The 71,684-nt window shown below is 35.6% G+C and overlaps 4 protein-coding genes, 4 long non-coding RNA genes and 2 pseudogenes across 14 annotated transcripts in view; 7 read left to right on the top strand and 3 right to left on the bottom strand.

Annotated features, from left to right (window-relative positions):
* Window positions 1–2,940, top strand: part of LOC147566874 (porphobilinogen deaminase, chloroplastic-like) — a 3,974-nt gene extending 1,034 nt beyond the window's left edge. The window contains exons 2-5 of the mRNA XM_086653425.1: window positions 121–526; window positions 1,077–1,280; window positions 1,985–2,162; window positions 2,554–2,940. Of these exons, the coding sequence (XP_086509551.1) occupies window positions 121–526; window positions 1,077–1,280; window positions 1,985–2,162; window positions 2,554–2,681 (916 nt within the window). The 3' untranslated portion in view covers window positions 2,682–2,940. The remainder of the gene's footprint in view (window positions 1–120; window positions 527–1,076; window positions 1,281–1,984; window positions 2,163–2,553) is intronic.
* A 601-nt stretch (window positions 2,941–3,541) lies between these two features.
* On the bottom strand, window positions 3,542–8,801 carry LOC147566873 (uncharacterized). 4 transcript variants are annotated; one of them, XM_086653427.1, is made up of 13 exons: window positions 8,741–8,766; window positions 8,476–8,646; window positions 7,531–7,615; window positions 6,949–7,000; window positions 6,809–6,829; window positions 6,669–6,722; window positions 6,366–6,416; window positions 5,857–5,919; window positions 5,214–5,279; window positions 5,021–5,059; window positions 4,498–4,620; window positions 4,255–4,347; window positions 3,542–3,941 (listed from the first exon to the last, which is right to left on the bottom strand). In XM_086653427.1, the coding sequence occupies exons 2-13, from the start codon at window positions 8,555–8,557 to the stop codon at window positions 3,684–3,686; spliced, it is 987 nt and encodes a 328-aa protein (XP_086509553.1). In that variant the 5' UTR covers window positions 8,558–8,646; window positions 8,741–8,766; the 3' UTR covers window positions 3,542–3,683. The 4 variants fall into 4 exon arrangements, with proteins under 4 accessions (XP_086509553.1, XP_086509554.1, XP_086509552.1 ...); XM_086653428.1 differs by lacking the exon at window positions 6,809–6,829 and having other exon boundaries at window positions 6,669–6,744; window positions 8,741–8,801; XM_086653426.1 differs by lacking the exon at window positions 8,741–8,766 and having other exon boundaries at window positions 8,476–8,706.
* Window positions 8,802–11,174: 2,373 nt separating this feature from the next.
* LOC147566872 (uncharacterized) lies at window positions 11,175–12,492 on the bottom strand (annotated as a pseudogene).
* A 16,665-nt stretch (window positions 12,493–29,157) lies between these two features.
* LOC147566871 (uncharacterized) lies at window positions 29,158–31,694 on the top strand. The gene is made up of 3 exons (XR_015237501.1): window positions 29,158–29,278; window positions 30,340–30,753; window positions 30,839–31,694. It is a non-coding gene; the product is annotated as an uncharacterized LOC147566871 (long non-coding RNA).
* An 87-nt stretch (window positions 31,695–31,781) lies between these two features.
* On the top strand, window positions 31,782–33,507 carry LOC147566870 (uncharacterized). The gene is made up of 3 exons (XM_086655937.1): window positions 31,782–31,991; window positions 32,749–33,034; window positions 33,122–33,507. The coding sequence occupies exons 1-3, from the start codon at window positions 31,782–31,784 to the stop codon at window positions 33,505–33,507; spliced, it is 882 nt and encodes a 293-aa protein (XP_086512063.1).
* A 3,974-nt stretch (window positions 33,508–37,481) lies between these two features.
* On the top strand, window positions 37,482–38,065 carry LOC147566869 (uncharacterized; annotated as a pseudogene).
* Window positions 38,066–50,727: 12,662 nt separating this feature from the next.
* LOC147566868 (uncharacterized) lies at window positions 50,728–51,213 on the top strand. The gene is made up of 3 exons (XR_015237499.1): window positions 50,728–50,799; window positions 50,886–50,980; window positions 51,067–51,213. It is a non-coding gene; the product is annotated as an uncharacterized LOC147566868 (long non-coding RNA).
* Window positions 51,214–52,532: 1,319 nt separating this feature from the next.
* On the top strand, window positions 52,533–53,018 carry LOC147566867 (uncharacterized). Its single transcript, XR_015237498.1, has 3 exons — window positions 52,533–52,604; window positions 52,691–52,785; window positions 52,872–53,018. It is a non-coding gene; the product is annotated as an uncharacterized LOC147566867 (long non-coding RNA).
* A 7,521-nt stretch (window positions 53,019–60,539) lies between these two features.
* LOC147566866 (uncharacterized) lies at window positions 60,540–61,025 on the top strand. Its single transcript, XR_015237497.1, has 3 exons — window positions 60,540–60,611; window positions 60,698–60,792; window positions 60,879–61,025. It is a non-coding gene; the product is annotated as an uncharacterized LOC147566866 (long non-coding RNA).
* A 2,332-nt stretch (window positions 61,026–63,357) lies between these two features.
* LOC147566865 (uncharacterized) lies at window positions 63,358–69,915 on the bottom strand. 4 transcript variants are annotated; one of them, XM_086653424.1, is made up of 8 exons: window positions 69,659–69,802; window positions 69,460–69,517; window positions 68,886–69,354; window positions 67,734–67,786; window positions 67,302–67,366; window positions 67,114–67,192; window positions 65,288–65,593; window positions 63,358–63,862 (listed from the first exon to the last, which is right to left on the bottom strand). In XM_086653424.1, the coding sequence occupies exons 3-8, from the start codon at window positions 69,302–69,304 to the stop codon at window positions 63,708–63,710; spliced, it is 1,077 nt and encodes a 358-aa protein (XP_086509550.1). In that variant the 5' UTR covers window positions 69,305–69,354; window positions 69,460–69,517; window positions 69,659–69,802; the 3' UTR covers window positions 63,358–63,707. The 4 variants fall into 4 exon arrangements, with proteins under 4 accessions (XP_086509550.1, XP_086509549.1, XP_086509547.1 ...); XM_086653423.1 differs by having other exon boundaries at window positions 68,886–69,349; window positions 69,659–69,797; XM_086653421.1 differs by lacking the exon at window positions 69,460–69,517 and having other exon boundaries at window positions 69,659–69,915.
* Window positions 69,916–71,684: the final 1,769 nt, after the last annotated feature.

Raw genomic sequence — 71,684 nt, 5'->3', positions numbered from 1 at the left:
TTGTTAGTGTGGTGTGGATATGTGTATATATATATATATATATATATATATATATATATATATATATATATGTTTGTTTGTTTAGTGTGTAATTACCCCCGTGTTGTTCATGTAGGACAGCCCACTGGCACTTGCTCAGGCTTACGAGACACGAGATAAACTGAAAGCTTCACATTCAGAGTTAGCTGAAGAAGGGGCTATCGAAATTATAGTTATAAAAACAACAGGAGATAAGATACTAGATAAACCTCTAGCCGATATAGGTGGGAAAGGGTTGTTCACAAAAGAGATTGATGAGGCATTATTGAATGGTGATATTGATATTGCCGTCCACTCTATGAAAGATGTACCTACATATTTGCCAGAGGGAACAATTTTACCGTGCAACCTACCTAGGGAGGATGTTCGAGATGCGTTTATTTCGTTGAGTGCAGCTTCACTAGCTGATCTTCCTGCTGGCAGTGTTGTTGGTAGTGCTTCTCTTAGAAGACAGTCACAAATATTGTATAGATATCCGTCACTGAAAGTAAGTAATAATTAGACCTTTCTGTTCTTGATATTTTCCACCAAGAAACTTAACACTAAATTAGGACCATCTATTCTACTGATCATTTTTCTCGTCTGCAAATAAGGTTTTTAGTAGACTAAATTTTGTAGTTAACGGGTCCTTATATGTTCTCTTGTTTTATCCTTGGCAAGTTGAGACAACCTCATGGAAGTACGCCCATCTAAGAAAAGTAGACATTGTATCTGGTTCGACGATTGTTTTGACTACCATATTCTGAAACTACTTGATATTGGGGTGACATGGAACTACACACAGTTGTCTTGCTCAAGCTTTCATTATTCAACCCAAATGTAACTCCTATTTAAAGTTTCAATATGAATTAACGAAGTAATCATATCATTCTGAATATTACCAATGGGGATTATGTTTTCGTCCCCCAAAATATTAGTACTATTTATGGTTTCTCATATCATTTCTTCACATTATCTAATCCATTTTATCTGTAGTTTTATGCACTTTTCACTAATTGTTTCTTATATTCATTATTTGTTGTTTTCCCCCTTTGTAGGTGGAGAACTTCAGAGGTAATGTTCAAACGAGATTAAGGAAACTTAGTGAAGGGAAAGTGCAGGCAACCTTATTAGCATTAGCTGGGCTCAAGCGTCTAGATATGACGACTACTGTCACTGCTATTCTCTCTATAGACGAAATGCTTCCAGCTATTGCTCAAGGAGCCATTGGAATTGCCTGCCGGACCAATGACGATAAAATGGTATTTGTTTTCTGATAGCTTTAGTATTAATTATGACACTTGTTACCCTTACTTGTAGAGGTGATTCGTGTTTGAGTAACCTTGGCATAATCTCCGGTGAAGGATGATGATTAAGGGCCTTTTTCTTGTGAGTATGTTCGTTTGGAAAAATAGTTTGAGTATTGGAAAACACATCAATTAAAGACTTCCAACTCCTTTAAATTATCTTCCAAAAGTTTTAGACGCCCGAAATACCAATCAACTTTTGACGAGATTAGAAGTTTCAAATATACATTTCCCATTATGCTCTATGTGATGAGAACATCCTCGCTAAAATTTAGCCCATAAATGACCATCTTTCACTGTCCCGGTCGTCCTAGGATCATAAATCCAAGAATGTTTTGGTAATTGATTGTGATTAATAACTGGTAGAAATACTAATTTATGACATAATCCCTTAGAGCCAGAGCAAGTATATACCAATGAATTAAAATCTCGGACTTTGCCTTAAGTACTGTGAGAAATGGCCATTAACCCCATCAGTATACTGAGGACTTTAAGCAAGAAACACCAGAAAAAGTAACAGAAGTGAGTGCTTTTATTTCAAAGTGAGTTTTACTCGTGAGAGGTTTCTATTGCTCAAAATTTGCATGTGCCATAATGCTTTAAAGTCTTAAGAAAAATATAGACAAGACTTCAACAGTTGTTTTCCTTGTGTCTTGCAGGCTAATTACATTGCTTCGCTGAATCACGAAGAAACGCGATTAGCAGTTTCATGTGAAAGAGCCTTCCTTGCAACACTAGATGGTTCTTGTCGAACTCCTATTGCAGGCTATGCACACCGAGACACAGATGGATATTGTGTGTTCAGAGGACTGGTGGCTTCTCCTGATGGAACTCAAGGTATTTCTTTAGGGACTTGATGACTCGAGATATAGTTTGGTCAAGTGAAATCATCGGATGCTTATAATCACAGAATTTGCAACAATTGTTCTGATTTTCCTATCGATTACCTTCCTAGAGACCTGGCCCTTAGACATTGGCCAAATACCATTGACCCACATAGAAACATGGCTCAAGAGGCAAAGCTGAGGGGCTGAGGGCATTATCTAGATTAGAGATAAAAGCGCACACACATATAAACAAGAATTGGGAATGTTTCTATAAGTTTACAATGTGACACTGATGAGCAAAATGTAGATGCTAATTATGGTTGGGCAAGTAAATTTTGGATAGATTGCTTTGATTCTAATCGGGGGGTCTTGTTTGATGTATTTATTCCTTCTCATTCCAGTACTTGAGACATCAAGGAAATGTTCGTATTCTATTGATGACATGATTCAAATGGGGGAGGATGCTGGGGAGGAACTACGTTCACGTGCTGGTCCTGGTTTCTTTGATTTCTTAGCAACTCACAAGTAAGCTTAATGGAGCATAATGAAAATCTCATGCATTCGAGGAACGGAGGAATACATCAATCATGCCTTTTCCTCACTCTGGTTTGTACTTGGTGTAATTTTAACCGGCATTAGTTGTTTGAATAGCTAGATTTGAAGGAAACCATGTTTTAGAGAACTAGATTAGACTCCTTTCTTTTTTTTTCCTTTTTCTTTCAAGAATGTTCATTTTTTGTTACTTCTACTTTACATGGTTGGTATATAATTTTCTGTTTGTCATTGAATAATCTGGCTTTTGCTATTTCAATTCTTCAACCAACATATAAACCAGAATTAAAATTTAATTGAAGATGGAAAAACCTAGAACCATCTCTTCTATGCTTATCTAAGCTTGTGCATGTTGGGGGTAATTGTGTATGCTGATAGTTCTTTGGTATAGGTTGGGAACTGAAAAAGTGCAGGATTAAATCGTGATGCACCTATTGAAGAAGTGTTCGATCGAACTGACATTAGACTAGGAGTTGGGTCTCTAAACCTCTTATTTAGGTTTTAGTATTCATTGCAATTTAGTTTTTCGAGGTTTAGGTACCCTGAATCCCATTCATAAATCTCAAACTCAAGTTTGAGAGAATAAGTATAATCCATTTTTTGCCACAATGCAGAGAAAATAGAAATGAGCAGCTTTGGAAAGTAACGACCCATCGAGAAATGGTGGAACAAACAAAACTTGTAGATGTCAGTTTTAGACGGAGATGTTTTTTTGTGAGAATGATCTACAAACCTTGGAAAGAAAATCAATGCCAAATGAATTTTCTCCTAAAGTCATATAGGTTTAGCTTACCAAGAAGAGAAATAGTTTATAGTCTATCTGCTGGAATCATTCACTGTTTGCCCAAAAGATTCATTCAAACTACTAATAAATATCACTTATTCCAATCAATATGATAAAATAATTCTACTTGCATGTTTTTTTTTTAAGATGTGGTATAGAGTATAGACTAATTATTCTAAATGAATGGAATATGTATCATTTGTGAAGCAGTGGTTGATCAGAGTCAAGGCCAATCAATTCTCTAGTCATTGTCGAGATTGACGAGAGGAACCTATAATATGATTCTCCAAATTTGGTATTTGTTGCTTGTTGGTCTTTCAAGTAAGGCACTACATACTTCTTCATATCACCTTGAGATATGCCAAGATGTGATCCTGGCACCCTTATGTATTTTACCTTCCCAGCTTCATCCAAGCTTCTCAAACCAATCCAGTCTTCTATGTATAATTTCGTCTGCACGTGTAGCACAACTTATCAAACCACAAAAAATGGAAATTGAGTACTTGCAGGTTCTACATTCTCTTGTACGTTTGAGCCTTTTATCGACAAATGTGCCATAAACTACACGTAATCTATATGATGGGAGTGAAATGTCGAAAATACTTTTCATGAACTTATATAACATTTCGACTGAGATAAAGTATAAAATCTTGAAGTATTGTAACACAATTCTTGATTCCATGAAATTAAATAAGTTCTGACTAAACAAGGAAGAAGTAACGACTTAAGTTCGCAGTAGTATTATGTTCTCAAACTTAAAGCTTACCTCCTGAGGAGGCAAAATAGGATCAAAGGCTCCATCAGGATAATAGCCAAACCAAGAAGTCTCCTTCGGTACCAGAACTGCATCATGCTCAAACTGATTGAAACAACAACCACAGTTTTGACATAATCAGTGCGATTCAATAGGATCTTTAGAGCAGTATGATTGATGGTTGAAATGCATGTTCCATGTCAGTTGCTAGGGTTTGAAGAAAACAAGAGAACGGAGAAATCTTTTACAACTCACCATAATAAGCACCAAATTCTGTAAGCTTGTAAACCGTTCCTTGTAAGTTGAGTTCCTCTCATTCGGCAGTTCATTGTTAAGCTTTGGAAGAAACTTACATCCTTTCAAGTAGGCAGGAATATCCTACATTTTGAAAGGTCGGTCGTCCCAATTAGTTCCTAGAAGAGTTTGGGTTAGTTGATATCTACAAAAACATTTTATGAAATACAATACCCAAGTGAACAAATGCAAATATAAGCAAACCATGGAAGAACACGAAGAACCAGGTTGGTTTTGCGCGAGCATATTATCTAATGTCTATGAACTATCATTGAAAGAAACACAACTTTTCGTATTTGAATGGCATTCTAGTTGTGATAGTTATCAATTTTACAGTTGCTTGGAAGGAAAGTAGTAGCTATGAATGAACAATCAACAAAATATGGGGAAAAGCGGAAACTTTACCTTATGTGAAAAGCAGAAAGCTTGTATGACCCTATTCTATAACTGAATATCTTATTATACCAAACCAATATCAACTTACTGTTGGAATTTTAAGATATCCACTGGGAGCCAAGTTAGCCTGATACACCGTCAGACAAAAGTTAGGGTTGTTTGCTGAAAATCTCATAGAGACATCATAAAGATATGAAGTATGACAATTATTGACATGAAGAAAATATCTTGTTTACAGAATAACTGAGGGTAAATTATCTTGCACGCTTAAATGCTATTACCTGAATGTAGTTGCTGTAGATCTCAAACTTAATTAGGTTGTCCGCAATAATGCACATGATTCCAGACTGCAAAACTTGAAAAGTTTTTATTGAGTAATGGGGAAGTTTTAAATCAACTGAGAAGTCACCTACATTAAATGAACAACGGCTGAATATTGAGCAAACGGTTTAATAATTGCACTGAACGTCAACATATTTTCACCGGAACGACAAATTATTTCCATACTAACATTCTTGTTAGAGCGAGTTTATACCAAAACCAAAATTCAATACTTATGGTGTGAGTTTTAGGAAGATAAATGAATCTAACCATAAGTACTATTCTATACAAGAAGTATATCAAAATGATGGTGGTTTCAATCTCGCGCGAATAGCTGGCTAAAAACATTAGTCATTGCTAAAATCGCTATAAAAAAAACCAACAAAGTCTTGCTCTAAGAAACTTGCTTCAACCACCTAGCTTGTGCCGAAAAAATGGAATGGAACAAGAATTAGCTTCAACAAGAGTTACAAGAAAAGCTATACGCTATGCACTTCTCTCTCTCCAAGTTTCTTTTTGATAAATAAGAAAATTTGCTACCCATATGAACTCTAAGAAGGATTGACTATCTAAATGGTGAAAGGTGCGTGAAAGACCACTTACTCCACACAGTGGCACAGAAGCAACACCAGCATGAGGACCTGCTAATGATATGAAGTTCCTAACCTGCACAAGTACGAAAAAGCAAAATTCAGTGTGAGGCCGCTAGACCCCTACTAAGCAACTCTATTATCATGGCACATCAGCATGTGTTTATAGTAAAGATAAAAGTTTCATAGTAAGGAAGCATTGACAACCAAGTAACCAACACTATAAAAAACAGTACTCTCTAATCTAAGGACCAAGTACTTTTGTGGATCTTTTCTTCCCATATTTCCCAATCGAGATCATAACATTTATGAACCAGTCATTTCTAAGCCTCCTCGATCATCAAAGTTTACATAAAAACCGCTTGCAAGTATGATAGAAGGAGTTATAAGTTCTTGAACTAGGCGAACTTTTAAAATGGTGATCTTCATGGGAGGAGATAAATTTTAACAAACCAACATCCCCAATCATGTATAGGGATAAATACCAAATAGGCATTCTCTTGGTAAGTTGAGAAATCTTACAGGGGGTCCTCCATCACAAAGTTCAATAACAGCTCTTCCTATCAAGTTCCCCTGAAACGAAAGAGAAAATTTTGGGATACAAATGTCAATATCTTCATGTTTCAGAGGGCAAAAGATAAAATAAATCTGAAGTAGGAAAGAAAATTATTGCTTGATTGGTGATAATTATTCATTGACGAATGCTAGAACATAACATATGGAATAAACTCTAAACAAGGAGGTTAGAAGCTAGGAACATCGAACTACGAAAACATTATTCCCAAACTGAAGTGGTGCAGTGTTGTAATCTATTACACCAATTACCTGTGATAGACCAACTATGTCATATCCATCACTGAGCTCTTTCATTTTCTTCACCTGTATTTTAAGCAAGTAAGTTCTCATGAAAAAAAATGAGTTCACAATCGAACACTAGACCGGAAAGACGCCAACATCTTTACCACCTTATCACAAGCAATTGCTGTCTGCAAAAATACAACATAATGTTGAACTAGGTGAGAACAACTTCAAAAGAAAAAACTAGGTGAGAAATGGAAATATATTCATTCATAATCTTTGAGATTTTTGGTAACTTGGTTTTCACCTGTTTCTCAAAGGGCATAAACCAGGAATCCCATGCTCCATTTCCGATTTCTCTACGAAAAGAAGCATGACAAACAGAGGGTTCGATTATTCAGTATAGAAAGAAAACTAGGACTTTTAATTTTTCTTATTATCACTTATATTTGCTCAGAGGTAGAAAACTTGAGTACAACTGATCTAATGCACTTATTCGGTTTATCAAATCTTTTTGACAGATTTGATAAACCTCTTTCACAACGTATGTGAATTCATCTTGAATGACCCATTTACCTAAACCAAATGCGTACTAACCCCATATGCATCATCTAAAGTACGCTTGTCCTTTCTCGACGAGAAAGTTAGCAGCCCCCTAGAAAATTCTTCCTATCAACACTCTCTTATTGCCCAATCTCATTCACGAAACCTTAGAAATGGATCATGAGAAATTATTCAGCTCCGAACTATTGCATAAGTTCCTTTAATGTGATAACATGTTCATATAGTGGGTTAAACATTATCACCTAATAAGATTTATGATGTTTCATTTTTGATATCACATTAACTACAAATAAGAATCATAAGATGAAATATTTTTTTATCGTACACGCAAACTCCTTTAGAGCCAGACCAGCGGTTCAGAAGCTCTGTGAAATGTGAAACACCTCTGCTGGTGCATTTGTCGCTGATGCCTGTCAGAAGGTTACTAGAAATATCAATCTCTGATCAAGAACCAACTTTTCCTATAAACAACGACAAGATTTTTAGGTAGAACTTAATCACAACAACAATATGTTAGATGTACACATTTTTTAATACAAATCTGAACACAAGACCATCTAAGAGTTCATTCTGAACACTTAATAAAGATCAACATCTCCAAATCTCGAGTCAGTGGAGACAATGATGAGATTTACGGGTTCATTTTTGTGTCAACCTAGCATTATTAATAAAACAAAACATAGGATAGTTTTTATAGGAACTATCTTGACTTCTGTAAGAGACATTGATTCACTCTAAACCGATTTAACTGCCTGATACTTGAGGTGTAACGGAAGTGTAAGACATTTGTGGTGTAAGCATAATAAGGGGGGTGATCTACTATAGTAATTCCATGGGAGAAGCAGCAATTGAATAGCATAGAATTTCAGTTCAACATGTTAAGTTGAGAAAACCCCCGAGTCACAAAAAGGGGGAACTAATTATTCTTTTTCTTTTTTCAGAAACAGTAAGATTCGAACTCTAGTCTCTCCTGTACTTGTCACATAAATAGTAAGACACAGAAACATACATGTTATCACTCAACCAAAGGAAGCTCCACGCGAAACTGAAATTAATATAGTTTGAAATTGACATCTTAGCTCAAACAATTAATCATTCAAATAACAAATATGAATTCCAAAATTTAGACTCCCTAAAGTTTTAAAAGTCAACAAATTGAATATCTTACTATTAAGAATAAATGAAGTGTATAATAAGAAAAGCTATAGTTCCAACTGAATCAAGTAATCATCAAAATTACAAGAGAGATAGAGATAGAGATAGTTGGTACCATGAAATACAATGAAAGGAATAGAAGATGAAAAAGGGATGGAGATGGAGAGTAGTAAGACCAAAAATTGCAGAGAAGACATTGATCACAATTTAGGCCACTGTTTTCATTTGCTCCTATAACTTTTGGTCTCTCACTATCTCTGTGTCCAGATTTATTGAAGATTTTCTTCTGTAACAAGTAAACCGTTGTTATAGATAGAGAGAGAGAGAGAGAGAGAGAGAGAGAGAGAGAGACAGAAAGAGTAAACGCAAGAAAAACCTACCAGTCAGTTGCTGTGGGATGTGGGCAGTCATGACTCATGACTCTTTAATGGTTGTTTGGTTAATAGTTGGTTTCTTTTCAAGGAGTCCTTGGTTCTTATGGTTAATTGGGTAATAGCCCATGACAATTCTCATTTTTATTTTTAGTCCCCAAGAACATTGACATTTACCACGTCATGTAACTCCCCGTGCCCCTAAAATGGCAAAGAGTACGTCGTGACGATATACAGACGAGACAAAAAAAATATCTGACAGAATCTTATGTGTAAATTGGACTGGTTAATCCTGTATAAACTTGTCATATAATAAAGACATTCATTCAACTTTCAAACGTAACACAATAAGTAAAATTTAAGATATTCTTTGAAGTCCCTCATATCATGAAGTCACTATGACTTGAACCAAGATATGAATGTTATGGTCTTTCTGTTAAACATATAAGTTTGAAGTTGAATGACACAAAGTCACTGTGACTTGAACCAAGATGACACATTGCCACCGTCTCTACAACTGAAGATTCTATGCTAATCCAATAACTTCAATTAAATTATTTATAGGTACTTATATCACGCTAACAACGGTGTGATTGGGGACTTTGTGTCATCCACAAACCTTCATCCAACATATTATCTCGGTCAAGCTTTGGTCAAGCTCATCAAAACCTTAGTGGATTGAAACCCATGGCCACCACTAATTTTCATCCCTAAACTCTCCCTTCCGCGTCCTTCTTTTATCTCTCTTTGAAAAAATCTTGGGATTTAAGTTTTTTTTCTTCAATTGAACCTCAGCAAGTACCAACAGGACCTTTTTAGTATCCAATTATTAAAAAGTTCTTTAACTTGACGAAATTACATGACAGTCACTCGGATAACTTAAATTCTTGAAAACCTTTTAGCTGAACTTGGAATATTACAATCTTCAATGTTAAAGGAAAATCATCCCCAAATAACCTCATATATTTCTCGGAAATGATAACATGTAGAGCTATTTCGTATTAATCCCAAGTTATCGTTTGCAATGACTTATAATGATTCTAATAGTTCCACTTTCCAAATATTCACTCTCGCATCATTTTACTTGCAGTCCTTCTTCCAATCCCAAGACTCGGTAACATATACTCTTAACTTATTATCTTTTAAACAACTTTTTTAATTGACTCATTTTCCTCTTTTGAGTGGGTTCTCAACCAAATAGAGTGTAGTACATATATATATCTACGACGTCTTAAAGACGTGGTAGATCATTTTTGGCTAACACCTTCGTGTAATACATGTGAAGATTGGTGTAAACCTGAAAATAAGAAAATCAGAACTTAAAAAAATCAAATGACGGAGAAGAAGAAAATGAACTACTTAATTGCATAGAGAAATTCAAGGGAGTTTGGAGAAATATACAAGAAAGATAATCGTGTGAAAATTGGGTAGTTAATAGTTATACCCAAATTTCTCCAACTAATTAAGTAATGGGAGAGATTGGTGGGAGAGAGAAATACGTGAAAAAGAAGAAAGTTTAATGTGTAGTTTGTATATAAGAACGTGAGATGTATCTAAACTGCTAGATAAGAAAAAGTCAGATTACAATCTAACGGAGGCGAATATTCAAAACATAAATCTATGGTCCACCTAAAAAAGTAAAAAACACCATTGCGTTTTATATAATACTAGGTATCTCCCGTGCCCTGTGGGCGCGGTCAATTCCGTTGTACGCCAGTCGTCAAGCACAACGAGTTTAAATATTCACCGAGTGCATGCAACAATTTAGGTAGGCATTGTGTTACATGCACTCCACTGAATGTTTAAATTCATTGTGCTTGACGACTAGCGTAAGCCTGACGGGATTGACCACGCCCGCAGGACGCAAGAGATACCTAGTTAATAGTAAAACGACTAAGCCAAAAAGATCACCTTCCTTTACAAAAGAAACTATAGGTTTAAGATACAATAATTTAGGTGTCGGGTCTATATAAAAGAAAACAACAAAAAAAGTGAACAAAAGTTGTAAATCATAAAATATTCTCAACATTCACTTGTGCTCAACATAAAATATTATGGTTATCATTTGAAAACTGTAATGTTTAGAACAAGGTTGCCTGGAACGCGGTACGTTCCGGTACGTGGTACGGGTACGGGTACGCGGTACGTTGGGTTGAGAGTATTCGGTACGTTAGGGTATACTTTTTCGGTACGCTTTTTCGGTACACAATTCGCTAGGGTACGTTATTTCGGTACGCTCAATAATTCAAATATATATATATATATATATATATATATGAAAGCAAACTTTACCAATTTGATTAATTTATAAATATTTTAAAATAAACTATGTAGAGAAATTTGTACCTAGTAATTTAATTAATGTTCGAAAATAAAATATAAAATTGAATGAAACATAAAAACCTAGCATAAAAAACTCAAACAATTAGTCTTAAGTCGTCTTTTAATTGCCTTTTGAACTACTTCCCCTTGCAAAATTTGATATGAAATTGGATCCGCTCGTAGCGTTGGATGGTATCTCTTCATCTTCATTATCATCTTCAACAACCACATCCTCAAGAGACTTCCAACGCATATCTTCTAGCCTCACAATTGAATCATCTATATGTTTGTGTTCAAGATTTATGTCCCACTTCTTATACGGACCATCCTTGTAACTTTCAGAGAATCGAGATTGGAGACGAATGTTAGAGTGAATGTATACCAATTTATCAGCTCTATCGGAATTCAACCTATTTCTCTTCACACTATGAATGAATGAATATGTGCTCCAATTTCTTTCAGCCGATGAGCTAGTAATAGGTTGGGCCAATACCTATAAAATAAACGAACAAATAAATTAACAATGAAAAATAATTACATTAAAAATAATAATACCAATTTACCTTCTTTGCCACTTCTACAAGCTCTGGAGTTTCTGAGCCATATGTTGACCACCAATCAATAACATCCATGGTCACAACATCAGTTTGGGCAGCTACCATAGCGTACATCCCCTTTCTTGAATGGAATACTGCATATTGTTCACGGAACGGTCTTGACTCTTTTTCATCTTCTGCTATTTTTTCAAATGCTTCCATAACACCCATCATAACTTCTTTGTCTTGATTTGGACTCTTCCTAGTAGTACCCCCTGGTGCAGGTGTAGCAAGATACCGAGGATCATAATATCGTGGTGTTAAAGCAAATCCAAGGCAATGCATTGGAATATTCATTTTTTCCCATCTTTCAAGCACCATTTTTTCAATCTGAGGGTACTTGTCTGCATGATTTCCCTCTCTCATAATATCTTTTATTTCACCAAGCATATTATCCATCCTTTCGTAATTTCACCCATTTTTTGACCTTCTCCGTCACAAAATTTGATTTGAAAATATATCGGCTTGGTGATCCGTATTATGTTTTCCACATCATCCCAAAATTCTTCACTATTAATAGTTTCTGTAACTAATGGACCTAACTTTCTTGTGTGATCATCTCCACTTTTTACTAGATCTTTCCATGTTTTAACAACAACAGTGGTTGCAAGAGCCTCTCTACAATCAACAAGTCGCTTTAACAATATATAATGCGACGCAAATCTAGTCTTTGCTACTTTTAGAAGCTCTAGTTTCGAATGATTCCTAAATATAGCTAAAGCATGTGTGTGATTTATAAAGTATTTAACAATATTATTTCCTCTTCTATAAGTAGCTGTAAACCAGTCAAACGCTTTTGCCATATCTTTGAAAATAAGGTTTAAAGTATGAACTACACAAGGAGACCAAAAAATATGTTTGTGTACCTTTTCAACTTCCTTACGGCAAGTTTGCAGTTAGCTGCATTATCCATCACTACTTGTAGCACGTTTGATGATCCTACCTCTTCAATCGCTTTAAGTAAAAATTTTGAAATTGCTAAACCTGTTTTTTCTATCCCTTCGAAATCTTGAGCATACAAAAACATGGCACCTCGACTATTTACTGCAATTATATTGATCAAAGGTTGATGTTTCATATTAGTCCAACCATCTGAAACAATAGAAACTCCATGAGAATACCATGTATCTTTGACATGTGTCATATCTTTCTCAATATTTCTTTTGCATTCATCTAATAAAGTAGTTCTTGCTTTTTCATAAGATGGAGCTTTGTAACCTTTAGGAGCTCTATTAATTGCTGTTACCATCTCATGAAATTGAGGATTTCTCAAAACATTAAAAGGAATTCCGTTTACACACAACCCCTTCATCACTTTCATGTCAACTATTAATTGCTGTTACCTGATAATGATTGCTTTGGTTTTGTGAGTGTAGAGTTTTTTAGTGAAGAAGAAATTCCTTTTTTTTCAGCTTCATAAACTCTGTTACGGACTTTCTCATACAAATCTCTATTCTTCATTAATGCATCACAACGCTTAATTCCAGCTTTTTTTCCAACTTCAACACCAAAAAGTGGGAATGAATACGTGTATATGAACTAGTGAAATTACCACAACAATGTTTGCAAGTCCAACTCTTTGACCCTCCAGGATTTTTTTATGGATTAGTACCATCAACAATTATTTCGTTAAGTAAAGGTTTGGATATCAAATCTTCTTTTGTGACGCGTGATTGTTTACTGATATTAGTTTTCGAGCCTTCTTGATTAACACTATTATCAACATGAACTTCGTCTTCATCAGATTCATCGTCTAAATTATGAATATTGCCTTCTTGATTAACACTATTCACCTGTGATGATGAAATTTCAATATCATCCCTTGTTCTTTTTTCCCCGAATGCCATCTTTATGAAACACTAGTGAAGATTTAATTTTACTAGTATTGAAGTTATGAATAAAATTGGTTGTATAAGACCAATATTTATACTATAGTGCCTATTTCTAAAGATTAATTAAAAAAAAAATTAGATTTAGTTAGAATTCCTAATCACATAAAAAGTTATTTCTTAAAGAGTAAAGTAGTTTACTATTTCTGTATACATTAATTTGCATAGTAAATCAGGGAACAATTAATTGTCTTAATTAATGTGGTTTAGTAAATACTAAGTAATAAAATTGGATTATGAGTAACATAATAAAAAATTCGTTTTATTATGTCTGGTGTAAAATTCGTTTTATGTATATGTTGTTGTCTAAAATTCGTTTTGGGGTACAATTTAATAAAAAATCAATATTATCTATAGATTACAAGTCAGTTTTGAGAATAAAAAATTATTAGTTGGGAAGTTTCCTAACACAATGAAGTTGCCTTTTTGTTTTGAGGAGTTGGGCAAAACGCCCAAAATTGGCCCAAGTATAAGAACCCAGCCCACGTCAGAGAAACAATAAGCTGCAGGTCCATGGCGCCAGGCTTTCAAATCGAAAATAAAAAACAACCTTGATTTTTCCAGTAATCACGGAAATGCCATTGAAATATACCAAGACCCCTTAAAGCAACCGTCCCATCTCCATTAATTACTACCCACACTGCTCAGTTTTGGAAAACCATTTTCCTTCTTCCCACATCTCTTCACCAGTTGATTTTTTCTCTCTCCAAAAACCTTTCTTCTTCCCACATCTTTTTTGACTTTCATTACTGCAACAGTGGAAGCTTCAAAAAAACTTCAAAGAAGTTAATCTCCTTCAATGCTACCTGGATTTGTGGAAGAAACACTCAAAACTGTAAGTATCCACTTAGATCTTAAACATCTTCTTTTTGTTTTTCTTCATAATCGAAAAAGAAAATTTTTTGCTGATTTGGGGAAGAAACTTCTAGATGGGGTTTTGAGTCTGTTAAAAATGGATTTCTCCTTCTCTCTCATCAACATAACCAAAACCATATTAACTTTCTCGTTTGATTTGAGAATCTTTCCTGGTTGATTTTTATTTCAAAACCCTAAATCGAAGAAACTTTGTGTTTGATTTTTATTTAAGAACCCTAAAACTTAGAAAATTTCCAGTTTAGTTCGTTTAAGAACCCTAAATCTGAAAAAGATTTCTTCTTTCATTTTATTTAAGAACCCTAAATCTGACAAAAAATTTATGTTTTATTTTTACCAGGGAAACCTAAATCCAACAAAACTTTTCGGTATGATCTTTTCGGTACATAGTTTCCTGAACTGTAAACTGTTTACTTCCCGGTAAATAGTTTCCTGTATACATACCCACTTACTAAGATTATATTTCGGTTACAGTATATAATATTATGTACCTCTAATAAATAAAGTTACAGTATAAAAATGGAGTCAACTACCTCTATTGTGACTAAGCCAAATAATAAGAAACAGTATGACTAACATGATATGAATGAGTCTCAAGAGGGATAGAGAAAGAGAATTGAAGATGAACTGTCTCAAATATTCTGAGTATGCTATCGTGTTCTAGGCAATTTATGCTTAACTATTATATTCTAGGCAGTTTCCAGTACATATTTTTGTTCCCTGTACATAGTTTGTTCTTTGAACATGGTTGTACAAGGTTTAGTTCCCTGTACACATGTTTGTTCCTGACCATCAATTTAGTTCCCTATACACATGTTTGTTCCTGACCACTAATTTGTTCCTTCTACACATATTTGTTCCCGGGTATAATTATGAGTATGCTATTGTGTTCTAGGTAAGTTCTTCTAACTATTGTATTGTAGGCAGTTTGTTCCTCGTACATAGTTTGTCCACTGACAAAGATTTTACAAGGTTTTGTTCTCTGTACACATGTTTGTTCTTGGAAAGTATTTCTGTGTATGCTATATTTGAAATGTAAATGAATGTGTGTTAGTCTTTGTTGTATTCCCTGTACATATTTTATTAGATGGTGCTATTAGAGATGTATTTACCACTGAATGTTCCTCTTTTACAGTAAGCACATGAGGAGTCCACTACCGCTATCGTGACTAAGCCAAAGAACACAACAACAGTATGACTTACATGATATGAATGAGTCTCAAGAGGGATGGAGAAAGAGAATTCAAGATGAAGTGTCTTAAATGGTGGTGTTGTATTAAGTTTATATATTCGCTTAGTACCACTTTTTATTTAATGTATTTTTGCTCATGTACTAACACACCTATAATGTACTATAAACGAATGCATGTTTTGGAACAATATGCTTTGGTGAAACTTAAATAGTAGGTTATTGTGCGAAATTTGAAATATGATACATATCCTGACTTAGTTTATAAAGCGTTAACAGTGTACATTTGTAAATGTACAGTAAATTCCCAAATGTGTTGTACATTCGCAAATGTGCAGAACATTCGCAAATGTGTGTACAGTACATTCGCAAATGTGCAGAACATTCGCAAATGTGTGTACAGTACATTCGCAAATGTGGAGTACATTAGTAAATTTGTGTGTAGTACATTCGCAAATGTACATTATGTTCGAAAATGTACAATACATTTTCATATGTACTCCACATAGAAGTTTGCAACTCACATTTTGAAAAGTGCATTTTCTAATGTACTCCACATTTTAAAATGTACAACACATTGGAAAATCTACAGTACATTTTCAAATGTACTCCATATAGAAGTTTGCACCCCACATTAGGTGGTTGTTCGTAGAAAGAAAAATTTGGGGGGGACCAAACTAGAAGAAAAATGACTTACAATTATGCACTGTAAATTTTATAATGTACATGACATACAATTATGTACTGTAAATTTTATAATGTACATGAAATAACAATATGTATTATAGACTTTCATGATAAATTTGTTAAGGTACAGAGTCGTACAACTTCAACTAATGATAACATTAATCGATTTGAAGACTTTGTGAAGGGAAAACTATCTGTGAAACCTTTCATGGTCTAGCTTACATCTTAAAATGTACAGGACATACAATTATGTACTGTAAATTTTATAATGTACAGAAAATAACAATATGTATTATAGACTTCCATGATACCTTTGTTAAAATACAGAGTTGTATAACTTCGACTAAAAATAACATTAATCGATTTGAAGACTATGTGAAGGGAAAACTGTTTGTGAAACCTTTCATGGTCTAGCTTACGTTTTAAAATGTACAGGATAAACATTTATTTACTGTAAATTTTATAATGTATAGGAAATAACAATATGTACAATATTCTTCCATGATAACTTTGTTAAGGTATAGAGTTGTACAACTTCGACTAAAGATAACATTGGTCGAGGTTTGCGTATACCGGTGATGAAGTCTTCACACGTGTGAACTGGATTATAGGGTTTCCATGATAACTTTGTTAAGGAATAGAGTTGTACATCTTTAAGAGAAATATTCATCATCTTTAAATTGTAGTGTGTTCAGTGCACAGACACAGGTAACAGGAACTTGATAGTATAACGGAAACTGAAGAGTGTACTATACGTTTTGTAATGTACTATACACATAATACTTTACTAACCATCTAACAACTTATTGTAAATTTTGTCATGCACTGTACTATACACATAATACTTTACTGGCCGTAAATTTTAAAAGGTACAATAAATACAAATATGTAGTATTGGGATGAATGATAACTTTGTTTTGGTATAAAGTATTACAACTTCGACTAAAGATAACATTGTCGATTTGAGGACTATGTGAGGCGGAGAACTTTCTGTAAGACCTTTCATGGCCTAATGTACATTTTAAAATGTACGACCAATACAAATAGTACTGTAAATTTTAAAATGTACAGTAAATACAAATATGTTGTATTGGATTGAATGATAACTTTGTTTTGGTACAAAGTATTACAACTTCGACTAAAGATAACATTGGTCGATTTGAAGACTATGTAAAGGGGGGAACTTTCTGTAAAAGCTTTCATGGTCTAATGTACATTTTAAAATGTACAGAAAATACAAATATGTATTGTACACAATCCTTCTTAATAAGAGCACGACGAAAGATATGTAATGAAAAATGATATCTAAAACTTATCAATGTATAGTAAATATTTTTGTACACATTACATTTCAATATTCCCCGAGAAAGAATCTAGTGTGTCCAATGCACAAACACAGGTAGCAGGAACTTGGTAGTATAGCGGGAACTGAGAAATGTACTCTACATTTTGTAATGTACTGTACACATAATATTTTACTGACCGTCTAACAACGTATTAGAAATTTTGCCATGTATTGTACACAAACTAACACACAGTACAGATAACAACTAAACATTCATACGCCATAAATTTTTAATCTTTTAGAGAGAGAAATAAAAGAAGAAGAAGATCAGAAATTTTTAATCTTTTAAAGAGATGAAGAGCATGAAATATGTCCCAGAAGTTCTTAATCTTTTAGAGAGAGAAATAAATGAAGAAGGAGATTAGAAATTCCTAATCTTTTAGAGAGAGAAAGAGATGAAGAATAAGATTAGAAATTTTTAAATTTTTAGAGAGAGAAAGAAATGAGGAAGATCAGGAAACATGGTGCAAAAAGAGAAAGAAATCGATTTTGAGAGATTTTGTTATAATCTCACATCTTTCGACATGCTCTTATTAGGAAAGATTATGTACAATCTCAGATCTTTTAGATTCTATTATAATCTCAAATTAATTTTAAAGATGGAAAGAGACAAAGAAGATCAGAGAGAAATTTCTTGAGAGAGAAAGAAGAAGCAAAATATGTTGAGAAATTTTCTTCCTACAGATTTACTTTTCATGGTTAGACACGAAATCAGTCAGAAAAAGATGGAGGTGTAGGCACTATGTACGGTTAAAGGGTAATATAGGAAGGAACTGGAAAGAGAAAAGAAAAAAATCAGAATTTTCTGACATTTGGACTGATCCCTCATTTTTTATTTTGGCTGGGGATGAAGCTTATTTCCCCTCAACTTTTTGGATCTCTGACTCATTTTGGCTTTTTGTTTTTCATTAATTTGGGAAACTTCCCAATGCATGCACAACTCTCAATAGAATTCAAGTTTCTAAATATATTAATATAATATATTGCCTAAAGACTCTTTTCATCTGTTCATATTATCATCAAGTAAAAGGAAAGTTAATATAGATCCAATGGTTGCAAAAAAACCTAAAAAATTCGAATTTATTTATGATCTGACGGTCAAAAACTGATCTAGACTCTTATAATCTGACGGTGAGAATAAACAACTCTATCTATAAAACTAAACTAAACCCTAATTATTTTTTTAAAAACCTAAAAGACTAAAATGAAACCCTACACAGAGTCAGAGACCGCCATCTTCTTCTCTCTTCTCCCCTCACTAAACAAACTTTTGTTAAAAACCCTAAAAGGCTAAATGAAACCCTACTATCAGAGAGGCTATGGAGTCCGAAAATCGTCGTCTAATAGAGAAAATATATGTGATGAATCATGGCGAGATCCTAAAAGCTAAAAGATGAAGATCTAAAACAAAAATACAGGTTTTTCAATTTTTTTCTTCAAAAACTAGTATTTTTTTTCCATCTTCTTCAATGAATCTGGTTCGCTCTTAACAACGATCTGGTTCGCTCTTACCGACGATCTGGTACGTGAACGCACCCTAAAAGGGTACGCGCGAACCAGATCGCAGTTCGTCACTACTCCTAGCAAATCTGGCAACCTTGGTTTAGAAATTGTCAAAAGAAAAATAAAAAACTATACATATTTTTCAGGAAAGAAAATATAAGAATAAGAATTATAAAGTTTACTCAACAACAATATATTAAATATAAGATAGTAAAGAAAATCAAATTTAATGCATTAATTAACAAAAGACTAAGGACGAAAATAATGGGAAGAATTATATTTGAGTAAATTGAAGTAGTATGACATTATAAAACTAGTTATACATTAATGTATGCAGTAGAATCTAATGTTAAGTTACATTTAACACAAATTTTAATTGATGCAAAATTAAAATGGGGTATATAAAACGTTAACAAAGTTATAAATAATGTCAAACAAATATTATAGGTTTTTTAAGCAATAAACAATTTATTCGTTACAAATTACATAAAGAAAGTCTTGTAAATTAAAGTCTCGGTTGTTCATCAACCATGTATTACACAAAATCAAAAAACTGTTAGTAATCCATCAACATAATTATAACTAATATGAAAAGAATAAAACAATTCAAATTTATCTAGTTGGCTAAATAAAGGGGATGAAAACAGGATGTAATGAGTTTCTAGAGCAACAGTTATCACATTCTTAATCCATTAAGAACTTTAAACTGCCAAAGGATGAAAGATAGTATAGATATATAACCAACCAACCAACCAACCAACCACAATTAGTCTTCCAGCAAAAAAAAAAGATCAAGCATAGTTAGAGAGAGAAGGGTTCATGACTGACGAAAACAAAATAAAATTAAAGCAATACCACATCAGAATGACCAATATCAAAGAAATTTCCCATGATTCATAAAACTTCAACCATGTAGCTTGTACAAAACCATTCATACATTGTTAGTTCTCAACTTTAAACCACAACAAATTAATGAACTTGAAAAAAATCTAACAACATAAACATTAATTTGAGAGTCACCAAAAAAATCTAACAACATAAACATTAATTCGATAGCAAATTGAAGTAATCGTATAATTTGATATGAGAGAGGAAAAGTATAGATAAAGTAACCGTAAAAAGGGGAAATGTTCAGTTTATATTGTGAGAGAATCAAGGATTGGGAGGAAATAATGGAAATTTTGTAACTACGGTGCTGTTTGTTTTTTCATTTTTTTCATATCTGAAATCTGAATTTGAATCATTTCAGATTTCAGATGTTTGTTTTCCTTATTTATTGAAATCTGAAATATTTGCTGAATTGTGTTCATGTCTGAATGGGCTGAAAAATAACCCTCAATTTTCAGACTTCAAAAGAAGTCTGAAATAAAGGCATGTCTGCTGAATTATGTTAAATGACACAAATGCCCTCTTATATTTTTACCACCAACACGACAGGGCCACCACCCACACCTGATTACCACCACCACCCACACCGGATTACCACCACCACCCACACTGGAAACCAACGACCACCACCAGGCGCCTACCGGAAACCGACAACCACCACCACCTACATCAAAGACCGACGACCACCACCATCTCCACCAAAGACCGACGACCACCACCACCTCCACCAAAGACGGACGACCACCACCACCACCACCAAAAACCGACGACCACCAACCAAGAACCACCACTAAAACCACAACCCGATAACCACCACCACCAAAAAGCGAGAAACACAACCACCAAAAAGCGAGAAACACAACCACCGCCAAAAAGCGATAACCACCACCAAAACCACAAACCGACCGCCACCACAAACAGGCTTATCCCTATTTGTTAGGGAGAGAAGAACTGAAAAAAAGGGGAACAAAGAGAGATCTGAGAGAAAGGGAAGAGAGAGAGAGAGGGGAACCGAGAGAGAGAGAGATAAACAACCGCCGGGGAATCCGAGATTTAGCCGAGATAGATAGGTTTCGCCGGAAACATTCTGGTCGGAAGAGAGGGAGGAGGCTGAGAGATGGAGAAAGAGAAATGGAGCAGTTAGGGTTTTGCTTATCTATTTATTAGAGAGAAAATATAGGGTTTTGCTTTTCTATTAATTAGAGAGAGAAAATATTAGGGTTTTGCAAAAGTAGGTTTGTTTGAGATAAATATTACATAGGGGTATAAATGTAAATCAGTTAATTCAGACTTCAAAATTCAGATTAAAAAAGCAAAACCTAAATTTCAAAATAGTTCAGCCAATTCAGATTCAGCCAATTCAGTTCAGCCAATTCAGATTCAGCCAATTCAGATTTCAGACGTCAAAAAAAAAAAACAAACAGCACCTACATCTCTAATCACCTAAGACATAGATGGGAGGTTTAAAAAACCGAAATTTCAATTAACTTAAATCATTGGATCAAAACCTCAAGAAATTAAGTAACGAAGATTTATAAATGACAAGTTACGACGAGGCACCCAAAACCTAGCTAATTTGTTATATGTATATAATATGTATCACTCTGTACTATCCTGTTGCATACCCATGTATACTAAAAGATCCAAGTTTAACTCCTTGTTTTCATAGCAACAAAGGTCGATATGATAGTCACTTTCTTAAATTATTATGGCTTAAACATGGAAGATGGTTGTTGCTGACCTTTGTCTTTGTTGTTACTCGGTTTTAGTGGTCTACTTGTTTCTAACTTCATATGTCCTTTAATTGTATCATTCTTTAAGGTTGATGGCTACACTATAGAGACCATTCAACTTTTGAAGTGGTTTAAAATGTAACCTTCTTTGTTACTGAAGTGCATTTTCTATATTGCCGGCCGGTTTGCCTAGGTAGGCTAATTATGTTATTTCCTCCATATGAGAATTGTTAGAAGTGACTCGAATATGGATTGGTATCGAACCCGGTACAACCTACCGAAGCTTGGACCCATTAGCGGAGCTGATTACTAAGACAGAGCTGGTATGCGAAGCAGTGCTCTGAGGCAAAGCTGGTCTCCGAGACAGAGCTGGAATGCGAAGATAGGCTTATGTCGGTTATTAGTATTAGCGTATCCGTGTATAAAGTCGGTTGTAAAGAGAGAGTCGGTGAGGCGGTGGGATTAGGGTTTAGTGACTATATAAACTAAACCCTAAGGAGATATCAGTAACCCAATCTCACGAATCTCTTGTGTAAACTTGTTTGCTTATCATAGTGGAAATCATCGCGCCGTTGTCGCCGTGGAGTAGGTCTCACCAACCGAACCACGTAAATCTCTGTGTTATGTTCTTGATTGTTCTTTACTATTCCTATTGCTTGTCTTGGATTACTCGTATGGTTCACATTAACCCCGATTGGACATAACAAACTGGTATCAAAACTGAGGTTTAAGAAATATGTATTTCTTGGGTGTGAGCCTGGAGTTAAGGGTTATCGGTTGAAATCTGGATGGAAAATCGAAGAAGTTTCTCACAAGTAGAGATGTTACTTTTGATGAGTTAGCCATGGTAACTCAGAAGGTAACGCCTGTATATGCTCGGGAGGGTGTTGGTAAACAGGTAAAGCAGGAAGATCATAGGGAGCATATGGAGATTGAGATAGACACTCCAGAAGAGGTTTTGTCTCAGGTAGATGAGCAAGTTGAGGAAGATGAACCAGAGCTGGTTCATTACAGCGAGGAACTAGGGAAGGAGGGACATCCGGGCACCAGAAAGGTATGGGATGGCAGATATGGTTGCATTTGCACTTAGTGTGGGAGAAAGCATAGATGGAGGTGAGCCATGCACCTACGAAGAAGCTATGAGGAGTGATGAATCACGGCAGTGGTCTCTTGCCATGAATGAGGAGATTGAGTCTCTTCGGAAGAACCAGGCGTCAGAATTAACCGAGCAGCCTAAGGGTCAGAAGATTGTTGGTAGCAAATGAGTTTTCAAGAAGAAATAAGGAATCCCATGAAGGGGATTGTACTAGGGTATCTCATACACCTAATTCTCTAGTGTTGGTAGCGGAATCTCAAACATCTATATGTTTAACACTAGTTTCCAGTATCTATACATGAACATACCAATGAACTAGATTGGAAAGATGATTACCTCTTAATTGCTTTCCCACGAACTAAATCCCGACCAGTATTCGGAAGATAAGAGCTCCAAGTGTAGCTCCTCTACTTGAGACACCGAGTAATGACTTGAACTCCCTCTTTTCAGTCAGCTAGGACCTTCTTGAAGGTTGAGATGAAGAACTCCTTCTTCTTGACTAGATACTTGAGAAAACTCCTTTTCTCTCTCTCTCTCTGAGATGTATATTCTGAAACTTTTTCAGACACTCTGAGAAGCTGACAAAACTTGACTTAGAATTACCTCCTTCTTTAGGTTGTATAATTAGGTATATATAGAAATCCCTAGAAGAGGTATTAGACTCAAACTAGAATTCCATAAACCTAATTATTAGGCAACACCCAAAATACCCTCCTTTGGGTCACTTAAGGTGGCCGGCTAACATAGCCCTTTATGGGCTTCCTTGGCCGGCCCACTTAGGGCCTAGCCGGCCATCACATGGCCGGCCCTATTGCCTAGGCCGGCGATCACATGGCCGGCCTTCCTAAAGCCTTTCCGGGCCTCCTTTTTGGGCCCGGACATGTTTGTCTCTATTCGGACTTCTCCGAACCTTTCAGGACTTATCAATAATGGATCCAATCCACTTATTTGCCATTATCCATCTAGTCAATTCTCTCCATTCAAATCACTACTCTGATGTGTAACCCTTGTAGGATCCGGTCTATGTTAGCCGCGACTCAACTCTTGATTCGACGATCGTAGTTGGCTTCTAGCTAAGCATTACGACCCCTAATTGGACCGGACTAATGATCTCCCGAGTAAGGTCATTAAGATCCTATTCGCCAAATTATACGCATTGCATCCTTGGTCGAAGGACACTCCTTCAGAAGGATACCATTCCTTCAGACTTTAGGCACTATATCCTTCATCCCAGGGGTGGAAGATGCACGTTACAAAGCACGGTTAGTAGCTAAGGGGTTTACACAGCGAAAAGGGATAGCCTTCAATGCGGTATTTTCTCCTGTTGTCAAACATAGTTTTATTATAGTGATACTTGCTATGGTTGCTTTGTATCATATGGAATTAGAGCATCTTGATGTTAAGATTGTGTTCTTACATGGAGAGATGGAGGAACAAATCTATATGCGTCAGCCAGTGGGGTTTGAGATTCTCGGGAAAGAAGACCAGGTCTGTTTGCTGAAGAAGTCTTTGTATGGACTGAAACAGTCTCCTAGGTAGTGGTATAAGCGTTTTGACACGTTTATGGTTTAAAACGGCTATGACAGAAGCAGGTATGATAGTTGTGTGTATCACAGGGAACTATTGGTTCTTATGTGTATCTACTCCTGTATGCGGATGACATGCTGATAGCTTGCAAGGATATGTCGGAAATCCACATGTTAAAGGATCAGTTAAAGGGTGAGTTTGAGATGAAAGACTTGGGTGCCTCAAGGAAGATATTGGGTATGGAGATACGGAGAGGCAGATCTGTTGAGAAACTGTTCTGTCTCAGAAAACGTACATCGAAAAGGTGTTGAAACGTTTTGGTATGACAGAGGCAAAACTTGTCGGTACTCCATTGGCAGCACATTTCAAGATTTCGGGAGAACTGTCACCAACAACTGATGACGAGACGGAGTACATGTCTCGGGTGCCTTAAGCAAATGCAGTAGGTAGCATTATGTATGCTATGGTGTGCAGAATGCCTGATATTTCACATGCTGTTAGCGTAGTAAGCAGATACATGGGTAGACCTGGGAAAGGTCATTGGCAAGCTGTGAAATAGATACTGCGGTATCTGGGAGGAACTGCGGAGCTTGGTTTGGTTTACGACACAAGGGCTGACACTTCTGGTTCGGTAGTTGGAGTTGTAAATTCGGATTTTTCGGGGGATCTTGAGAGGAAGAGGTCGCTGACGGGCTATACGTTCACACTCTGCGGGAGTGCCATTAGTTGGAGAGCAGTGTTGCAGTCGGTGGTAGCGCTGTCTACAACGAAAGCAGAGTACATGGAAGCAACAGAGGCGGTGAAGGAGGCAATATGGCTGAGTGGTTTAGTTTAGGATTTGGGCCTGAAGCAGGAGGTGACAGAGGTCTACTGCGACCATCAGAGTGCTATTCATTTGACCAAAAATCAAATGTATCACGGGAGAACTAAACACATTGACGTCAGGTGTCACTTTATCAATGACGTGATTGAACAAGGGAAGATCACGTTAAAGCAGGTTTTTACGGCAGAGAATCCAATGGATATGCTGATCAAGGCAGTTACAACTTTCAATTTTAAGCATTGCTTAGACTTGATTATGTTAGCCCTACCAGGACTGGAGCGACGATGGCTCAGAGGCGCTGAGCTATGATGGTGGCAAATCTAAGTCAGGAGGGGCATATTCAAGTCAAGGTGGAGAATTGTTATAAGTGACTCGAATATGGATTTATAAGTGACTCGAATATGGATTGGTATCGAACCCGGTACAACCTACCGAAGCTTGGACCCATTAGCGGAGCTGATTAATGAGACAGAGCTGGTATGCGAAGCAGTGCGCGCTCTGAGGCAAAGTTGGACTTCGAGACAGAGCTGGAATGCGAAGCTAGGCTTATGTCGGTTATTAGTATTAGCGTATTCGTGTATAATGTTGGTTGTAAAGAGAGAGTCGGTGAGACGGTGGGATTAGGGTTTAGTGGCTATATAAACTAAACCGTAAGGAGATGTTAGTAGCACAATCTCACGAATCTCTTGTGTAAACTTATTTGCTTATCATAGTGGAAATCATCGCGCCGTTGTCGTCGTGGAGTAGGTCTCACCAACCGAACCACATAAATCTCTGTGTTCCGTTCTTGATTGTTCTTTACTATTCCTATTGCTTGTCTTGGATTACTCCTATTGTTCACATTAACCCCGATTAGGCATAACAAGAATCACCTAGTCGAGTGACTTAGACTTACATAATCCTACCACAACATGATCACCTGACCAAACTAATTTTCTTTTGCATCTGCCTCATTGATTGTGATGATTTAGGCCGTTCTCATTGTATCCATGGTTGGTGATACCTTTTGGTGACTTGGTTGCATTAATTAATTTTTGAGATAATTCGCTTAGTCTTGCTTGTCTTGATTTGGACTATTTCTAATTTTACTAAGTTTGTTACAAATAAAAGTGGAATGTGCTTATGACTTGATGGATATAGTTTATTTTTCTCGCTCGTTTTGCCGTCGAAAGATAGCTTCTCTTAAAGAATGATAGTTCTTATACTTTTGAAATGTATCTTCTTAGTATACGATAGATTGATGTATCAATATTTCACTAGAATTCTCTTGTTCATGATCATGCCATACCAATAGTGTCGTTGATGTGTCGATTGCCTTTCATGTGTTTTATTATCGTTATCATCTTAACCAACATGGTTATTGGTGTGACACCTTTGTAGTAACTTATGCCATGTGATCCCACTATATTCACACCTTTTGATTGCCCTTATCGAGCTGTCATGACTGCCATCAGATCAAACACTTCTCGATCGTTAGTTAAGATCTAAAAAAACCTAAATAATCTGACTTTAAAACAAATTGTAAAAGCCTATATCTAAAGAGTTTAACAATGATATATGTAGAAGGACAAATAGCGCCAAAGATCTGTTTTGTTAAATTCTGAAGATCCGTCTAGTGTCAGAAATTCAACATATATTATCTTCTAACGACCCTAGAAACATGGCTACCATCAGAGTTAATGTCTTACCATCGTATCAGCTCAGTCGTGCATCGCCACAACTTTTCAAACCTATGTAAGCGTATCAAGTTTGCCTTAAATGAGATCAGCTGCACTCTCACTTATTGAATTATTTTCTTGAACTGCAAAACATCCCTTGGGTTCCGCATAACTGATTTCCTTCAATACAACATCCATAAAGTCTTACAAGATTAGGGTGTTGCAATCCAGATATCATCCCCACCTCATTCACAAATTCACGATTTCCTTGCTTAGACTTGGAAGAAAGTTGTTTAACTGCAATTACGGTGCCGTCTGAAAGAAGGCCCTGCATTTGAGTAAATGTACAATAATTTGGATGTTTTATGTTCAATCACCTAGCACGCTGTATTCGATTATAAGGTGGCTGATGAACATTATTGAGGCTAATGTGAAATAAATTGTAAACAATCGGATAATCTTCTCCCTTTTTACATGTTCTTCTCCTACTTGAGATCAACAAGAGTAGGAAGACCATTTGATAGTGAGATCGGAAGAGCTATTCGCCAGAAAGAAATCTGGAGTACCACTTGTGACTTTATCAGAAACCCTTCGTCTTCACAAAAAGGGATTCCAGATCTGAGGTCTGATGGGACTTCTTATAAAGAGAAAGGAGGGAGAGGAAGGGCACGAGAATGAGATAAAGAAAAAGATAAGGAAAGGAAGGGTACAAGAATGAGAGGAAGAGAAAGAAAGGGATAAGAAGAGAGAAAAAGAAGAAAGAGAGATACGAAAGTGAAAAAAAATTGGTTGTGCTGGTGGTGGTGTTCGGGGTCGAAAGTGATGGTCCAAACTGTGGTTGTGGTTGTGGAGGTGAGCATGAAGATGAGGGGGGTGAAATCAAACGAAGTTCATTCTTGGACTAAAAAAATGTCCCCTAAGTGAATCTTGATTGACTAAGTTTTTATTCCTTGGAGACTATTTCAGATTGCCAAGAGTCATGGATGATATATCATCTAACACAGATTCACACCATCCAAAGTGAAGTGAGAATGAAATGCTAGAATTACTTAAAATCTTACTCAGACTCTTGATTAAATAATTGACATCAAAGCTTATTCAATCGATTTTAAATTATTCATGTACTGAAAAAAATGTCCCCTAAGTGAATCTTGATTGACTAAGTTTTTATTCCCTGAAGACTATTTCAGATGGCCAAGAGTCATGGGTGATATATCATCTAACATAGATTCACCCCATCCAAGGTGAAGTGAGAATGAAATGCTAGAATTACTTAAAATCTTACTCAAACTCTTGATTAAATAATTGACATAAAACTTATTCCATCGATTTTAAATTATTCTTGGACTACAAAAAAAGATTTCCCCTAAGTGAATCTTGATTGACTAAGTTTTTGTTCCTTTGAGCCTATTTCAGATGGCCAAGAGTCATGGCTGATATATCATCTAACACAGATGCACACCATCCAAAGTGAAGTGAGAATGAAATGCTAGAATTACTTAAGATCTTACTCAGACTCTTGATTAAATAATTGACATCAAAACTTATTTCATCAATTTTAAATTATTCATGAGATTTAAAAAAAGTAAAAATTTGGCTAGGATAGAGAAACACTCTCCAAGTATCAAGCCTGCATGAGGATAAGGGTGGGAATTTAGCCCCGCAACCCAACATCCGGTCCAAAACGCCCGGGTTCGATCCCCTAACGTTGAGCTCAAAGCCTGAGACAGGTGCTGCCTGCCCAGCCTACTAATTTTTTGTAAGCGGGCTTGGAATCCACTTAAAAAACCTTCACCCGAGCCATAAACCCGATTGTAAAGCCCGACTCATATAATCAAACTCATAAGAGTCATCAGGCGATGAGATCTGACTTATCCGTTGGATTAAGGAGCTAGTTTTAGGATTTATTAAAACCTAATAGTGTTTCATTTCATCCTTTCAAGTTTCTTTGTCGACATAGTGAGAGAAACAGAGAGAGAGAGAGAAAAAAGTCGGAGGAATAAAGAGTGTGGTAGAGAAAAGAGAGGACGAATGAAGAACTAAGGGGGGGGGGGTAGTGGAGTAAGACTTTCATAGACATTTGACAGTCCACGAGAGTCTGAGGCACTCAAATCGAGACAATTGAGAGTCCGCGAAAGTCTGAGGCATTCAAATCCCGACATTTGAGAGTCTATGAAAGTACAAGGCATTCAAATGTGGACATTTTCAAATCCCCGAAAGTCAGTGGCATTCAATTATATATAAAATGTCCGCGGACATTGGGGGACTTTAATATTTGGTTGATTTTATAAAGGATCTGGATCCCAATTTGTCTTTAGAAAACACAAGAGACATTTTGGGAGTTCATCTTCTAAGTTTTACAAGGAAGGAGGAGAGGATCATCTCATCACGTCCAAACCGAGAGGGTGTCGCCGTAAGGTTAGTCGTTCGAATTTTAGGTTGTATTTTTCTTGTTCTACCACGAACTATCTCATGTATGAGATGATGGTAGATTTCCTTTGTTCAATAATACTTTGCTGGAGATGATGATGGTTCTCCAATAATACTTTGCTGGAAATACTATTGAATTTAAGTTTGAATCCAGGAACTATCTCATGTATGAGATGATGGTAGATTCCCTTTGTTCAATAATACTTTGCTGGAGATGATGATGGTAGATTTCTCCAATAATACTTTGCTGGAAATACTATTGAATTTATGTTTGAATCCATGAACTATCTCATGTATGAGATGATGGTAGATTCCCTTTGTTCAATAATACTTTGTTGGAGTTTCTCTAATACTTTGTCTAAGTCTGAAATGATAGAAATTACCATATGTTCATTTGTCGATAGAAATTACCATATGTTCATTTGTCTTTGTTCAACCTAATCATTTTGAAGCTTAAGCTTAAACTTTAGGTTGGGTTGAAATCACCATATGTAGATAGAAATTAACATATGTAGATAGAAATTACAACCTAAAATTATGAGTTTAGGCTGAAATTTTAGGTTGGTTTGAAATAACCATATGTAGATAGAAATTACAACCTAAAATTTTAGTTTGATAGGTTGTTTTTAAATCACCATATGTAGATAGAAATTTTAGGTTGGTTTGAACTTTAGCTTTAACTTTAACTTTAGGTTGAAATTTAGGTTGGTTTGAAATCACCATATCAACTCTAACTTTCAAATCACCATATATAGATAGAAATTACAACCTAAAATTTTAGTTTGATAGGTTGGTTTGAAATCACCATATGTAGATAGAAATTTTAGGTTGGTTTGAACTTTAGCTTTCACTTTAACTTTAGGTTGAAATTTTAGGTTGGTTTGAAATCACCATATCAACTCAAACTTTCAAATCACCATATGTAGATAGAAATCTTTGTGTCTATTCATGTATTATCATTCACATTTTATTGTTTTTCATTATCTTTTGTGTTTATTCTTGTATATTTTGGTTGTGTGAATATCATTACAATTTAGTGAGTTGGTGAGACCGTGACTATGACAATATTGGATACATCGAATGATGAGGATGCAAAGAAAAAAAAAACAACATTGGATTCTTCGAATGAAGAGGATGCAAAGATAGGAAAAACAACATATAGAGTTTGGACTGCAGAAGAATCCAACTTTTTATTGAAACTCTTGGTAGATGCAGTAGGATACAATTGGAGGGATAGTAGTGGATCGTTTGGTAAAAAATTGGTGGAGACTAGAATCTTACCGGCATTGAACAAGGAACATAATTTCAAAATATCATATTCCGAATATTTGAGCCGTTAGAAATTCTTCCAGAGGAGATATTGCAAATATGAGAAACTAATGAAGTTTAGCTCCGGATTTGGATTTGACTCAACAACTAAAAGATTTGTGGCTAGTGACGAAGTATGGGATAACTACTTCAAGGTGTGAATATGTTTTTCTATTTTAAATAATTATGTTTATGTTTAGTATGAATACTAACAAGTATCATTATTGGTGGTTTTGTTAGTCTCATCCAAAACAAAGATGCATGAAATATGAGTCGTGTGATGATTATGAAGATTTGCTCATCGTGGTGGGAAACAAGAGCGCTATTGGAAAAAGTTCGATTGGTTTGAACTTTGAAGAAAATGATGCAAGAGTTTATGAAGATAAGGATAGTCAAGACGCTCGTGCGAGTTCAATGCCATATGACTTCAACTTTGATGATGAAGGAAATTTTACATTGTATGACAAAGATGATTCTCCAACCCAACTAGATCATGAAGGTCGACATGCTTCTTGTGAGCGTACAAGTCCGAATATTCCTATTGCACCCACAAGAAAAAGACCTAGGTTAGGTATTGATGAAAGTGTTCCTAAAGACAAAGATATTTTGGAAAATATGTCAAGTGGAGTTGTTTAAGTTGCAACTAATTCGGAAGCAATTCGTGGTCTCATGGAAGAGAGGGAAAGAGAGAAAAAAAAAACACTTGTTTTGTTGCTATCATGGAAATGCCGGAATTAACTATAGATGGAAAATTTATGGTGGTGGGGTTGCTTGACACCAAAGATAAAAAAGAAATGTTCAAACTCCTAAGTCCCGAAGAGAGAAAGAGTTGGGTTTTTTCAAAGTTGTCCCTTTGAAAAATGGTTCTTACATATTTTGCTTTTTGTTGAAGTGTCATATTTTGTGAATTTTCTGATATGAAGCTTTTGTGTAGGTGATACAAGATATATTTGTATTGAAGCTTTTGTGTAGGTCATTTTGTAACTACAATAGGTGGAAAGTATAGACATCTCATATGACTATTTTGTAACTAAATAGGAATACTTGTTGAAACTTCTTGAACTTTTGTTAATGATATAACTTTGTTATTGCTTTAGATATTTTTGTTAATTCATTATTAAAATTGCACATATTTTCATATATGCTTATGTTTAGTTGTTCAGGTTCACTTGGCCACCTTGAAATGGACACAAGTAGTGAAGATTTTGTCAGGAACGGAGATGAAAATGAGTATGATGATGAAAATGAAATTTCTAATGATGGTATTGATGATAATGATGGTGATGACAACGACAACAGTGACATAGAAGAAGAAGAATTTAATACAAGCATTGAAATCATACTCGCAGGAGCTTATTCAGTAATATTTGTCGTGAAAAAGATAATGGATATCGTAAGTTCGGAGCGGATTAGATATCCGTTATCTCGTCGCCCAATTACCAGATTAGGGTATGATTTTATACACAAAATACTAAATGATGATCCAGAAAGATAGATGTATAGGAAGTATTCAGATGCATTTCGAAATTAGAAATTGCAGTAGGTCTATGTCGGAAAATGAAAATTAGGTGTATTAAAATTGCAACAGGTTTATGTCGAAATTCGAAATTGCAGTAGCCAGCAGGTTTATGTCGAAAAATGAAAATTAGGTGTATTAAAATTGCAGGAGGTTTATGTCAGAAAATGAAAATTAGGGATATTAAAATTACAAAACCGAACCAAACCGCTCATATAGGGTTCAGTTGGATAACCGAACCGAACCACAACCGGATTGACTCGGTCAGCATTTTTCAGTAACCGCTACTTTCGGTTTGGTCTTTGGATGGCTTGAAAATTTCGGTTATCCAACTCATGAACATCCCTCCTTTTAAGTCCAAATTTTTTTTGTGCTTTTCTATTTTTTTTGAGTAATCTGCTTTTCCATTTGTAAAGAAAAACATAGATGTGTACGTGCAAACAACAACCTAATTGAAGTCAACTTGTTTTCCCAAAACAAAAAACAAAAAGTCAACTAAAAACAACACTTCCACCACGACTAACTACCTGCAGGCCACACTCTCTGTTAGAAGTTATAAATATCATTTATCACAAACGACTGTAACAACCATTTCTCTAGCTCTCACAATCTTTAACCAACCATGGCACAACAGTATCGCCCAACAAGCAACACTAGTAGTAGCACAGTCACCCCTACAACTTCCTTATCACCCCTTCGAGAACAAATCTCCCTCCAAAACCCTAATTCATCTCACAACAACAAAAAACTCTCCAAACACATTAAATTCTTTCAACGTTTTCGTTCCGTCTTCCGTTCATTCCCTCTCTTAACACCATTAGATTGTAGAATTCCAGTCAATATTCTTAACGTCGGTGGTGGTGGTGGTACAGACAACAACCATATCCATACTGGAACTCGAATGACCGGAACTTTGTTCGGTTATAGACGTGCTAGAATTAACCTAGCTATCCAACTAAACCCTAAATGTTTTCCCGTGTTAGTTCTTGAGTTAGCAATACCAACAGCTAAACTATTACAAGAAATGGGATCTGGGTTAGTAAGAATAGCATTAGAGTGTGAGAAAAAACATCCATCTGAGAAGATTAAGTTGATTGATGAACCTATTTGGACGATGTATTCAAATGGGAAGAAACTAGGGTATGGAGTAAAAAGAGAACCAACTGAGGAAGACTTAAATATAATGAAGCTTCTTCATGCAGTTTCAATGGGAGCTGGTGTTCTTCCAACTGAAAGATCTGAAAGTAATGATCAAATGGTTGAAGGTGAGATGAGTTATATGCGTGCGAATTTTGAACGTGTGATTAGTTCTAAAGATTCTGAGACTTTTTATATGATGAATCCTGATGGCAATAGTGGACCTGAATTAAGCATTTTCTTTGTTAGGGTTTGATATCCTCTGTTCAGCACCATCTATCTTGTCTGTTCTGTGGATCTGACAGCATAAAGGGTTTTGGTTTGGTTATTTTTGCATGGTTATTAATTATGTGTCCTGTGATATTGTCTCATATGTAGTTCTATTGTTGGGGGCAATAGTTCTAATTGTCTAATCATCTTTGTAATGTGATCCTCAACCCTAATTAGAGTTGATGAGAGTTTCCATTTGAGAAAATGTTGTGTAGTATAATATTACAAAAAACAAATTTTTGTTTTCAAAATTAAATAAAAGTATCTCTTATTTAACAATTTCACAGTGATATTAATAATGTCAATGTTCTAATATTTTCAAAAAGATGATCCATTGTTCCAAACAGACGTTCTCTTTACACATGTTCTCTTCCTAAGTTAAATTTTGAAACATCTTCTCACATTTTTCTCCTCTCCCCATTCACAAATGAAGTTTGGGGTTCAATTTATCTTAATGAAACCATTCCCATAATGCCCAAAATATTTCTCTAACATGTAAAACTTAACTTATTCTTGGATCTTGAAGAATGTCCTAATCAAGTTCAAAGCCTTATGTTATGTAATCTTCTCTTATATTGTTGTTACAGGGACTGGTTAGCTTCTTTAATTAGCTATCACCTCTAGAATTCTAATATATAGGTCATTTGTAATGGATTTTTAAGGTTTAATACAATCTGCACACAGTTTTCTCCAACATCTCAATCCCCCTGCTTCAAACTCACAATAAAATTAAAGACAACCATTTAATTGCTAGTAACTACACATAACAAACATGTACAAGTGGATAAATTTGAGAAAACTAAACTCCTCATTGTAACTTTTCTAAGGCATCAAGGTGTATCATGGTTAAGGGTAAGATCATTCGTGTAAAATATCCTCTTATATATTTTTTATAACTCTCTATGGAATCATCTAGGTTTACCCTTTACCAAAATATTCTGTAACGTTCTTACTTGCCTAACACTTGGAAAGTTTATTAGGTTACCCATGGGTTTCACATGTGTCACTCCCATTTACATTGTATTCTCAATAACAGAAGTTCCAATGAAACTCTATAATGTAATAGAACAAGTTCCATGACCATTATATCCCATTCTACAATTCACTAGAATCCATGACGGTTTTACAATTGCAACCACTAGGCTCCATATACAATATAACATCTTACACCATATAAATGCTTACTAATAGTCAGAGAAGACTGGAGGTGCCTGTAAGATTTGTAATAGAAAGCTTGAAGGTGCTTTAAGATTTAATAAACTATTAGTTTGTTTGAAAATGTTGCCCGAATTGCCCGACCGACTCGGAGCCGAGGTCTGATGTGGCCCACCAACTCAGACCAAATCCCATTTCCCATAGAGAGAACATTTTTTATCCTTATTCAACTTGGGTCCCTCTTTTTGTATAATATTTCCCATCCTACCCTTCTTTCTCTCGTTCTTATTAGAGAGAGAAAACTAGGGATTTCAGAAGCTCGCATGCCAAGAGAGTAAAAATCGCAACGAGATCCAAAACAAAGAGAAGATACCATCTACTATTCATGTTATCTAATCGTTCCCCTTGAGTACGGAGAAAAATCAGCTGCCCTCATTCAAGAAAATCAAAAGGAAAAAATCGATGCCATGTCAGACCTCGGATCCAAGAGGCGGCCAACTCGGACCAAACAACATTTCTCTAGTTTGTTAGTTGGTTGCTAAAAGTTTGTTAAAAAGTTTGTTTTCACGTAAAGCGGTTGGTTATAAATAGTACACAAGGCTGTAATCATTGATCATCTTTGATTAATACGGTTTCTATTTCTGTTTTCTAATACAGTATCCGAGTGAGGTTAGGAAATTTTGATCTGACTTGATTTTCTTCCTTTTGTGAGAGGATGGGTAACTAGCAACCAAGAATATAATGTATAGGTCATCTCCACTCATTGCCAAATGATTTTGAGTTGGATGACCACAAACTTAACATGGGATCAAGCTAGGGGACGTGATAGGCTTAAAAATCACACGTGCTCTACGTCACCCGAAACAAAAATAAAAACACGTGTTAGGCTAACCACGCCACACTTGAGGAGGCGTGTGAGAATAGTCACACATGGGAGAAGGGGTAACTAGCAACCAAAATATAATGTATAGGTTCTTTCCACTCATTACCAACTGGTTTTGTGTTGGATGACCATAAACTTAACACCTTTCTTCGGCTTTCTCTATCTACTAAAATTTTCTTTGAAAATGAAGTTCATCTCTAACGGATTTTTTATCAACTTCATCTTCCTCTCTTATTCTTTCAAGCTCAACTAACTCAATTTCTAATCTGTCAAAATACGTTTCTGAAAAGCTCCATTGAACGAATGATTTGATGTGGAAAGATCAGTTTGAACCAATTTTGATTGAAATTGATCTGTATAAGTATGTTGATGGAACAATTGTATCTCCATCGAAGACTATACTAGATGGAGGAAGAAAAATGTTGTCACAAATCGACCTTCAACAGATCGATATCATAAGATGTACTTGGTCTGAACACTGCTCAAGAAATCTGGAGTTTCTTATCAATGATTTTTGTTGAAGAAGAGTTTTTAGTTACAACCCGGACATCAAATTCAACATATTAAGAAAGGCAATTCTTCGGTTCAAAATTATTTTCGAAGAATCAAATAACTTTTAGATGCTTTAATAGCAATTAGTGAGAAGATCTCAGATAAAGGGTATAATCAGTTCATTATCGCAATTCATAATAGAGATTTTAAGCAAACCTCTGTGAAGTCACAAAATCGACTTCACAAATAAGATCGAATCAACCATGAGAGAAGGTTAGTAATTTCGATTTTTCAACTACACCTTGTGGAATCTGTCGAAAGTGGGGGCATTTAGCTTCTAAGTGTAGATTTAGGTATGCACCATCAAAAGATCAGCATAAATATGATAATAACAGGAATAACAACCAAAACAACGACGTCACAGTAAATAACTTAAAGAAGAACAACCATCAATATAGTCAGAACAAACATAATTTTGCTAATTTACATCTTTATAAAGGAGAAAGCCCTGGTCATATCAAATCTGACTTAACTCCTATAAATGCTACTCAAGGACAAACTTATGAATGTATCATAAGAATTTGATTTCGAGGCGGCTAATATGGCAATTTTAGTGCAGAAAGATGAGGATCTGCATAATTCTCCTACTGCTACTGCTACTCCATGTTAAAATATCTTTCTGTATATGTTAAGATATCCCATATAATAATATTAGGAAATATCAAATATTAGAAACTAGTAAGATATTAGAAACTAGTAAAATATTAAGAACTAGTAAAATTAGAAACTAGTAGTATTGTAACTCTATAAATAGAGTCTTATATTTCTTTTGTAAACCATCAAGGAATAAAACAAGTTTTTTGATCAATTTCAACTTGGTACCAGAGCCAACGATCTTAAATTTGTTTTTTGTTAAAAAAAAAAATTTCAGATTGAAGGAGAAAGAGCCTTCATCTTCATTTTTTTTCATATCTTAATTCAAAAGAAGGGAAAAAAAATCCTTCATTAGTTTTGGTATTAAAAAGAAGGCAAAAAGACAAAACAATAAGTTTAATTGTTATTGTGTGATCTATATTGTCTTACAATTTACAAAATTTTGAGTTAGTAGAAAATATCTTCTCAAAGATTTAGTTTCTAAATTTTTCTGATATAAATTTTTCCTCATAATTAATATAGTAGAAAATATGGATCAGACAATTGGTACAATTTTTCAGTCAGGAGGATCCTTTAATTCAGTGATTAAGTTGAATGAAAAAAATTATGATATGTGGTCTCAGATCATGGAGATGCATATTGGTGAAAAAGAAAAACTTTCGTTTATTCGAGGTAATTCATGACCACCTGCTGAAGATGACGTTAAATATGAAAAGTGGTATGCAGAAAATAAAAAAGTCTCGAGATGGTTGTTGATGTCTATGACTCTAGAAATTATGAAGAGATACATTCGTTTACCTACAGCTCGTGATATTTGGGCTGCTTTATCCAAAGTTTTTTATGATGGATCTAATGAATTGCAAGTTTTCTCTTTGAATCAGAGGGCATTTTCTGCCAAACAGAATGGGAGGATACTCTCGGTTTATTACGGTGAACTGGTTGAGATCTTTAGTGAATTAGATCACCATGATAAAGTGATCATGGAAATTGAAAATGATATTGTATCTTATCGTAAATCAATTCAACGACAACGTGTGCATATTTTTCTTGCAGGGTTAGATGGTGAATTTGAACAAATTCGTGGTGAAATTTTGAGAAAGGATTCCATTCCCGATTTAGAAGAATGTTATGCTTTGGTTCTTCGTGAGCTTGTTCGACGCACAACGATGAACAGTGAATCTGAAATAAGTGATGCTTCCGCAATGATGATTCGAAATAAGACAAAAAATAATATTGTTAAAGCTATTTGTCAATCCGACAATCTTCTTATAAGTGTACCCACTGCAACAAAACTGGTCATACTAAAAATCATTGTTATGAATTAGTAGGTTATGCATAATGGTGGGATCATAATCGATAGAAAAACTCTAACAAACCCCTTGTAGCTGCACTTCTTGAGACAGAGGAAGAAAATCCAACTGTTAGGCAAGCTTTAGCAACGGTAGCCAGTACAGGTAAAGTAGAAACGAAGAGGGAGACCTTTAGAGATAAACTATGCTACGTGGAGCAGTTAGAGAATCACAGAAATCAACTAAACGAGTGTCTGCACCAAAAGTGCGAAGTGGAGAAGAAACTATCAAGTCTTAGCTCTCTATCTCAAGAAGGTACATCTGTAGATACAAGTATTTTGGTGAAGCAGTTGCAAGAAAAATTAAGGAACTATGAGTCTGAAGTCGAAGAAGCAAAGAAGTTGAAATCATCTCATCAAAATAATGAGTTATTAAAAGAAAATTTATTGGAAGAAAAAGACCGAAGAGAGCGTGCGGAATTCGAGTTACTTAAACAAGAAGAGACTCAATTTGATGTGAGAAAGTTGGAGAATGAACTAATGGCATGGAAGTCATTAACCAATGATATTCCTGGTGTTTCATGTCCAAGTGACATACGTATTAAGTTCACAAGCTTGTAGAAAGAGGTGATTGAAAATATGACGACAGTTGGTCAAGTAATCGCATCTATGAAGCAAATGGAGGTAACTTTGAAAGCAGCTGAACTTGGTAGACAACATGTAGAATTTGTGACCTCATTAGCCAACCAGAAGGCAGAAGATTCGGAATCTAAAGTTAAACGGTGTGAATTGATGATCAATTGTCATACTGAAGAAACAGCAAGATTAAAAACGGAGGCTACTGAATTGAAGATGCACAAGAATGTGAAAATAGAGAGAACAACAAAACAAGGAACTCTTATTTAGGAATTGGAGGCATCACTTGCTAGAAAGGAATCCTCCTTCAAAGAACTGGAAAGTAAATTATCAGAACAAAAAAAGGTCATGGCTCAGCAGCATATATAACGAGATAATCCTGCTCAATGAACGGCTAAACAACGAAGCACAGAGGCTAAAATCATTGGAGGAGGAGAATGACAAGCTCAGTGAAGAAATTTATGTTTTGAAGTCTAAGTCGGACCACGATGACAGTTTCAAGTCGAATATTTTCGCAATTGGTAGACAAGTTGGGCATGCGCGATATCTATGCACCAACTTGAGGGGGGTGTTGAAATATCTTTTTATATGTTAAGATATCCCATATAATAATATTAGGTTATATCAAATATTAGAAACTAGTAAGATATTAGGAACTAGTAAATATATTAACATAAAATTATTAGAAACTAGTAAAATATTAGGAACTAGTAAAATATGAAACTAGTAGTATTGTAACTCTATAATTAGAGTCTTATATTTCTTTTGTAAACCATCAAGGAACAAAACAAGTTTTTTGATCAATTTCAACTCTCGAAACACATTTGTACCAACAATTTGGTTAACAATTTCTGTTTCTGTTTTGTAATAGTTAACTTTCACATCATTGCTTGGTAGGAATCTAACAAGCCAATAAGTAGAAAGTTTCTCCAACATATTGTTTGTATGGGTATTTAGACAAAAAATACACAGAAGATTCAACTATAAGCACATGTCAAGTGATTGAGCAAAGGTTAGAAATTAAATGGAAAGACAATTCCGGAGCGGACTTTCCTTAAGACGATTTACCTGTAGTGCCCCTAACCCAAGTATAGGGTGTATATAGCAATAGGTCATGTAGGACCCCTCTTTTAACCCTCACCTTCTAAACCCTACTGCCCCCATCTGACCTTCTGTTTTTCTTTCCTTTTTCCAGCCGTGGGTTAGTGATAGAATTGGTGATCTAAAGATAGAGAGGGTGGGTTCTAGAGAGAAAGGGGCATTGGATCTTGAAGTGAGTGGAAGCTAAGGGAAGAAGAAGGAGGATAGGTGCTTGGTGATTTTCTTTCTTGTTCTTGGTGTGGAGCTTGGTTTGCTTTGGATCTAAGGTAGATTTCTATCTCTCTAGGACTTGAATAGCCATTTTTATAGAAAACCTAGACAAATTAGATAACACTACTAACCCTAGATTTTAGTATTACTTGAACATAGATTAGGGTTCTTGACACAAATATATATACACTATAAGTAGTAGATTTATATTCCTACAAACTTATTTCTAGGTCACTTTGAATCTCATCTATGTGTTTGATTTTGAGGATATTTGCTATAATGACCTACTTGATGAACTACACAATCTTCATTTACATTTTCATGCTAGATTCATGTATTACAATGATATTTAGGGTTAAACCTCTTTATTTGCCATGATTTAGTATATAACTCTTATAATTAGATGCCTCTCACTATTGGACAATACTCTTTATATAGATACATGAACGTATGCTAGAAGTCAACATGATATGCGAATTTTAGGCTATTATCATCATTGATTTATTACTTGCAAACATTATAAATATGAAACTCGTATGTCGTAATATGCTAACGAATATGATTTTCATTTATGTATGTTGTGGTGTGATGCTATTATATGTGTGTGATGTGATGGAGTTGGTGGGGAGTTGTGAGAATTTTGTGGTTGGTTCGACCCTCTCTACCGGATGTGATATTGGTATGGAGCGTTTGGGGTCGGCGCTAACACAATGGATGACCTTGTGGACCACATTCTCATACAACGTGGATACCAACTTGTCATATTGCTTTTGGTTGTTTATTACAAATGGTGTGATATTATGTATGTCTGACGTGATGGAGTTGGTGAAGGGTTGTAAGAGTTTTGTGGTTGGTTCGACCCTCTCTACTGGATGTGATATAGGTATAGAGCGTATGGGGTCGGCGCTCACACAATGGATGACCTTGTGGCCCACACTCTTACATAAGGTGGACACCAACTCGTCATGTCGCTTTTTGTTGTTTGTTACATATGTGGTACAATTTATTTCTAATGGTCACAACTCGGATACTATACTTGGACATCTTCTCATGATAAGTGGTTGTCTATTTGTTTTGGTAGCTCTTGAAACTGTCTATTGAGGCTTTAGAGGTTTCGAAATCTACTTGTTGGGGTCTGACCCAACCTTTTATTTTTCAGGACAAGGAAATCGGGAAGTGCCACCTGCTTGAGTCATAGTTAGCCTTGGAGGAGTTTCTTTCGTGGTTTTCTTTCTTTCTTTAGGTAGTTATTTGGAGTTGTATCTCCTAAACACTTGGTGTTATTTATGTTTTATCTTGTCCGACATTTGTGTCTATGATTTAGAGACATCCTGTGAGTTTTGAGAAACTTGGTAAAGTTTCAGTAGTTGATTTATTGTTACTTTTTGAGCTTCATGTTTGATACTATTTGTCTCCTTGATGAGTATATCGTATATGTTTACTGTTCTGTGAAAAAATGCTTTAATTTTAGGTTTTCATGGCGACCGACGTGAAAATCTGGATTTGGGGTGTTACAAAGTGGTATCAGAGCTCTAGGTTCATGAATCCTAGGGATTGTGTCTAGGGCTATTAGACAGTTAGAAGCAGTAGTGGCACTTTAATATTTTCTTGGTTGTTGTGTGTGACATTAATTTAGTTTATCTCCTTATTCTTCTCTTCATTAGATTCATGGACGGAGATGGAGTTATTGGTAGGGGACGTCGTAGTGCTCGCATCCGAGGCCGAGGTACAGGCCGAGGTGTAGGCAGGGGGACAGGCGGAGGTGCAGGCAAGGCGATAGGTCGAGGAGTCCTTGCCGAGGAAAGAGGATCAACAAGAACTGTGGGTACAACGGCGCAGGCTGAGAGCAGTGCAACTCCAGTTCAAAATCCAAATGGAGGGGCAACGGTGACCATTGACGCAACTGCATTGCAAGATTTGATTAACATTGCAGCGGAGGCTAAAATGCGGGAGCGAGATCGGGTTCAGGTTCCAACATGGGAAACAGGAGGTTTTGTGGTACCGGTGGTGAATCAGAGACCACCGACTGAGATGACTTGGGTGCAACATTATCACCATTTCACGAAGATAGGGCCACCTGTATTTGATGGAACCGCGGGACCTTTAGGAGCACATGCATGGTGCCAGAAGATGGATAAGATTTTGCAGAATCTCGAGTGCTTAGATGTGTATAAGCAGAGAATGGCAGTGTTTCAGTTGGAAGGAAATGCCGCTTCTTGGTGGGATACAGATGCTCGGTTAGTAGATCCTATGGCTATGATATGGACACAGTTTAAAGATGTATTCAGGGCAAATTACTTTCCATATTCAACACAACAGAAAGTATCAAGAGAATTTCAAAATTTGAAGCAGGGAGAGAATCAGACAGTCTTAGAGTATGAGCAGGAGTTTCATCGACTGTCATTGTTTGCAACTCACTTGATCCCTACTGAATAGTATAAAATTGAGAGGTTTGTGAATGGGTTGCTCCCTAACATTGCGAGACAAATCATTGGGCAACCTAGTTTTGACACTTATCAGAAAGTGGTGACATGTGCTAAGGCACAAGATGACTACATTCAAGAGATGAGGAAGCAGAGGAGTGTCAAGGGAGAGATGGAACATAACCAGAAATGGAGTGGTAATAACAACAAGAGCGGTGGTAAGAATCGAAGTGACCGCTATCATGGACAGCGTGATGGCAAGAGGCCTCGTACAGATCGGGATGATAGAGCAGTGGTAGCAACTGGTGGACAACCAGAACCACTGAATGGCAACTGCGGAAGACAGAGAGCTTTCCAAGGAACTTGCTACACTTGTCATGGGCAGGGTCATAAAGCAGTTGATTGTCCTAAGAAGAATGAGACTCGAGCTGGTAATCAAGGGCGACAACATGATCATAATCAACAAGGGAGGTTGCAGGGACGGGGTCACTAGCTGCAGCTGAATGTCGTAGTTCCTAGAGATGTTGGAGCACCTGCTGAGGTGGTTGAAGGTACATTTCTTATTCATAGTAATCTGGGAAGAGTATTATTTGATCCTGGTGTCATGGGTACATTTATTTCTACTTCTTTTGTACGCACTTTGCCTATTGTGGTAGATCGATGTGTGAGCCCTTTTATTGTGTCGTCACCAAAACTAAGGAAGATCACGAGGATCACTTACGACAGGTACTAAAGAGACTGATGGAACATCAATTGTATGCTAAGTTCGGGAAGTGTGAATTTTGGCAAGAAGAAGTGAAGTTCTTGGGTCATGTTATATCTAACATTGGAGTATCAGTCGACCCTTTTAAGGTCGAGGCAGTGCTTAATTAGAAGCAACCCACATCTGCGATGGAGGTTCGTAGTTTTCTGGGTTTGGCTGGATATATTATAGACGGTTTATCAAGGGGTTCTCGAGTATTGCAGGTCCTTTGACGAACCTAACTAAGAAGCAAGTTCCGTTTCGATGGTCTACAGAGTGTGACTTGGCCTTTCAAGAACTAAAGACGAGATTGGCTACTGAACCAGTTTTGACCATTCCTGAGGGTGGTGTTCGGTTAATGATTTACACTAATGCTTCAATTCAAGGTTTGGGTTGTGTTCTTATGCAGAGTGATAAGGTGGTTGCCTATGCTTCGAGGCAGTTGAGACCGCATGAGCGAAATTATCCAACTCATGACTTAGAGTTGGCAGCTATAGTGTTTGCTTTGAAGATTTGGAGACATTATTTGTACGGTGAAAAATTTGATCTCTTTACCGACCATAAGAGCCTCAAGTATCTATTTTCTCAGAAGGAATTGAATATGCGCCAACGTCGGTGGTTAGAGCTAATGAAAGATTATGACTTCACGTTGCAATACCACCCGGGTAAGGCTAATGTAGTAGCTGATGCATTAAGTCGACAACCGAGGGGTATCATAGCCGCATTGATGATGAATCAGTGGAAGATGTTGGAGGATGTGGCAACATATGACATTGATATGATTGGGTCAGGAGTTGACTCGTTATTTCTGGGTAGTATGGTTGTTAGACCATCCTTACTGAACCGTACTGTGGATGCACAAGTTAACGATGAGTAGTGCCAGAAACAGGTTTCGTTAATGCAAGAAAATGAAACTGAGTTCAGTACAGGACAGGACAGGACGGAGGATTGAGATTCCGAGGGAGGTTAATTGTACCGGCAGATCCGATCTTGAGATGGGATATATTAGACGAGGAACATCAGAGTAAGTACACTATTCATCCTGGTGGTAACAAGATGTACAAAGACTTGAAGAGACAATATTGGTGGTCCGGAATGAAGAAAGATGTTGCTGAACATGTAAGGAAGTGTGAGGTGTGTCAGATGGTGAAAGCAGAAAATCGACATCTGTTGGGACTTCTAGAACCGTTGTCTATTCCAGAGTGGAAATGGGAGAACATATCGATGGACTTCATCACAGGTTTACCGCGTTTGAGTCGAGGCTTTGATGCCATTTGGGTGATAGTTGATAGGCTGACTAAGTCGGCTCACTTCTTACCAGTGAAGACGACGGATAGTGGAGATAGACTGACACAATTTTACATTAAGAAGATTGTCAGGTTGCACGGAGTTCCAGTGTCTATTGTGTCAGATAGAGATTCATCCTTTACTTCTCGGGTTTGGAAGAGTTTTCAGGCATCTATGGGAACATCGTTACATTTTAGTACAACTTTTCACCCTCAGACCGACGGGCAAACAGAGAGAGTCAATAAAGTACTCGAAGATATGTTACGGTGCTCGATACTAGATCTTGGTGGTAGTTGGCAAGATCACTTGCCTTTGGTAGAGTTCGCATATAATAATAGTTACCAATCTAGCATTGGCATGGCTCCTTTTGAGGCATTATATGGGAGGCCTTGTCGATCACCATTATGTTGGACAGAGACAGGAGATGCTAAACTAGAAGAAACAGAGGTGGTTCAAGACACTTCTGAAAAGATTGCATTAATTCGGAGTAGACTCCAAGCAGCTCAAAGTCGTCAGAAGAGTTATGCTGACAAACGACGTAGGGATTTGGAGTTTATCGTTGGAGAGGAGGTGTTATTGAAGGTGTCACCTATGAAGGGTGTTTTACGGTTTGGTAAGAAAGGAAAATTGGCTCCGAGGTACATTGGACCTTTCAGAATAGTTGAGAAGGTAGGCAAAGTAGTTATCGTCTTGACTTGCCTGCAAGCTTGGCAGGAGTGCACAACGTATTCCATATATCGATGCTTCGGAAGCATGTGAGAGATGAAGAACAACATTCAGTTATTGGCTACGAAGACTTAGAACTCCAACCAGATGCAGCATATGAGGAGGAACCTGCTCGCATCGTTGATCGTAGAGAGCATGTGCTTCGCCGGAAGACTATTCCCATGGTCAAGGTTCAGTGGAATCATCACAACGATAGAGAAGTTACTTGGGAGCGCGAGGATGATATGCGACTTCGTTATACTCATCTTTTCCTCTCATCAGGTACGTTCAATTTCGAGGACGAAATTTTCTTTTAGGAGGAGAGATTGTAGTGCCCCTAACCCAAGTATAGGGTGTATATAGCAATAGGTCATGTAGGACCCCTCTTTTCACCCTCACCTTCTAAACCCTACTGCCCCCATCTTACCTTCTTTTTTTCTTTCCTTTTTCCAGCCGTGGGTTAGTGATAGAAAGAGGGGGTATTGGTGATAAAGAGATAGAGAGGATGGGTTCTAGAGAGAGAAAGGGGCATTGGATTTTGAAGTGAGTGGAAGCTAAGGGAAGAAGAAAGAGGAATCAAGGTGTTTGGTGATTTTCTTTGTTGTTCTTGGTGTGGAGCTTGGTTTGCTTTGGATCTAAGGTAGATTTCTATCTCTCTAGGGCATGAATAGCCATTTTTATAGAAAACCTAGACAAACTAGATAACACTACTAACCCTAGATTTTAGTATTACTTGAACATAGATTAGGGTTCTTGACACAAATATATATACACTATAAGTAGTAGATTTATATTCCTACAAACTTATTTCTAGGTCACTTTGAATCTCATCTATGTGTTAGATTTTGAGGATATTTGCTATAATGACCTACTTGATGAACCACACAATCTTCATTTACATTTTCATGCTAGATTCATGTATTACAATGTTATTTAGGGTTAAACTTCTTTATTTGCCATGATTTTAGTATATAACTCTTATAATTAGATGCCTCTCACTATTGGACAATACTCTTTATATAGATACATGAACATATGCTAGAAGTCAACATGATATGCGAAGTTTAGGCTATTATCATCATTGATTCATTACTTGCAAACATTATAAATATGAAACTCGTATGTCGTAATATGCTAACGAATATGATTTTGATTTATGTATGTTGTGGTGTAAGGATGCTATTATATGTGTGTGATGTGATGGAGTTGGTGGAGAGTTGTGAGAGTTTTGTGGTTGGTTCGACCTTCTCTACCGGATGTGATATTGGTATGGAGCGTATGGGGTCGGCGCTAACACAATGGATGACCTTGTGTACCACACTCTCATACAACGTGGATACCAACTTGTCATATTGCTTTTGATTGTTTATTACAAATGGTGTGATATTATGTATGTCTGACGTGATGGAGTTGGTAAAGGGTTGTAAGAGTTTTGTGGTTGATTCGACCCTCTCTACCGGATGTGATATAGGTATGGAGCGTATGGGGTCGGCGCTAACACAATGGATGACCTTGTGGACCACACTCTTACATAAGGTGGACACCAACTCGTCGTGTCGCTTTTTGTTATTTGTTACATATGTGGTACACTTTATTTCTAATGGTCACAACTCGGATACTATACTTGGACATCTTCTCATGATAAGTGGTTGTCTATTTGTTTTGGTAGCTCTTGAAACTGTCTATTGAGGCTTTAGAGGTTTCGAAATCTACTTGTTGGGGTCTGACCCAACCTTTTATTTTTTAGGACAAGGAAATCGGGAAGTGCCACCTGCTTGAGTCATAGTTAGCCTTGGAGGAGTTTCTTTAGTGGTTTTATTTCTTTCTTTAGGTAGTTATTTGGAGTTGTATCTCCTAAACACTTGGTGTTATTTATGTTTTATCATGTCCGACATTTGTGTCTATGATTTAGAGACATCCTGTGAGTTTTGAGAAACTTGGTAAAGTTTCAGTAGTTGATTTATTGTAACTTTTTGAGCTTCATGTTTGATACTATTTGTCTCCTTGATGAGTATATCGTATATGTTTACTTATCTGCGAAGAATTTCTTTAAGTTTAGATTTTCATGACGGCCGACGTGGAAATCTGGATTTGGGGTGTTACATTAGCCCCAGTTATCACAACAAGGCTTCTGGCATTCGTCTCCTAAGATACAACTGACTTTCTTTTAGTATAAATGGTAATATGATTCAAATCAGTTAAACTTAAAGCAAGTATTATGAACTTTTGAATATGTTGTTCAAACGTAATAGACCTTTTGTAGAAAACAACTAAAAGGTCTCTCAAAATTCTTTGTTAGAAACTCTAAAGGGTTGTGGTTCTCTCTAAACATTTAGACAAAATTTTGGATAAATTCCACACTAATGTTTTGTTGGTATAGTAGGGATGGATGGGTACTACCGACGGGGTATGTTGGTTTGTCAGACGTTGTTATGACGCGAAAACATTACATTGGTCACTTAACTTGGATGACTTGGTCCCTTTTGTGTTAGAATTCTAATAAGTTGTGTTTATATTCATGACAATGTAGCATAAAGGAGCTAGACAAAGAATCGAACTAAGAAACACTACAAAAACATAAAGCTCTCATAACAGGTTATTTGTAACGGCCACCTGGAAGCCATTACAAATAACCTCTTTCGAAAGCCTTATAAAGAGCCCAATTAAGTTAGAGAAATAGAAACTTTAGATAGACTGAAAAGGCACAGTGGGATATATATATACTAGGTGTCCATCGCGTAGTAATGTAGGTCTGTCGCGGTCGACTAAGTCTTAATGGCGCGTGATTTCGGAGTCGTCCTCACGCCTAGACATGTAATTCGCATATTTTCTGCGAATCACACGTCTAGGCGTTAGCACGACTCCGACATCACGCGCCATTAAGACTTAGTCGACCGCGACAGACCTACATTACTACTCAAAGGCGTTAGCCAAAAGGGATCTATCGCGTCCGTAGGACGCGATGGACACCTAGTTGAAGAAAGAAATTATGCTATTGTCTATTAGTGAGATCCATATCTCGCCAAAAAGAAGAGTACAACTTAAAAATCAAACTTGAAATCCTAAGATAACTTCGATTGTAATTTGATTAATTATATTATCATCAAATCTTAAAGATTAGAGTAACCATACAGAAAGATAACACAATCATGAAATATAGGTTTTTAATCTATATTTAACCAACAAACAATTAATTACAATTAATACAATATTCCTAACTTTGCTATAGTAATGTTGAGCAACATATATCAAAACTACTTAATTTTTATTAAATACATGAAATTATGAACGAAAATTAAAATTAAATAAAATTTTACAAAAAAAACGAAAAATAAGAAAAAGATGTAGTAAAAAACAACCAATCTGCTTCTTTGTTCTCTTTCTTCTTAGTCTTCTTTGTTCTGACTTGTATCCAGTTCATTGTAGCATTCTATAATGTAAAGGTATAGAAAAAAGTTAAAAATTAATTACAAACCCAAAGGAACAATGAAATACTGAGAGAAAGAGACAATTAATTACGATTACCTTAATAAATTCGGAAGATAAAGGATTCACCGTTCTCGATTGTGTTCGGTGGCCCACAACTTTACACTTGAAAATGAAAATCATAATCATTTATCAAAATAAATATGAAAATGAGAACCTAAAAGAACTCAAACAATGAAGAAGAAGAAGAAGATCGACACAAATGAACTACTTAAATTCTTTCACTAAAGAGGAAGAATAGTTATTGAAGGAAGTACAAAATTGACTAAGAATATATGAAACAAAAATACGTTCTATATATAACTATAACTTACCCAAAATCGTGGATGAATTTGGTTTGGTAGTTACGTTTTATAGTTCAAATTTGAAAGTGGGAAGTTAGAAAGCAACAGGAGGGATTCGTGGGAGGAGAGAGAAATAAGTGGAAATGCCTTTAACTACTTATCTAAAACGTGGGATGGGTTTTAACCTTAATGTGCCACTAATACCCTCTCATTTTGTGTGGATTTACATGAAGATGATATCCCATCTACCGTTGGATCAGTTTTGGTTTGTAACTCCTTACGTGATCGGGTGACACGTGTACTTAAAACCATCTCTAATTTTCTGAAATCAAAATTCCTGGGATTTTAAATAGGCTAAAAAGACTGAAATAGGCTTGGATAAAATAAGTAATTACGAAACTCACAATGAAAATCGGACGGATGTGAATATCCAAGAGATAAATCGACGGCCCACCCAGAAAAACACCATTGTGCTATATATAATAGATATAATATATATAATAGATACAATATTCCTAACTTTGCTATAGTAATGTTGAGCAACATATATCAAAACTACTTAATTTTTATTAAATACATGAAATTATGAACGAAAATTAAAATTAAATAAAATTTTACAAAAAAAACGAAAAATAAGAAAAAGATGTAGTAAAAAACAACCAATCTGCTTCTTTGTTCTCTTTCTTCTTAGTCTTCTTTGTTCTGACTTGTATCCAGTTCATTGTAGCATTCTATAATGTAAAGGTATAGAAAAAAGTTAAAAATTAATTACAAACCCAAAGGAACAATGAAAAACACCATTGTGCTATATATAATAGATATAATATATATAATAGATACAATATCCAAGAGATAAATCGACGGCCCACCCAGAAAACACCATTGTGCTATATATATATACTAGGGTATAGCCCGTGCCTCCGTCACGGCATAATTTCGTGTGAAAATAAGTAGGAAGTGGGGAGGAAAAGAATTTAGTGGGTGGTTTGTAACTAATTTTCTGAAAAAGTGGGAGGGAGAGAATAGTGGGTGAGTGGTTATTTTTTAGCAGTGAGAAACCGTGGTTTTTTGTGGTTGGTTATCAAAAAATTGGGAGAGAATTAAGGAGGCTCTGATTTAGTGGGTTTGAAATTCAATTTTAGTCGTTAGATTAGATAATTCTTGATGAATATCGGATGGACGTGAATATCCATGACATAAATCTACGGCTCACCTCAAAAAACACCATTGTGTTATATATAATAGATGTGTTATATATAATAGATATATATAACACAATAGTGGGTGGTTTGTAACTAATTTTCTGAAAAAGTGGGAGGGAGAGAATAGTGGGTGAGTGGTTATTTTTTAGCAGTGAGAAACCGTGGTTTTTTGTGGTTGGTTATCAAAAAAGTGGGAGAGAATTAAGGAGGCTCTGATTTAGTGGGTTTGAAATTCAATTTTAGTCGTTAGATTAGATAATTCTTGATGAATATCGGATGGACGTGAATATCCATGACATAAATCTACGGCTCACCTCAAAAAACACCATTGTGTTATATATAATAGATATATATATCTATTATATAAAACACAATGGTGTTTTTTGAGGTGGACCGTTGATTTATCTCTGAGATATTCGTGTCCCTCGGATTTTCATCAAAAACTTCACGATCCAATGGTTGAATTTGAATTTAAGAAAACTACTCAAACTAAATTCGGTTATAACTTCTCCACCCACCCACGATTCATAAGTACGTAAGAGCTAAAAACCTGCCCACATCCTTAAATCTCTCACTATCAAATTTGGTTTTAACTACCTATACCCAGAACTATCTATTTTACCTCTAAAATTTCTCCCTCTCTTTCTCTCTCTAAGAAATTCGGTTCAGTCTAGATTGTAGAGCCATAGCTTCTCTATCTATTTAAATTCAAATCTTACCCACCAACAAGGTGAATCCCTTCTTCACAGTTAGTGTTACTTTCAATACTATTTGTGTTCATCTTATTAGTGTTTATTTTGTATTCTTTGATTTAAGGAATGCGATATGAAGATTTAAGGAGTGCCAGATGAAGAAGCAAATGGACCGAGTGATGGAGCATATCATAGTCACTTATGGACGGTTTTAGATAAGTAGGAACAACTATCTTTCTCTACAAATTTTTCTATGTTGTTTGAGTTTTGTTACGTTTTGATTTCATATTTGTTTTGATTTTCAGGATTAGAGTGTTTCCTCAACTTTCCTAGACACATGCGAGAGTTGTAAAAGTTGGACCTTCTCAATTTATTTTCTAATTATTTTGTCTGTAATTGTGGTTGACGAAATTATGTTTAGGTAAATATTTCAGAAATTATGTTTAGGTAAATGTTTAGGTAAATATTTCAGAAATTATGTTTAGGTAAATATTTCAGTAAGCTCAGAGTAGCTAATAAAATCGGCAATAGCCTCCGTTCATACAAAAAAGGTAAATATAATTATTGTCTCTCTCTCTTTCCTATTTTATTATTCATTTGTCTCTCATGACGGTGTGAATTTTAAGTAGTTTTTAAACTTTTTTTTTTTTTTTTCAGTGTCTTTCTTTACATTTTATGCATAGCCTAATCTTCAAGATTCGATAATAGTTTAGATTTGTAATTATTTAATCAATTGGTTTTACTTTTATATGTCTGGAGAATGTTACAATCAATTGAATACCAAGTCAGATAAAAGAGAATGTGGAATGTTGTTTTTTTTTTTACTACATTTTTTTTTGCTTTCTTTTTCCATGTAAAATCTTATTTAAGTTAAATAAGTGTTCATTTATCATTTGATTAATAAAAATTAGTTAGTTTTGATTTAGGTGCTCAACTACTCACTTTTCTTTTGTGTTAAATTGGGTTGACATGATTATATAAAGAATTTGTTTCACCATAATAAGATTATTTTCTCCATCAAAACCATTAAAATACTCACTTTTCTTTTCACAGGTAGTTTTTCTAACTCTATCTCTCATGTATCATTGTAATTAATTGGTGTACCATTTTCTCAACCAACAATTCAAGTTAACATACACAAAATTGTGGCTTTAGTCTCTAGACGACTAGACCTATTTCATTTGATGTTACTAAATTTTGTATTATGGAATTCTTGAGCTTTTTCTCCTTCACTTCTAAAGTTTTAAAACTTCACTTTTATTATGATGACTTTTTATTATTTAGTTATTTATAGCTTTTGTATTCCCACAACTAATAAAGAGAAAAATCTTAATTCTTTTTTTTTAGGTGGTGTGCAATGTAATTTTTATTTTTACCGATTAGTGGTTCACATAAAATCTTTCGTTTTATTTAAAGAAAAAGTTTCCAACATTTTTATTTAAAGAAAAAGTTTCCAAATAAAAAGTAACTAGGTGTCCACCGCACAATGGTGTTTTTTGAGGTGGACCGTTGATTTATCTCTGAGATATTCGTGTCCCTCGGATTTTCATCAAAAACTTCACGATCCAATGGTTGAATTTGAATTTAAGAAAACTACTCAAACTAAATTCGGTTATAACTTCTCCACCCACCCACGATTCATAAGTACGTAAGAGCTAAAAACCTGCCCACATCCTTAAATCTCTCACTATCAAATTTGGTTTTAACTACCTATACCCAGAACTATCTATTTTACCTCTAAAATTTCTCCCTCTCTTTCTCTCTCTAAGAAATTCGGTTCAGTCTAGATTGTAGAGCCATAGCTTCTCTATCTATTTAAATTCAAATCTTACCCACCAACAAGGTGAATCCCTTCTTCACAGTTAGTGTTACTTTCAATACTATTTGTGTTCATCTTATTAGTGTTTATTTTGTATTCTTTGATTTAAGGAATGCGATATGAAGATTTAAGGAGTGCCAGATGAAGAAGCAAATGGACCGAGTGATGGAGCATATCATAGTCACTTATGGACGGTTTTAGATAAGTAGGAACAACTATCTTTCTCTACAAATTTTTCTATGTTGTTTGAGTTTTGTTACGTTTTGATTTCATATTTGTTTTGATTTTCAGGATTAGAGTGTTTCCTCAACTTTCCTAGACACATGCGAGAGTTGTAAAAGTTGGACCTTCTCAATTTATTTTCTAATTATTTTGTCTGTAATTGTGGTTGACGAAATTATGTTTAGGTAAATATTTCAGAAATTATGTTTAGGTAAATGTTTAGGTAAATATTTCAGAAATTATGTTTAGGTAAATATTTCAGTAAGCTCAGAGTAGCTAATAAAATCGGCAATAGCCTCCGTTCATACAAAAAAGGTAAATATAATTATTGTCTCTCTCTCTTTCCTATTTTATTATTCATTTGTCTCTCATGACGGTGTGAATTTTAAGTAGTTTTTAAACTTTTTTTTTTTTCAGTGTCTTTCTTTACATTTTATGCATAGCCTAATCTTCAAGATTCGATAATAGTTTAGATTTGTAATTATTTAATCAATTGGTTTTACTTTTATATGTCTGGAGAATGTTACAATCAATTGAATACCAAGTCAGATAAAAGAGAATGTGGAATGTTGTTTTTTTTTTTACTACATTTTTTTTTGCTTTCTTTTTCCATGTAAAATCTTATTTAAGTTAAATAAGTGTTCATTTATCATTTGATTAATAAAAATTAGTTAGTTTTGATTTAGGTGCTCAACTACTCACTTTTCTTTTGTGTTAAATTGGGTTGACATGATTATATAAAGAATTTGTTTCACCATAATAAGATTATTTTCTCCATCAAAACCATTAAAATACTCACTTTTCTTTTCACAGGTAGTTTTTCTAACTCTATCTCTCATGTATCATTGTAATTAATTGGTGTACCATTTTCTCAACCAACAATTCAAGTTAACATACACAAAATTGTGGCTTTAGTCTCTAGACGACTAGACCTATTTCATTTGATGTTACTAAATTTTGTATTATGGAATTCTTGAGCTTTTTCTCCTTCACTTCTAAAGTTTTAAAACTTCACTTTTATTATGATGACTTTTTATTATTTAGTTATTTATAGCTTTTGTATTCCCACAACTAATAAAGAGAAAAATCTTAATTCTTTTTTTTTAGGTGGTGTGCAATGTAATTTTTATTTTTACCGATTAGTGGTTCACATAAAATCTTTCGTTTTATTTAAAGAAAAAGTTTCCAACATTTTTATTTAAAGAAAAAGTTTCCAAATAAAAAGTAACTAGGTGTCCACCGCGTCCTACGGACGCGGTAGATCCCTTTTGGCTAACGCCGTTGTTAGTACATTATGGAAGAGTATATGATGTGTTCGTGAATCTTTTACGTTCAATATAACTCGGGTCGAGCATACAATCAGACATGCATGTACCACTGTTTCCATTTCTTCACCAACTGGGATCATACAGGTATCTGTGATTCGCATAATTGCGAATTACAGACACCTGCATAATGTCGGATTGTGAAGAAATGGAAACAGTGGTACATACATGTCTGATTGTATGCTCTACTCGAGTTATATTGAACGTAAAAGATTCACGAACACATCATATACTCTTCCATAATGTACTAACAACGGCGTTAGCCAAAAGGGATCTACCGCGTCCGTAGGACGCGGTGGACACCTAGTATATATATATAATACAAGTGATTTTTGCTCCCGGGCGGAGATATTTCGGTTATTATTCAGCCCCACCTTTTGTGGAGGAGATAAATCAGTTATCTTGAGTTTTTGGTTATTTTTTACGGTTATTTGGCAGTTTTGAGCGGTTCTCTTTTAAATTTTATATTTTTTTCTCGGAAACCGGCTTGATAAGCCCGGGTTTCCCTTCTTTGTCGCTCTATAGGGGCTTCTCATTCTGAAAGTTTTAGACTTTAATATGGTTATAGTGTTTTGTCATTGCTATCATGGAATCAACAAACGTCAAGTTAATCCAGCAATTCTCAGAATTATCCACAGAGGATCCTCCAACGATTCAAGTTGAAGGGGCAGACCTCTTACCTTGGAACAATGAAGTTATTAAAAATGGTGTTGTCTGGATTCAGAGTAATAAAAAAGTAGACATTGCCCAGGCTATGATGCGTTTATCCAGGGTGATTCATGGACCGAATAAATTTTTATTATCAGAAGTTCAGGATAATGTTTTTCTTATGAAATTCAATACTGAAACTGAATTAGATATCGCTTTAGAATGCTCTCCATGGGTTATACAGGAAGAATTAATCATCTTACAGAAGTGTCAACCTGACACCCCTCTCGGAAATCACACATTCGATAAGGCATGGTTTTGGATTCAACTTCATGGAGTACCAACGGCATACCTCAACAGTACTGCAATTAATCGTCTAGCGAGTTCTATCGGTAACTTTGTTCCTACTACGAAGGAAGAGGCTTCGAAATGGAGTCTGTTTGGGCGTATGCGTGTGGAATTAAACATTACGAAGAAATTACCCCCGCGGGTTAATTTAAAACTGTCTGATTATAAACTTATATCTATAGAAATTCGTGTGGAGAAATTACCCCATTTTTGTATCTATTGTGGTTTACTAGGACATACAATGAAATTCTGTCCCACTGTTCTTGCCTTCGAAGATGTCCTAAAACAGGATATTGATGATGATACCCGAGTATATGTTGAAAAAGCTTTAATTCCTAAATATAAAGAGGAATATAAAGTGTCTTTTACCACTAGAAACCCTATTCGTGAATTGGGTTCATAATTGGAAGTAATATAATTCCGAGAATGGCTAATCTTAATTTAAATGATAATGTAGGTACAGGGGAGGAACAAGTTGCAGCCAATAATACCATTAACCAAAATTTTGGAGATCTCTTATCCAATCTGATCCAAGCGAAGAAATCAAAAGTACAACGTAAGAATGGAGATTCATCAGTCTACTCTAATGTTCTGTACTCGGAAAATCAAACAGACTCGAAGAGGAAACAGATTCGAGATTGTTCCAACTTGGTGGTCGACATGGAAGAGGATACTTCAACACAAACTATTATATCTATTAAACAGTATAAGCACACCTCTCGGAATTTGCAAGATGGAAGTCAACAAGATAGGGTCCCGACAACCCAAATGCCGCAAGGGCCATGACTGCTTTCGCTTGGAATTGTCGTGGGCTTGGGAACACCCCGACAAAGGAGACACTATCACAGTTCCTTGGGGCTATTAAGCCTTCTATTGTATTTCTTTCGAAAACGAAAATTTCCAATTATATTCCTCTTACTTGTTTCAATAAATTTAATTTAACTAAGTATTTTTCTGTTCCCTCTATGGGTCGTAGCGGTGGTCTAATCTTACATTGGACTCCTGACCTACAATTAGATACTCTTTTTTCGTCGCCTAATCTAATCCATGCGACTATTCATAATATGAATGATAACATCCCTTCCTCTTTATCTATGGACCTCCGCAGGTCCATAACCGGTCAACCTTTTGGACTAGACTTTTACATCGGATAGGTGGCATTACAAACTCATATTGTTGTATGGGTGACTTAAATGCATTATTAAATCAATCAGAGAAATGGGGCGGTAATACTCACATTCCTTTTATGTCTAATTTTTAGAAATTTGTGCGTGATGCCAATCTTATGGATCTTGGTTTCAATGGACCGGCTTTCACTTGGACGAATAGTAAAGCAATTAACCACCTAACTAAAGAAAGATTGGATAGAGTATTATGTAATGCTGATTGGTTACTCAAATTCCCGACTGCAGGAGTTTTTCATTTGCCTCACTACAACAGTGATCATGCCCCCATTCTTCTGAAATTCAATGTCCAAGGCAATACTATGAAAACTATTTCCAAATTCGAAGTATTCTGGACCAAACATGAGGATTATTCTACTATATTTAAAGAAAAATGGGATCAAAGCTCGGGCACTTTTTCTGATAAGATTCAAGAAGTAAAGGAAGAAATCAAAAGATGGAGGAAGAGGGCATTTGGAGTCACTAAAAACCGTCTCTTCATTCTCAAGAATAGACTCTTGGATATCCAAAAATTAGACGCAACGAATGAAGTCCTAACCATTGAGAGTGACATTCAAGAAGAAATATTGTTTTCGGAAAATTTACTTTGTACCAGGGTAGAACAGAGGGCAAAAGCTAATTGGGTTCATAATGAGGATAGAAATACCAAGGCATTTCACTTAGCAATGTTTACAAGAAAACAGAAAAATACTATTCACCAATTGACTAAGTCCAACGGTCAAACCACAAGAAATATTGAAGAAATTGAAATGGAGTTTACGGCTTTTTTTCAGAATTTATTTTCGGCAGAACAAGTTACTATGCCTCCAACCGAGATACTTTATTCATATAAGGTTTTCTCGGCCGAACAGATAGGCGACATCTCAAGGATTCCTTCAGCAGAAGAGATAAAAGCATGGGTAATGGATATGGGAGCAGTGAAGAGTCCTGGACCTGATGGCTTACCTTGTTTTTTCTTCCAACATAATTGGGAAGTAATTGGTTCTGAACTAATATGCTACATACAAGAAATCTTCACATCAGGTTCTATTGATCCAGCTTTAAATTATATCATTATTGCTTTAATCCCTAAAACTAGGAACCCGAGTTTCGCTTCTGAATTCAGACCTATTTCCCTTTGTAACTCGGTCTATAAATTCATCACTAAAATCATCGCCAACCGTCTCAGACCTTACCTGGAAGAAAGCATAGCTTGGAATCAAAATGCATTTGTCCCTAAAAGGCAAATCATTGATAATATTGTTATCACCAAAGAATTGATCCATTCGATGCATCATTCCAGAGCAAAAAAAGGGGCCTTCTCTTTAAAGATGGATATGGCCAAAGCGTATGACCGTATTGATTGGTCTTTTCTGAACTTAGTTCTTCGTGCTACAGGCCTTGAAGGTCGGATACTCAACCTTATTATGTCTTGTGTGACATCGGCCCGATTTAATATTCAGCTTAATGGTAATAGAGTTGGTGACTTTTCGGCCTCTAGAAGCCTTAGGCAGGGGTGCCCGCTTTCCCCTTACCTTTTTATCCTCACCTCTCAATCTCTCTCTCTTTTATTTGATTTATATACATCCCAAGGGACTTTTACAGGTTACAAGCTCAATCCGGACAGTCCTAACATATCACACCTACTGTTCGCGGATGATTTGATAGTATTCGGTAAAGCAAATACAACTAATTTGAATAATTTAATACAATTAACGAACCATTATTCTTCTTTCTCTGGTCAGCAGGTAAATTACTCCAAATCATCCTTATTTTTTGGAAGAAGCATACATCAGAGTATCCAGAACCAATTCATTACTCGGCTTTCAGCTCCACGAATGACGGATCAAAAAAAATATCTTGGGTCGCTTATCCTCAAAAAAAGCAACAGAATACAAGTTATAAGTGGTTGATGGATAAAGTCAACAGTCGGCTCTCAGGATGGAAGAATAAAATGATAAGTCAACCTGGTAGAACAGTTCTTATAAAATCGGTTCTGTCTTCATTTTGCACTTATCCATGTGGTTATCAAATTATGCCAAAGGAGGTTATCCACGAATTAGAAAAGGTTGAAAGAAGTTTCTGGTGGGGTCATGCTACAAATGAAAGGAAGATCCATTTTATCAGATGGGAAATTGTAACAAGCCCCAAAATTAATGGTGGTCTAGGTATACGGTCGTTATATGAAGTAAACCAAGCTCTTATGGCAAAAATGACATGGAGATTTTTAACTGAAAAGGATGCAATCTGGGTTCAACTATTAAACTCTAAATATATCAAACATGGAGACTTTGGAATCAAAACAGTCCAACAAATTCTTCTCATTTTTGGCAAGCCATTAATCATATTAAAGAACCCATGAAAAGAAATATCGTATGGATCATAGGAGATGGAAAATCAGTAAAAATCACTCAAGATCCTTGGTTACCTAATATTATAGATCATATCCCTAACTCTATACATCCACTACCAGCTACTATTACTACAGTTTCGGATCTCATGCAAACTAATCAACGACAGTGGAATATACCTTTGATTCAGAGACATTTTGATCAATCAACAGCACAAGAAATTATAAATATCAAGATTAGTGATAGACATAATGAAGATACGCTTATATGGTGTCCTACTAAAACAGGAAAATTTTCGACAAAGTCTAATTATGCAGAGATAAAGACATTACCACAACTTAATGAAGAAATCTCGGACTTCCCTTGGAAATTATTTTGGTCTAAAACATCGATGAATCCGAAGATTCAAAATTTTATTTGGAAGATGATACATGGAGGTCTAGCGACTCTCAACAACATTGGTAAGAGAGTTCACCATATTAATCATTTGTGTATAATGTGTAACCAAGGGGAAATGGAAACGATTACACACTTGTTCGGTAGGTGCCCCCTTTTTGTAGATCTAAATATTAAGGCTGGAATTATAGATCTGCTTCAGAGATTAGAAGATCCCATTAAAATATGGGAAGTTTTATAGGGCCTCCCCATTTTTGTTAAAAGGCCTCCCCATGAACCATTTCACTTGAGAAATAATCATTGAGGGGAGGCCTTTTAACAAAAATGAGGGGCCCTATAAAATCTCCCTTAAAATATTGAAGTATTTGCTTCAACAACGAGAAAGAGGTAACAAAGCATGGTTCACTTTTACCTATTTGATGTGGGAATGGTGGAAGATCAGATGTGAGAAACATTTCAACCAAAAACAACCGGATTTGGACAGATGTTGGTGGAGTACTAAAGAAGCTTTGAGGTCTGTTCCTAACCTAACCATTTCTCTGAACACTAACAATGTTATGCAGGTAGGTAGATGGTGTCCCCCTTCTCTCGGTTTCATCAAAATCAATTTTGATGGAGCTTTCAGAGATGATAAGGCTTCATGCGCTGCTATAGCAAGAGACTCAACCGGCCGGATTTTAGGGACGAACAGGAGAGAGATTTTACCAAAATCGGCTCTTTACAGCGAGCTTAAAGGTAATGTGCCCTAGCTTTAGGCGAAAATTTAGGGTTCGTGGAATTTATAGTGGAAGGTGACTCACTGGTGTTGATACACTTAATCACTACCGTCGATTGTGAGGTTCTTTGAAGATTAGCAAATGAAATCGACGGCTTACGATTAAGGGTGAACGAACTCCACATTCAAGTGGTGTATTGTAACCGTATCCATAATCATGAAGCACATGCCCTGGCAGCTTTGTTACACCCCCTCAAGTTTAAAAATTTGCTTTTTATCCTTATTGTCAATCATGTTATAAGTATAGTCCGGGTCTGTATGGTTTTTATTTTCTTTGGACTATGTTGTAACTTTTCTAGTTATCAAGGCTTATTTCTGTGAAAGAATATATATATATATATATATATATATATATATATATATATATATATATATATAAATATATATATATATTGTTTTGTTGAAAGATATATATATATATCTATATATATATCTATTATATAAAACACAATGGTGTTTTTTGAGGTGGACCGTTGATTTATCTCTGAGATATTCGTGTCCCTCGGATTTTCATCAAAAACTTCACGATCCAATGGTTGAATTTGAATTTAAGAAAACTACTCAAACTAAATTCGGTTATAACTTCTCCACCCACCCACGATTCATAAGTAAGAGCTAAAAAACTGCCCACATCCTTAAATCTCTCACTATCAAATTTGGTTTTAACTACCTATACCCAGAACTATCTATTTTACCTCTAAAATTTCTCCCTCTCTTTCTCTCTCTAAGAAATTCGGTTCAGTCTAGATTGTAGAGCCATAGCTTCTCTATCTATTTAAATTCAAATCTTACCCACCAACAAGGTGAATCCCTTCTTCGCAGTTAGTGTTACTTTCAATACTATTTGTGTTCATCTTATTAGTGTTTATTTTGTATTCTTTGATTTAAGGAATGCGATATGAAGATTTAAGGAGTGCCAGATGAAGAAGCAAATGGACCGAGTGATGGAGCATATCATAGTCACTTATGGACGGTTTTAGATAAGTAGGAACAACTATCTTTCTCTACAAATTTTTCTATGTTGTTTGAGTTTTGTTACGTTTTGATTTCATATTTGTTTTGATTTTCAGGATTAGAGTGTTTCCTCAACTTTCCTAGACACATGCGAGAGTTGTAAAAGTTGGACCTTCTCAATTTATTTTCTAATTATTTTGTCTGTAATTGTGGTTGACGAAATTATGTTTAGGTAAATATTTCAGAAATTATGTTTAGGTAAATGTTTAGGTAAATATTTCAGAAATTATGTTTAGGTAAATATTTCAGTAAGCTCAGAGTAGCTAATAAAATCGGCAATAGCCTCCGTTCATACAAAAAAGGTAAATATAATTATTGTCTCTCTCTCTTTCCTATTTTATTATTCATTTGTCTCTCATGACGGTGTGAATTTTAAGTAGTTTTTAAACTTTTTTTTTTCAGTGTCTTTCTTTACATTTTATGCATAGCCTAATCTTCAAGATTCGATAATAGTTTAGATTTGTAATTATTTAATCAATTGGTTTTACTTTTATATGTCTGGAGAATGTTACAATCAATTGAATACCAAGTCAGATAAAAGAGAATGTGGAATGTTGTTTTTTTTTTTACTACATTTTTTTTTGCTTTCTTTTTCCATGTAAAATCTTATTTAAGTTAAATAAGTGTTCATTTATCATTTGATTAATAAAAATTAGTTAGTTTTGATTTAGGTGCTCAACTACTCACTTTTCTTTTGTGTTAAATTGGGTTGACATGATTATATAAAGAATTTGTTTCACCATAATAAGATTATTTTCTCCATCAAAACCATTAAAATACTCACTTTTCTTTTCACAGGTAGTTTTTCTAACTCTATCTCTCATGTATCATTGTAATTAATTGGTGTACCATTTTCTCAACCAACAATTCAAGTTAACATACACAAAATTGTGGCTTTAGTCTCTAGACGACTAGACCTATTTCATTTGATGTTACTAAATTTTGTATTATGGAATTCTTGAGCTTTTTCTCCTTCACTTCTAAAGTTTTAAAACTTCACTTTTATTATGATGACTTTTTATTATTTAGTTATTTATAGCTTTTGTATTCCCACAACTAATAAAGAGAAAAATCTTAATTCTTTTTTTTTAGGTGGTGTGCAATGTAATTTTTATTTTTACCGATTAGTGGTTCACATAAAATCTTTCGTTTTATTTAAAGAAAAAGTTTCCAACATTTTTATTTAAAGAAAAAGTTTCCAAATAAAAAGTAACTAGGTGTCCACCGCGTCCTACGGACGCGGTAGATCCCTTTTGGCTAACGCCGTTGTTAGTACATTATGGAAGAGTATATGATGTGTTCGTGAATCTTTTACGTTCAATATAACTCGGGTCGAGCATACAATCAGACATGCATGTACCACTGTTTCCATTTCTTCACCAACTGGGATCATACAGGTATCTGTGATTCGCATAATTGCGAATTACAGACACCTGCATAATGTCGGATTGTGAAGAAATGGAAACAGTGGTACATACATGTCTGATTGTATGCTCTACCCGAGTTATATTGAACGTAAAAGATTCACGAACACATCATATACTCTTCCATAATGTACTAACAACGGCGTTAGCCAAAAGGGATCTACCGCGTCCGTAGGACGCGGTGGACACCTAGTATATATATATATATATAGAGATATATATATATATATATATATATAGAGAGAGAGAGAGAGAGAGAGAGAGAGAGAGAGAAACAGGAGAGAAAGAAGAGAGACAAAGAGATGAAGATGAGAAGAGATAGAAGAGAAAAGAATTCCGGCGAGAATCACCGATAGAGAGTCCGCCGACGACCTTGGCCGGCGACGTCAAAAGAGGGGGGTGTGTTTGGGAGAAAATTTTGATTGTCCCACCCTATAAAATTTTCTTGTTCTCCAAAACATTGACCTGTACCTAAAAAGAATCTCATTTCATCTCTATTCCAACAACTTTTGAGAAAAATTATAACTAATTTATGTCCCTTTAAGTTGATATACATTTCAAAAAGCTTGTTCTGACAGTAAGAGTCTCTGTTGGGCCTGATTAAGCTATTCCAGAGTTTTTTGTTTATTTCAGTTTTTCCAATACATCCATGTTGGAATAAGTGACTAGTTCGAATTAGAGACTTAGGTTTTCCAGTTTCTTCAATTTGTAATAGGATTCTAAGTTCATAACCTTCAGTAGTTTTTTCAGTTTTTCCAAGACCAATTTTCCACAATTTTTTTAAACTGGTATCATTGCAGTTCATAGATTGCATTGGGCCTAACTCGGGTAGTCAGACATATACCTCAAAACGCACAACCCGATCAAAATAACCGTTCTCTTTTATCGCCGAACAAGCAGAGGGTGCCACTACAAAAAGTTGTGGCATAAAATAGAATTCGTGGTACAATAAATGAGAAAAAAAAATACCTAAGGAGCAAATTTCTTCGAAAATTTTATACTCTCCTCTAAATGAAGCAGTCAGTTTCCACTGTACATAATAATCAGTGATTTTCACCGACAGCACACAAAAACAGAATTTTTGCTGAACTAATAGGTCTAGTTTGGAACATTTTCGACAAAATCAAAAGCAGAACATACTTCATATGAGAAATATCCATAAAATTGTCTAAGCATATTAATATGCAGACAGTATATTATTTACCAAAACCTATGTATAGGTTTCGGCATCCAAATATTCAACAATAGTGCCTGTAAGCTTGTACTATGAAATATGCAGCAGAAGTTTGGGATTACTAGATGGGAAAGTTCGGTGATTTATACCCTCTTGTTTAGAAGTTCTTTGTTGTTGTTTTAGCTGGATTGGAAATACAGTTCCCACCTGTTTGTCTCTAAGCTATAAAAACTCATCCTTACTATTTTCATTTCCTTCACATTTTTTTTGTATTGTCTTGAAGAATACTAAATAGTGCTGATATCAACTCGACTTTTGTGGAGCTGAAATGCTGGAGTAATCCAACTGCCGCAACTGCACTGAATGCCTGACCAGTTGAAGTAACCAAGACGAGCTTCACAATGGACACAAGATAGCTTGCCTTCCAATCCACCTTCTTCCACTGTATTATGATAAGAAAATATCAAAATATGGAAAACAAAATAAACAAATGCCTCAAAAAATCGGGTAATAAGTTCAGTGGTGATTGTTTAGGTCACGAAAAGAACAGGAAGTAGTTAATCAAGCCTCGTTCTAACTACTTTGTCATTTGATAGCAGGACTCTAATTGCAGTTACAACTTTTTTCTTTCTAGTTTCTCTATCATTCTTAATTTCTTCGGATACTAAAGTAAATAGTAAAATGAGAAACCGAGACCACTGCTTAAATTGCAGACCAAAATAACATGAGCAGTTCATGCAAAGGAAACTGATCTGTGATGAGTGATGTGTCGGCTACTCGGTCATAACTTTGGTCCAAGACCGGTTAAAGGTTGACTTAAATGGGTTTCACTCGATGAGTCCACCAATTCTTCATGTAGTAACGTTACGAGGGGGTTCATCCAAAACCAAATCAAGATTCCAACCTCGAAACACAGAGTCCACAAAGACTAACGTCATAGGGGATACATCGATATTTTTTTTTTTTTTGAAAAGTTTGAATTAATATTAACGAAAACGAGAGTTATAAAAGAATTGCGACGGAAAACAGTAAAAAGGGCCTTGGGAGGTATGCCGAGAATCAGATACCTCCCCCAATTACAAAAGGAGCAAACACCAGATAGCCTGCTCCCCCCTACCGTCATAGGGAGGAGCAGCAAACAAAAACACAACAACAGAAGCTCCTAATGAAAACAAACAAGGGGACTTAACCCACACCAACTCTGTTCGCCTTAAACACCACAAGAGAGGGACTGCCACCCTCGCCACCTGCCCATGAAAGCTCAGCTAGATGCTTAGAAAAGGCTGAGAAACTATGAGTTGAGGACCAGACCAAGCAGGCTCGCAAATAATGCTGCTGGAGCATCGGGCTAACAACAGAAACATCGGAAGCATCCAAATCGAAAGCGTCCCCAACACAAATAAAACCACCACCTCCCCACTCTGGGATAAGATCCCAACCACAGAAAGATATATCCCAATCCTCGAAGCTTTCCTTGAACAACTCACCAAGCTTAGTAACCTTACGAACAACTATGGTATTTGATTTGGGTAGCCACTACATCGATATTCATAACTATACATGTAATAGACATACTCCATTTGGCATTATCATATTTAATTAATGTCTTTTCTTCAAAGGATTCGGATTTGGCACTTGAACTTTTTTCGCCCAAGTAATTAAGAAGCAACGAGTTTCAATTTCAAGTGAGTAGGTTTTTGACCTGGAAGGTCTCAGATTCATAAATCAAACAGCAAATCTGAACTTTTAACTACCAATTTTGAGAAAGCCTTAGAGGGGCATAGAGGCCTCTCAGGACTTTTAAATCTATAATAATCACGCAGACTGCAGTACATGTAAAGTAAGAGAGAAAATTTAAAGTTTATACCTGTGGTCATCCACCTTAGGGGCTCAACAAAGAGAGAAGAACACTCTTCCTCATTGGACCTATTCAGTGAGTTGTAACTTTCTCGCTTTCTCCATTCAAAGCATGTCTCACCCTCTCCAGGTGTATGGCCTATGATATTCTGTTCCGTTGCAACAATTCTCCTGCACTTCTTGCAGCGATAGGCAGGCAGTGGTTTTGCTCCATCAGAAGATTCAAAGACCACAGAAGATGAGGGTGCTCTAGCCAAGCCGGGGTCAGCACCAAATTTCAAAGTGTCTATCCTCTCACCTTTGTTGTATGAATCACCTGAAATAATGGATTGTGCTATCAGATTCATACTCCTGAAACAATAATAATATCTTTGGAAGAGTTCTGAAGCTAAAAGCAAGTTTAAGGCAAAGACAACATATAACCATGATTCATGCTTTTGAAAAAGATAACCTGTAAAAATATTGTGTTTTATGCTATTTTTGCTACTCCCTTGGTTACCTTTCTTTCTCATGCTTCATTTCATGAGCCAAGTTCACAAATTTAGCAGTTCTCACGAATAAAATTAAGGGGATGTAACAGAGAAAGATTAAAAAAAGAACGAAAAAAACAGATAGGTTCAGTTCAGAGGAATGGAGAATATTCTGTGAACAACTTATATATGGGCCAAATTAAATGATCAAAATTGTGATTCTATTTCGGGATGGACTTCTTTTAAGTATTCTCACATAAATTGACATAACGTTTCCATCATTGGCATAGTATTTTCACGATTTGTATAAATTATTTATGATTATCATGTATACAATGAAACATTTCTCTTTCCAACCAAACTGAAATTACAATTTAGTGCCTTGTTAACATGTATACATGGAAACAACTAGTATATTGTGTTTATTTAATGACTACGATAGTAAGATCCCCAGCCACAAAATAGTAAAATAAATCCTCATAACTGCTAGCAAACTCTCCAAACATGTGAAATGTGAACTATCTCAAACTTAAACTTATAGATACACTTGCAAAGCGATGCTAATGCATATGGGACTCACATCATACATGATAAATTTATTAAAAATACCAGCTATACCAACAAAGTGAAGTATAATGAACATTAGAGGAACATGCTATACAAATTTCAGTGGGTTCAAATACTAATTTTGTTCTTACAGAGATTAGTATAGTAACTTTGAGGTTTTCTCTAATGTTACAAGTTCTAACTTCTGAGATACAGTAGGAATCTGATCAGAGGTAGAGTTCATTATAGAATTGCTAAAGGAGGCGAGGAGTATGTCATAACCTTCACAATGATAGTTATAAACCCTACTTTCTATCATTCTGTCAGCATAGCTCCTATTATTGACTACTAGGAGAAACCTTTGTCTAAGGTTTTTGTTTTTTCCTATTAATAATTCCCAAATTGAAGAAAGCCCCAAGATACTTCAGATATTATCTCCGCTAATACCTCTATTTCATGAAAACTGTTGTGCTTTATCATTATAAGATGAGCCTAAGGCGTCTTTTTGAAATTGAGATCCTTCAAAGATTTTGAAGTGATAACTTGGTGCATGTTTCTTCTGTACGTCTTCCTGTTTTTCCTTTTTGGCTCATTCTTTTTAACTTTGAGGCGAACTGGAGCTTTTATAACAGTTTTTCCTAAACATGTATTCTTTGTACTTGCCTGCTGTAGTATGAGCAAAATCAGCATATAGAAGTACTACTTCTACTTTGGATACAAAAGACCTCTACTCTAAATGCTCTAGATTCTGGTGACCCTTTTATCATGTTCACTTCGACAAAAGAAAAAACCATAACTAATCAGGTAAGAAACACCTCACCTAATACTTTCAGATGAAATCGCTTGTATATGGGGCTTGAATGATCAACTTTAAAACCCATCTCCTCGAACATTTTTAACTGCAAAACAAGAATATGAATACTAAACGACACTTGCTCTAATCTAAATATTGTGAAATAGTTCCTAATAATGTCTACAAATATATAAGTAAACATTTGCTAATATTACCTGATCCAGAAATCCATCATTAGGGCAAACAAACTCACAGCTTTGTCTCAAAGAATCAACTGCATCTGCATTAATACATAGAAAAGACAAAACGTAAACACCAAACATGAGCACTGTATTGTTTCTTTGATCTTGTCAATAGGCAGTGCGAAACAATATCCAACTTTATGCAAGGGATAGATTAGATGAAAACAAAAGTTACAATGATCATTGTGCACACATATAGATGTAAATAGGTAGTTTTTTTTTTACATCAGATTACATGGACTGCATCTAAATCACATTTACCACTAAAACAAATGAAGAAACTGCTCTAACTTTCATCATAAATTTCAAAACTGGCTGATGATCTCAATTGTCAGATCATATTCATCAAAATCAACAACATTTTTTTTTAATGAACGGAATCAGATTATTTTCCCAGTGACCCACCTTCTTGAGATAGTTGTTCGGCTCTCATCAGATATGCGGTAATGATAGCTGCACTGCAACAACACAAATACAAATCGAGAATTTTAAATCCTAATATTAGAGAACTAGAAATGGAAAGGCACAAACTTTAAACTTCTAAAAGACAGCGCATAGACTGTACTTGCATTCCGAGGAATTGGTTGCATTGTCAATACAAGCATACAACATGGTGTCATTATTAGTTATTGTACTATGGATATGGAAGACTTATACTGGTAGGGTCGATGATTTAATGTGTTGCCATATTCATCTAAGTGACAAGCCCATTTGATCTACGGATGTTGAGCTGGTTTCCGCATATATAAAATATGTTGAAGTGTCCTAGTTTGTGCTCCCCATAATTTTGCTTTACCTGGTATGAATTAAATGATGCTTGGACCACTACCCGAGTTGGTATTTTATCCCGGATATATCTGATTTTGTTTTCATCGCGTACGAACATTCTTGGAAGTCTTGGATATATTATGAATTTTAAGAATAAAACTCCAAGGAACCTTTGAAAAGTTTCACAGAAATGCTTTAGACTCAATTTGATGTTCTTATCAAGTATCGCTTCTATGGATGGTAGGACATGTTCAAAAGCACTAAGGAGAGAAAAAGATCTTCCGCTCAACATCAAAACGAAAAGTTTGCTTAAAGATAGCACACCGCCTTGTTGTAAGTCCTTTATCTATTAATCATAAGTTTTCGTCCTTTAATGGTAAAGAAAAGCTATAAGGGGATATGGTTGTGATGAAACAAAACAAAACTATGAAAACAATGAAGTAAAACCAAATGCAGTTGTGGCAACACAGAGTATTCCCGAAGCCCGTCCTCACTCTAAACTTTCCCCACGATAAGGAGATCGTACATGAGAACTAGGAGCCGCAATTCACGATTCTCATTACTACTACCTTTATCGCTTCTGTAAATGTATGTGGAAATTTGAAATCTCAAAGTAAGGGAGGGAAATAAGATTCAAAAATCTCCCAATGAAAATGACCATTCATCCTCTCAATAATTCAAAGTTATAGATATTGCTATTGAGAAAAAAAAAATGTTGTGCTAGTTGATTTTTTCAATGACCTAAAGGAGAAAGAAGGGATATATGAATCAAAACCCGAAAAAAAATACCTTCTCGAAACGCCGGCAAAGCAATGAACTAAAACAGATCCTTCTTTTCTGCTCTCATCAATAAAATCCAAGCAAACATCCAAATAATCTAATAAATTCTCATTTTCCATATCTCTCAAAGGAACTGCCATTCTTACCAATTTCAGATCTTTCCCAGCAAATTCTTTCAAATACAAAAGCTTCTCTGACTTATCAGAACTAGTAACTAGGTCATTCTCTGAATTAGAACCCCCAAAAAAACCTTTCTCAATCTCCTTTGTAGGAATAGAGAGAGAAGAACGCCATTCAGTGAAGAACGAGATTGAAGCTGAGCTAAGTAGAGAGAGAATGAACTTGAAATCGGTATTCTCATCCTGAAGAATCTCAGCAGCATCACTAATGTTTCCAATAAAAAGATGATCCCTCACCAAATACGGCATACTTATTAACTTTTCCTCAAAACCCTAATTTCTTTTACTCGTCCTCTGTTCTAAACAAAAACAAAAAATCGATTAAAAACATCAAACAAAGAAACATTCTTTTTGTTTTCTTTCTCTAAAATGAAATCATCAAACAAACAAACATTCTTCTGCACCTGGAAAAACAAGAATCCATTCATTTACGTCGTTTATATTGCAGATTCTTTTCTCTCTCTAAAATACATCAAAAACACTAGCTAGTATCATTCTTTTTTTATTATCAAAGGTGAAAAGAAATACTCTATTATTAGGATTAGATAATGAAGATAAACGAAATCAAATGATGAAATCAAGTAGAGAGTAAAGAAAACAAACCTGAAATCAATCAGAGAGAGATAGAGAGAGAGAGAGAGAGAGGATTTCCGGCGGAAAATGAAGATCTCTATCTTTGTATAACTGTTTCTCTCTCTTGTCTATCACCTTTGTTGTCTTTTTCCTCTGTCACTCTTCTCCTTTTTTTTTCACTTTTTTTTTTTTTTTTTCCTTATCTTTGTGTGTGTATAAAAGAGTAGTAACGGTTTCAGCATGAGCCAATTGTTGGCCTCTCATTGGTACTTCAATAAGAGCTTGGCATGTGCAATTTGGAGAAAATAATGTTCCATTATATTCCAAATGGATGCCTCTAATGGAGCCCCTCATTTTGCTTTTAGCCATCCCTCTCTCTTACTACTCTCTATGGGCTTCAGACTGAGCAGTCTGAGGCCCACAGATCATAACCATCCGAAGGGACTAATTCGTGTTGTTCGAACTAGCACGGAATAGATCTAGTCTGAATGTCTTCAAATTGTATAATATGTGGGTATGCGAAGAGAGAAAGAAGCACAAGACTAAAATGAATGGGCGTCTATAGACGCACCCAATTGTAACTCAAACACTTTTTAAGGTGAGTGATAGATAGACGTGGAAACACCGTTAAAGTGGGCATGGTATTGGGTCGCCACAAACTGTGTGAAAAAGAAGGATAATTCCCATCTAAAAGGCGGAGAGATGTAATATTTATTGTGTAAAGCGGGAGTCGAAACAATTAAACCCTTTTTGTTAATTAAGTTGTTATTAAGATTTTAATTGCAGCTTAGTCTGCACAAGGCTTTAGTTGGTAATTGTCGCTGGTTCAAATATCCAATGCGGCAACATTTTTTTTTAGAAATTTAACTTAATCTGAAGTTAAATTCCCTCGTTTTCTAAAGCTTAAAATACGATAAAAGTTACATATGTATTTAATAAAGGGTTATTTTCTAAATAGCCCCCAACTTTGTGACCAGCTTCCTGCGTAGCCCCCTACTTTAGCAAAAATATCCATATAGACCCCTTTTTCAGTTACCGTTAACTTTTCCTTAACTAGTCATCATTTCTCTCTCTTCCATCTCATTACCTCTCTCTGCCACCTCATCGTTTTCTCCGGCGAAAGTCGAAGACCGGCCAATTTTCCGGCCGGCGATCTTCAAACCCAAAAAAAAGGTTTTTTTTAATCTCCCCTCTCTCTCTCTTTAAAACATAAAATTTTTTGAATTTTTTTTTAAAAGAGAGAGAGGAGAGATAAAAATAAAAATTGGGTTAGAAGGTCGCCGGCCGACGACTTTCGCCGGAGAAGACAATGAGGTGGCGATAACGTGAGGTGGCAGAGAGAAGTAATGAGATGGAAGAGAGAGAAATGATGACTGGTTAACGGTAACTGAAAAAGGGGGTCATATGGGGGTTTTTGCTAAAGTAGGGGGGCTATTTGGGAAATAACCCTTTAATAAAACTAAAAAGTGTATTGTTAATCTACGATCGGTAGGTGATAGGTCAAAAGTAAAAAGTATATTAATAAGGTCCAAACTTTTTTTTGTTGAAAATTAGGAATAACATTAACGAACCAAAGTTCTGTTAGAATACAAATGGGAAATTAAAAATGGAACGTCATTCTAAATTCTATCTTCATCTTGAGTTCTAGCCTATTTTGCTAATTTGTCTGCTGGATTGTTCTGCGATCGATTGATATAGGCGAAAGCAATGTGATTAAACCGAGGAAGTAAATTCCTAATCTTTTTTAATGTGATAGAGGGATTGCCACTGCATTCTTGTGCATCTTATAGGTGATAGATGAGCTTTTGGTTGTCACTTTCAATATTGATGTTCTTGCAATGGTTGTCTAATGCCCATTGTATACCTATTAAAATAGATTTTGCCTCGCTTTCTTCACTGGTTTGAGCTCTGAATGAAGAAGTTTTTGCTACAATAAAATGTGTCAAGTGATCATATGACAAATGAAACGTATGTCGATATTCATGATAATCTTGATTAATGATGCGTCCGTATTAATTTTCAGATGCTAGTCTGCAGGGGGTACCATTTATTGTCG

The sequence above is a fragment of the Eschscholzia californica genome, unplaced genomic scaffold (assembly GCF_041429995.1).
Source record: "Eschscholzia californica isolate CP2 unplaced genomic scaffold, dmEscCali1.0.p SCAF_1, whole genome shotgun sequence".
NCBI classification, from domain to species: domain Eukaryota; kingdom Viridiplantae; phylum Streptophyta; class Magnoliopsida; order Ranunculales; family Papaveraceae; genus Eschscholzia; species Eschscholzia californica.
Note: the sequence above shows the minus strand (reverse complement) of the source record. Positions and strands in the feature narration are given on the sequence as shown.

Bases quoted from the DNA above. Each gene is read 5' to 3' on its own strand.
- LOC147566873 (XM_086653427.1), bottom strand. From the start codon at position 8,557: ATGTCTTCTCTGCAATTTTTGGTCTTACTACTCTCCATCTCCATCCCT. The intron at 7,001-7,530 runs GTACGATAAAAA...TTCTTTTCGTAG, and splicing joins GGCTCTAAAGGAGTTTGCGT to AGAAATCGGAAATGGAGCAT. The intron at 4,348-4,497 runs GTGAGTTGTAAA...TGTTTCAATCAG, and splicing joins AGAATTTGGTGCTTATTATG to TTTGAGCATGATGCAGTTCT.
- LOC147566870 (XM_086655937.1), top strand. From the start codon at position 31,782: ATGGACACAAGTAGTGAAGATTTTGTCAGGAACGGAGATGAAAATGAG. The intron at 31,992-32,748 runs GTAAGTTCGGAG...ATGGCACAACAG, and splicing joins TGAAAAAGATAATGGATATC to TATCGCCCAACAAGCAACAC. The intron at 33,035-33,121 runs GTTATAGACGTG...CAATACCAACAG, and splicing joins AATGACCGGAACTTTGTTCG to CTAAACTATTACAAGAAATG.
- LOC147566865 (XM_086653421.1), bottom strand. From the start codon at position 69,304: ATGCCGTATTTGGTGAGGGATCATCTTTTTATTGGAAACATTAGTGAT. The intron at 65,594-67,113 runs GTGAGGTGTTTC...CCATTATTTCAG, and splicing joins ATTTCATCTGAAAGTATTAG to GTGATTCATACAACAAAGGT. The intron at 63,863-65,287 runs GTATAAACTTTA...ATCATAATACAG, and splicing joins CCTAAGGTGGATGACCACAG to TGGAAGAAGGTGGATTGGAA.